Here is a 59,761-nt window from a genome sequence, read left to right as displayed (position 1 = left end):
ATCTGTGAATCTGGGTTCTTTGCTAATTCATAAATCCAGTTTTTATTGTAACAATGTTGAAAATTTTCATGCATTGCTATATTCATGAACATGTAATAGTGGCTCCACCAGTCACTTATAATTACCTTCACTTTGCAACCCCACCATGAACAAAAAGAGAGAAACCCTGTGTAATCCCCAAATCATGACCGAGGGCTGAGGTCTCTTACTGCCCCTTCCGGGGCCAGCCTAGCCAAATGGTAAGCAAAAGTGCTGTCTCGTGGGACTGGAAGGAGGAAGCCATATGCATTTCCATATCCATGGGTATTTTTATTTTCTCCTGGTGGCTAGATGGAGTTCCAAGAGTAAGCAAGAAAGGTAAGTTTAAAGCGGATGTGCCACGGGAAAATAATATTAAAAGCCAGCAGCTACAAATACTGCAGCTGCTGACTTTTAATATTAGGACACTTACCTGTCCTGGAGTCCAGCGCCGATCGCAGCAGAAGCACGAGCACTCTGCTGCTCCCCCGCCATCCACGCTCAGGGAACCAGGAAGTGAAGCGCTGCGGCTTCACTGCCCGGTTCCCTACGGCGCATGCGCGAGCCGCGCCAGCCGATTGGCTCCCGCTGTGTGCTGGGAGCCGAGTGTTCCCCAGCACACCAACGGGCGACAGACGGGATGTGACGGAATGCCCGTCTTTTGCCCGTAGCGTCTGGCCGGAAGTGGGTGCAAATACCTGTCTTAGACAGGTATCTGCACCCCCCCCCCCCTGAAAGGTGTCAAATGTGACACCGGAGGGGGGGAGGGTTCCAATCAGCGGGACTCCACTTTAGGGTGGAGAACCGCTTTAAGATGCCACAAGGCAAAGCAAAGCTGACATTAAAGGGGTTGTAAAGGTTTGTTTTTTATTTTCGAAATAGGTTCCTTTAAGCTAGTGCATTGTTGGTTCACTTACCTTTTCCATATGATTTCCCTTCTAAATGTTTTTTTTCTTTGTCTGAATTTCTCACTTCCTGTTCCTCCTCAGTAAGCTGTTCTGGCTGACTAACCCCCAGACAGAACAGCTCGGTTGATGGGGGCAAGCTTACTGAGGGAGAAACAGGAAGTGAGAAATTCAGACAAAGAAAAAAAAACATTTATGCTGCGTAACACGATCATTTTTTGGGTTGTAAAAAACGAAGTTTTTTTTAATGTCATTAAAAACGATTGTGTGTGGGCTTCAGGGCATTTTTCGGGTTCTGAAAAACGGGCCAATTTTTTTTCGAACATGCTCTATTTTTTTCACGACTTTTTAAACGTTGTCGTTTTTCGGGTTGTAATAAATGGTCGTGTGTGGGCTTTAACCACGTGAAAAATCCGCGCATGCTCAGAAGCAAGTTATGAGACGGGAGCGCTCGTTCTGGTAAAACTACCGTTCGTAATGGAGTAAGCACATTTATCACGCTGTAACAGACAGAAAAGCGCGAATCGTCTTTTACTAACACAAAATCAGCTAAAGCAGCCCAAAGGGTGGCGCCATCCGAATGGAACTTCCCCTTTATAGTGCTGTTGTACGCCACCGCGATTTTTTTTTCATGATCGCGTGTAGGCAAGACCGTTTTAATGATCAAGTTGAAAAAAAACGTTGTTTTTTCTAGAGCCTGAAAAACGTTGTTTTTTGCAACCCGAAAATTATCGTGTGTACGCGGCATTAGAAGGAAATTGAAGGAAAAGGTAAGTGAACCAACAATGCACTAGCTTAAAGGAACCTATATAGAAAATAAAAAACTAACCTTTACAACCTCTTTAAAGCCTTCCAGAAGGTAGGACCATCGAATAAGAATTCCTCTATGTTTTAATTAATTTTTTTTAACTGAGGATGAAGTAACCTGAAAATTGCTAGCTTCTTGGCCTCAATACTTTCAGTCACTGACCTAAAAAATGCAGCTAATTAAGTCGAGGTGATGCCAAAATCCTGATCTGCATACTTATTATATGGCAGAGATTTGTAAAGTAATTATGCAATTGGAACAACATGATATTAATCCGCAGGTTTTCTTATTGGCTATGCTAATATTTCAGAGAAATCATTTGCATGTTTCGCTGAGATCCTTGTGACTTATGTTGAGAATGTGACAGGCTGCTAGAGATGAAGATGGTTTTAGGCCTAAACTAGTGGTAGTCAACTTACTTGATTTGGGGGCCTCAAATATGACCCCTGGCCAAAGGGCCACATAAATATCAATCGGCCATAACATTATGACCACCCACCTTAACCCATTGAGGCATGAATTCCACTAGATCCCTGAAGCTATGCCATGGTATCTGCAACCAAGGCGTCAGTAACCGATCCTTTAAGGGGTTGTAAAACCCTCAAGGTTTTTCACCTTATTGCATTCTATGCATTAAGGTAAAAAAAAACTTTTGTAGTGTTGCAGCCCCCCAGAGCCCCCCATTTACTTACCTGAACCCAATCGTTCCAGTGACAGGGACGAGCAGAGAAGCTCCAGCCATTGTCTCGGGTCCCCATTGGCTGGATTGATAGTAGCAGGAGCATTGGCTTCTGCTGCTGTCAATCAAAGCCAGTGGCACGAGGGGCGGGGCCAAGTCCTGCTGTCTGTGTCAATAGAGTGCCCCCAGGGAATGCGGAATCCGTAGAAGCAACTTGAGAAGAGGAGGAGCAGGAGTGTCGCTGGGGGACCCCAGAAGTGGAAGAAACAGGGCCCCTCTGTGCAAAACCCTTGCACAGAGGAGGTAAGTATGACATGTTTGTTATTAAAAAAAAAACGTTACAACCCCTTTAAAGTGGTTGTAATCTCTTTAAAACCACTTTTTACTAAAGGTAAACCTACAATTAGGCTTACCTGTAGCCAGGGCTGTCTTATTGAGAGGGCACACCTGGGCACTGCCCAGGGGCCCCAGCTGCATGGGGGGCCCCTGCACCTTCCCAAAAGCAGCTGCTCCTTGAGCCCACGCTGCCCCAAAATTGGGAGTCAAAGTGCTGGGGGATATCTTGTGTGTAGAGGGGTCAGAGTGCTGGGGGGATATCTGGGATGTAGCGGGGCTATAGTACTGTGGAGGCATCATTCTAGCAGATATATTATATTCACAGGGCAGCTTTATTACTTGTGTGTATGTAGTATTTTCCCACTGTTTCTTTGCTGTACAGAATGATTGTTCATGTAGTTAATTCGGAGCAACACCCAAAAGGGGGAAGCTCTTCTTGTCTGCCACCTACCTATTTGATGTCTGTTTACCCGCACTGTCTTCATTGTAGAGGCCCCAGAGCATTACTTTGCCCAGGGGCCCATGATGCTATTAAGACGGCCCTGCCTGTAGCTACACCGGATATCTCCTAAACCTGCATGGTTTAGGAGATATCCCCTGTATTAGCATGTGCTGACATCATCAGCATATGCGAACTGAAGCAATGCCACGTTTGCGCCGTTGCTTGAGCTAGTGTGCCGTTATCAGCGGCTCATGCGCGAGAGTAACATTATCTGCCAAACCCTATGTATTCTGACACCTTTTTATTATTAATAACTTTTTTAGCAATTTTGAGCTACAGTACCTCTTCTATTTGATCAGACTACATAGGCCAGCCTTCGCTCCCCATGTACATCAATAAACCTCGGCTGTCCATGACCCTGTTGCCAGTTCACCATTGTTCTTTCAATAGACCACTTTTGATCAGTCCTGACCACTGCAGACCAGGAACATTCCACAAGAGCTGCAGTTTTGGAGTTGCTTTGACCCAGTCATCTAGCCATTACAATTTGTCCCTTGTCAAAGTCATTCAAACCTCTTAGGCTTGCCCATTTTTCTGCTTTCAACATTGACTTGCTCGCTAATATATCCCACCTACTTTCAGATGCCATTGTAACAATATAATCAATGTTATTTAATTTACCTCTCAGATGTTATGCCTGATTGGTATAATATTGCATAAATGTTATGCTACAAAAAAACTGTAAAACACAGATCCATTAAAAAACAAAAACATAAAAAGAGAAAATGGATGGACAGCACAGCGTGAAAGAATGAAACCAAACCATTTACATACTGGAATCTAGTCTAAAGAATATTTGCATTAACTGGAGTAAGCACCTAGGTAAGGAAAACACAGAACAATGTCTACAAAAGCCCTGGGAGATGTAAAATGAGAGCCAAAGGGCCACATGTGGCCTCCAGACCACAGAATGGGTGCCACTGCCAGGGCCCATAGATCCCTTTCACACTGAGGCACTTTACAGGCACCATAGAGCTAAAAATAGCACCTGTAAAGTAACTCTCCTTTCACGCCTGAAAGCCTGAGTGCTTTATATACACCGCTCCTAAAGCACTCCTGCCCGTTGAAATCAATGGGTAGCGCTGCTGCGGCGGCAGCCTTTTCCGGGTGCTTTTAACCCTTTTTCGGGCCGTTAAAAGCACCCCGCTAGTGGCCGAAAAGCACCTCTAAAACTACCCTAAAGCGCCACTAAAAATATCGGCTCTTTACTGCTTTCGCCCGGGCACTGCCAGTGTGAAAGGGCTCTAAATGATACTATTCCAGGCAAGCCATTATCCACATTTATGCCAATGTATTTGGTTAAAGTTTATTGAAATTAAATTTTTGTTTTAAAATTTTTAGTTGGCTCAGGAAAACGTTGGAACCTTTGCCTGGTTTCATTTCCAAAAAATATTTATTGATGTATAGCAAAAAAAAAAAAAAATATTAAGATAATACATGCATCCAGAGAAAAGCATGAAAAAGCACAAAAAAGCACAGGTAGCAGTTAGACAACAGAATGGAATGAGGCGCATATTGGATGGCCAAAATGTCAAATATAGTGCACAATACATAAACGATGGTCACATACGGAAAATCTGTACAAAGCAGGAAGGGAAGCACTGGAATACGTAAAGTAGTCAGCAAAGATAACTGTGCCCCATTCACCCGATCCAAAACAGGATAAAAGAAAAGGCCATCCATGAAGAACCAATATGTGTAGTAAACACTCTGTAGAAGAAAACAAAAGAGAGAAAGGAAAAGAAGAAGAAAGAGAGGAAAAAGAGAACACAAAAAGAAACAGCAAGGATATCCCAAGAGTCAAGATCGCAGAAATATGAGATTTCCATGAACTGATGGCCAAAGCACGATTATTGAGAACCTGAAATTCAAGGTTGCTAAACTTGGAGGAACTTATTGTGAGAGTCGGTGGCCGTCAGTTTTTTGTTAACCATAATGTTCATACTGTGTTTCGCTGCCTCAAAGCTAAAGACCAGAGTCTTCAATGCCTTGGCGATAGTGGTGATAACGGAGTAACAAGTGGGCTACTATGGGCTTAAAAAGAATTCGCCTCAAAAGTTTTTTTCTTAAGGTTGGAGTGTAATAATGTATGAAGCAAAGTGTAAAGCCGAATCCATACTCTGTCTGGTTTTTATTGTTCAATGTCAAAGAAAAAGCTAGTACACTAGGTTTTAGTTCAGTGTTCACTGGAGTTTCAGGCAACAGAGGTCCCCCTTATCAGGGTGACAAACAGAACAACCACAGTAGTACCCAGCATATTTATACCTACCACAATAACCACTAAATATTTGCCGCCTATGGCTGCCCCCTGGGTTTACTTTTATCAGGGTCCAACATTGTCTTGCCAACAGTCCAGTCCAGTCCAGTTCTTAGGTAGTTAGACACTTTCCCTGCACAATATCCCAATCAATCAACAATGCTGCTCAAAGAGCATAAGAGTTGTTGATTGGAGCACTGTGCAGGGGGCGTGTCAGAGCGCTGGAGACCCGAACCCACCGTACTCTGTATGAGCCACGGGAGTTGCTTACAGCCGCCCATAGAAATCAGTGGCTGTACACGGTTATCATAGGTTTGCCAGGTGTGCCTGGGCACACCCTAATCACTACACACAGTGCCTATTCCCCTACTGCCCCAGCTCCCCCCCCCAGTGTTTCCCTCTGGCCCGCAGTGCTGCTGGCTTCCCTCCTCTCTTCTCCCCTGGCTGCTGAGGGGGATATTTCAGGATAGAGGGCAGGTGAAGAGGCTAGTAAATATGCCATTTACCAGCCTTTTCTTTTTCTAAATGAACGCAGTCACTCCGTGTGCTCATTCATAACTGAAGCATAGTAAACTGTTTACTGTGCTTCAGTTTGTGAATAAACAGGAAGTCGCTCAACACGGACATCTTCCCATTCATTCACTATCCAGAGAAAGGCATGTGTGTTTGAGCTTTGGGGTGCACACCCTAATGTAATAGGCTACGCACACCTTTGACGGGTATACAGTATACAACATGCATGCATATCGTATGCACCCTGGATGCAGTCAGTCTGTGCCCAGAGGCTTACATCCATACCCATGCATGTGTTTACGTAAGTACCAGTGTATAATTATTGACTTCTATGGTCAGCTGCTTGCATCCCTCTGTATCCCAGGTGGGGAAATATGCTCAAATTTTACATCTTATGACTCCAGCTGCCCATGCACATGAGGCCTAAACTTAGAGGTGAACAGAACCTGTCAGCATTCAGATTGCATCATGTACAGAAAGCCTGAATGACCTCAAACCCCTCCCCTATAACCTACACTCTTTTTAGCAGCCATCTGCGTAATAAGTGGAGCTTATGAAGCGGGGATGAGAATTAAAGGGTCAAGCCACCCAGGATAATATTTCACTTACATCGTTTTGCATTCCTTTACAAATGCAATAGAAAGAAGAAAAAAAAAATGCGGGACAAAGGGAAAATCTTGCTAGCGGTGTCCCTAAAATGCTAGTGTTTGATTTTGTCTACTCAAAACTGAATATCCTTTTAAATAGTATGTAGGTAGGCTGCTATTCCTGTCCCCTTTAGTGGCGTGGCTAGGCCCTGGTACACGGGGCATGTGCCCCAGGTCTTCTACTAAATGCCCCGGGTCTTGTTTGAGATACAGAGATGATGTATTTATCTGTTATAGAGTTTTGGAACATTGTATAATTTATCTAATTTTTAATCCATCTATTATGACATTACAGTTTTTGGATGTTTGTACAGTTAAAAAGATTATATTAGACTTAGTCTAATGATCAAAATTTTAATCTGCATGCGTAAAAAATGATTCTGTCCATTAGGACCCCAGAAACCCCCCTGGTCATCTCTCTTTAAAGCTAAGATGCACATTATACAACTTTAGTTGTTCGGTTTCCTTTAGATTTATCTTCAACTATGAAGTGCAGGGGCTTGCCTGATTGCATACAAATTGAAAGTATTTAGGTATGACCTCATATTATATGGTTTTGGTAAATCGAAATAAAATTGTATAGTGTTTATCCAGCTTTAAAATACCAGTTGTCTGGCTCTCTTGCTCACCCAGTTGCTTCAATATTGTCGCTGACTTGAAACAAGCTTACGTTTTTGGTCTGACCTTTCCAATCTGCATTCTTGCAGATCTAAAAAAGCATTGAAGAAAGGACAGCCAGGCAACTAGCACTTTCAGAAGAGAGCCAACATCAGCAGCCTATATATTCTCTGAAGTACAAGTTTCCTTTAAGGATCAAGAGCTCCTCTTGGGTTCAGCATGTCAGGACGATTCTGGGCAGCAGACTGATCCCCGTCAATCTGGAAAGCCGAGTATCACATATTGCGCTGATCTGCAGTGGGAATGGAAGGCCTGGCACAGACAACCGCTCACCGCAGCCAGTTCTCAGCCTCAAACGTAACTGTTGGCCTGCGTTCCCTCTCCCTGGAAGGCCAGATTCCCCGTTTATCGCCAGACTGTAACGTGACATCTCCAGGGTTTGCATGACAGAAAGAAAACCCCTGATCCCCCCACCTTCTGCATCCAAATCCTGACTTGGTGCAGAAGTTACAAATTTCAGACTGTCCCGAAAAAACTTTTGGGGGGGGGATTGGGGGGTAAAGTTAGCCACTAGGAAGAGATGCTGAGCTCCTGCCAAAATCCGCAAGAGGAATTCCAAACTAGGAGCATTTCCTTGTATTGTCCTGACTGCTTCATTTGGACTGCACAGCAGATGGATGCTCTATTACTCAGTCCTCCCCCTCTTCTGCTCTGGGGGAAAGAGGAGGGAGGGGGGGGTGGAAATTAAGCAGGCTGTCAAAGGCAAGTCTGTACCCCCCCCCTTACATGCTGTTAGTTGGAGGTCATGAGAATACAACCATGGCACTGGCAGACAAGGTGCTATAGAGAAGCTGTGCATGGGGTTGGAAGGGTAGGGGGCTGTGGGCTTTTTTTTTTTTTAAGAGTTTCGTCTGCAAAACCAGTAACTTGTTCCAGGTCTCTGAAGTTCTCTGGGCCTCAACACTTCAGCTTAGAATCTATCCTCACCATGAAACAATCAGACGCAATGGGACATTACAAAAACACAAGTCTCTATTTAAAGGGACCCTGTTGCATAGAAAAACAGCTGCAGATATAGACTTCCTTGCAGAAAAGAACTGATGGTTGGGTTTAGCTTCACTACCCCTTCAAATGCTAGCATGTGAGCAAGGGAGTGCCTGCTACCAGTACCATCAGAGCCTAATCACAGCTTATTTGCTCAGTGGCAGAGCCTCTTTCAAGACCAATAAACCATAACTTTTTTTTATTTTTTATTATGCATTAAAGTTAGAAAAATCTATCCATACATGGGTGTTTCAAACCCTTCTTCATCAATCCATAATTAGGAAAAATAATTTAGCTGGACATACACTTCAACTGACATTTGGACCCATTCACACCAGAATGCGTTGCGGGAAACCCTTATTGCATGTGCTTTTCTCACACTGTGTCCAAAACGCACTGCAGTTGCAATCCGCCGCAGGTGTCAAAGTTACGTTAATAACCCAAATTCAGGTTTACCCACAGCAGATCGCATGGTACAGAAGTATAATGTTATCCAGTTGCAGTGAGTTTCCAAAAGTAGTGCATGGACTTCTTTTGGTGCAGTGTGAATTTGAGCCCATTCAAAATAAAAAATTATTTTTAAATTGCACTACACAGAACTGCATGTGAATTGCCTAGCAATGCAAAATGTGTTCCTGTGCCATTCCCGGAGTGCCATTTTGTACATTCATGTCAGTTTCTGTCTCACAGAGCTTACAATCGAAGGTCCCTATCTCACATTCATATATACACATACTAGGGCTAGTTTAGACAGGAGTCAATTAACCTACCAGCATGTCTTTGGAGTGTGGGAGGAATCTCATGCAAGCTCAGGGAAAACATGCAAACTCCATGAAGATAATGTCCTAGTTGAGATTTGAACCCAGGGCCCCAATGCTGCATTAGGTTGGATTACTCGAACAAGACTGCTACTTATTTATTTGTTTATTACAGGTACTTATATAGCATCATCAGTTTATGCAGCACTGTACATATAGGGCCAGATTCACAAAAGAGATACGACGGCGTATCTCCTGATACGCAGTCATATCTCTGTGATCCGCCCGTCCTAACTATGCGGCTGATTCATAGAATCAGGTTACACATAGATAGCCCTAAGATCCGACAGGTGTAATTGACTTACACCGTCGAATCTTGGGATGCAATTCTAGGCCGGCCGCTAGGTGGCGATTCCATTGCGGTCGGCGTAGAATATGTAAATGACTAGTTACGGCGATTCACGAACGTACGCTTTACCCGTCGCTCTAAATTTACGTTTCCGTCGAGATACGCCGCGTAAAACTAAGGCTGCCCTCTAGGTGGTTTAACCCATGTTAAGTATGGCCGTCGTTCCCGCGTCGAAATTTTAAAATTCACATCGTTTGCGTAAGTCGTCTGTGAATGGCGCTGCGACGTCATTTAGCGCAATGCACGTCGGGTAATTTGACGGATGGAGCATGCGCAGAACGTTCGGCGCGGGAACGCGCCTAATTTAAATGGTGCCCGCCCCATTTGAATTAGGCGGGCTTGCGCCAAGCGGATTTACGTTACACCGCCGCAAGTTTACGGGTAAGAGCTTTGTGAATCAGGCACTTACGCTGTAAACCTGCGGCGGTGTAACGTAAATGGGATACGTTACGCCGCCGTGGCATAAGGTAATTGTACCTGAATCTGGCCCATAGTATATATTACACATTCACATCAGTCCCTGCCCTCAAGGAGCTTACAATCTAAGGACCCTATCTCACATCCATAAATACACACACTAAGGCCAATAAACCTACCAGCATGTCTTTGGAATGTAGGAGGAAACCGGAGTACCCAGAGAAAACCCACACAGGCACAGATAGAACATGCAAACTCCAGGCAGGTAGTGCTGTGTTTGGGATTTGAACCGACGACCTAGGTACCTGTAAGGAAGTCATCCTTCACTACCCTATTCTACACCTCAGCCAGCATCAATTCCAGGGACAACCCAGCCCAAATGGTGAGGATGAACTCATGGAGCACAAATCTCACACAACCATGATTCGCTATGTATCTAAAAAAAGTGGAGCATATTATTATACAGGATTTATATAGCGCCAACAGTTTACGCAGCGCTTTACAATATAAAAGGGAGACAATACAGTTATAATACAATAAAATACAAGAGGATTAAGGGAGCCCTGCTCAGAAGAGCTTCCAATCTAATATATACATTGCTCTTTTGTGAATGTCTAATACATTTATAATAAAAAGCTGTATTCTCCACAAGTGCTAAGAATTGACTCCAGAAAAGATGGATGTTATGGTATGGCTGATGAATTCAGGAACATAATCAAAATCATTGCATTTTCTGGATAAAATGATACAGTCCCACTGGCAGACCTGTCCTTCTCATGGCATCAAGTTTGTGAGTCTGCTTTAATTGGTGTCTAATTGTCATGTAATTGCCCTAGTGGGAATCCTGATTTGATAAATCACTGCAGAGGATACATTAACTGTTTGTAGAATTAAAAAATAACGCACAGCAGTCGTAGCGACTTTGCTGTTGAGGCAGCCCGTCAGCGTCGGTTTATAACAGCGTCCAACCGCCTCACTTTTATCAGATATATATTTTTGGAGTATTCCTCAGATGCCAGATACAAAGTTTCTTCTCCGAGGGACGAACCCTTAACCCCACAGACGGTCACCCTGAAAGTGACAGCGCTCCAGGCTAGGAGCAGGGTACATTACAATACTGTGGGTGGGTCATATAAAAAAAAAAAAAACAATGGGCACCCTAATGGGGAAGAATTGGGTGCCATGGCGGAGCCGTTCTCACACCTGCCAATTTCCCTCCCCCCCCCCTCCACACCGCCACCACCCTGGCTTGCTCTGAATCCTTAACACAAGTTCATCAAACTAAAGCGGGCTTAAATATGCGCCCCCCCCCCCACTCCTCCCTTTCCGCAACACCCTGAGCCTTTCTTTCAGGCCTCCGCAGCCTATTCATGGACTGGACAAGGAGGCTTCTCCTCTTGTTGCCGAGGCCTCATGCAGCAGCTGCTATGGAAATGAGCTCCTGACAGTCAGTGCCCCTCACTTCTCCAAATGCTCAATAAATCCAGCGGACCCAGTCCGTGGCAGCCTAATCACAAAGAAGGCATCTTTACCCCCTTACATTGGCTGCCTTTTCACATTCAAATGCATTAACCAGCGGGTAGAATAGGCTTGGACTGTGTAAAATAGATGCATAAGGAGGGGCACTCCCCCCCCCCCACATCTACACCCACCCCTCCTCCGTTCCCCAATTTCCAGACACTGGCCATAATGTGACAGCCCCCTCCCTCTGCACACACACTCGCGCTGTTGTGTCTGCTTTGGAATTTGTTAATGCAAAATGTGAAGACAGGTCTGCAACTCTGTATGGTGCTTATCTATCACTCAGCTACTTGAAGAGGACCTGTCATGAATGCAGATGCACCTGTTTGCCAGGGCCTGATCATATCTAAACCGAGTGACTCGTTTGGGTAGGCCCTCGCACTTTGTGTTGGTTAAAGAAGATGGTGGTATATAAAACCTAGATGGCTTTTTATTTTTTTTAGGATCTATATTTAGGTGTATTTTACATTGATTTTGGGAGTAGGATAAAAGTTATATCCTTTAACGCATAATCAAAATGGGTCCTAAAGAAAACCGGTCCTTTAAAAAATTAAACAGCTGTCATTGTTTGTTTCATGAAAATCTTATCTAAGAATTTTCATTTGAATTTCACACCATTAGTGGGCTGCAGCAATAGCCGATTTTTGTGTGGCCATTGAATTTGAGAAATCGGCAGGTTGGATTTTTTCTTTAAAACAAACGATTTTCTAATCAATGATGGCAAATTCATGCGAGAAATGTAATCGGAAAAGAGTGCAAGAAAAGAAAATTCTCAGCCATGAAAATAATTTTCTGTATCAACAGGAGGTGAAATTGAAGGCTTGGTTGGTTGAAATCAATGGTGGCACCATTGGATCACAAAACGCATGCAATTTCTAAATTGCAAAAGAAAATTATTTTGAAATTTGACCATGTATGACCAGCCTTAGTGTCATCTGTACATTTAATGTAATGGGATGAGATCTCAGTGCAGTGTGCAGAAATTACAGGTAAGCCGATGGCTGTAACAGACGACACAGGCAGTCCAAAATATTTAGCTGAATTTCTTTGTGCATTGGCTTTTTTCCCACCCTGGATGTTACCCATGTAGTGGGGAAGGAGATTGTCTAACACACGTCTTTCCCTCTGTGATAGTGTGGCGGAAAATCTGACACCACATGACGCTGAGGGGAACTGACTAACTGCCACTGACATCTCCAGTAATGTCGCGTACACACGACCGTTTTTTTTCGACGTGATTCTTGTCAAGCCTGCCTTGCCCCCACACGATCGTGAAAAAAAATGCTCGAGCAAATCGCGGTGACGTACAACAGCACTATAAAGGGGAAGTACCATTCGCATGGCGCCACCCTTGGGGCTGCTTTTGCTAATTTTGTGTTAGTAAAAGTTTGGTGAGAGACGATTCACGATTTTCAGACTTTGTGTATTTCAGTCTGTTACAGCGTGACGAATGTGCTATCTTCATTATGAACGCTAGTTCAACCAGAACGAGCGCTCCCATCTCATAACTTGCTTCTGAGCATGTGTGTTTTTTTCACGTCGTTAAGCCTACACACAAACGTTTTTCATGAAAAACTACGCAAAAATTTAGAGCATGTTCTAAATTTTTAATGCCCATTTTTCACGTCATGAAAAATGCTCTGGAGCCTACACATGATCGTTTTTTAATGACCAATTAAAAAAATTTAATTTTTCAGATCATGAAACAAGTTTTCTTTTTTCTCATCGGGAGTCTCAATTTCCTCGTCGTGTTTCTCGTCGGGCTGGTTTACGACGAGAAACACGTTCGTGTGTATGCTTAGAAACCAGCGCATGCTCAGAATAAAGTATGAGACGGGAGCGCATCTTCGGTAAAAGTAGCGTTCGTAATGGAGATAGCACATTCATCACGCTGTAACAGACTGAAAAGTGCGAATGGTCTCTCACCAAACTTTTACTTAACACGCAGTAACATGAGATTAGCAAAAGCAGCCCCAAGGGTGGCGCCAGTGGAATCAAACTTCCCCTTTATAGTGCCGTTGTACGTGTTGTACGTCACCGCGTTTGAGAACGACGAGATTTTGTCTTGACAGTGTGTACGCAAAGAAAGCTTGACAAGATTCTCGACAAGCCTGACAAGGAACCGTCAAAGGAAAACGATGTTTCTTTTAAGAGTTTCTCGGTCGTGTGTACGAGGCCTAAGGCACACTCAGGTCCACCTAGCCAGACCCAGCAGACCCCTCTCCTCATGATCAGCCAAAGCGGACCAACGAGTGCTAGGTGAGGGACTCTCCCAAAGAGAGATTCCCCTTCTACACTCTTGAGCGAAAGGAAAACACATTAACTACTCCAGACCGGGCAACGTACCTGTACGTCGCAAGCTTTCAGCCGACCAATGCTGTGCCTGAGTTTGGCAGTTGATTTCAGCCAATATTTTTGGTCAATCAAACTCTGTGTACTGTCAACAGTGATCTGGTTGTTTATTCTCCCTGCAAACTACACAGAAAGTAAAGCAGCACACATTACACATTCTTAGGCACACGCTTATCCCCTTGATTGCCCCTAGATATTAACCCCTTCCCAGCCAGTGTCAATATTACAGTGCACAGCAGTCTGAAGGATCACTGTATTAGTGTCACTATTGATGTCAGTCTCAGTTAGGCCAGCCATAAACTGAGCAAATTTTTTTCCTTCAAAAATTTGCTAGATTCCCCCATCAACACAGACAGGAGAATCCCTACTGCCAGGCTATTGTCTTCTCCCAGTGAAGCCAACCCCATAGGGAGAAGACGAGGCTATAGCTGCTAGCAATAATCACCAAAGAATCCGGCAGGCTGGTTGTACCCAAGTTGATCAATCAATCAACTTGGTACATTAAGCCTATCCATTAATGATTCAAACCGTGTATGGCCGCCCTTAGTGTACCTCCCAGTTAGGGTCTGTTAGCACCATATTGTCCGCCACCCTATAACAGTCACACTATAAGTCGCTGATCACCGCCATTACATTACAGCATCTATAGCTGTGTAAATTCCAGTACAATAAAACCTTGGTTTGAAAGTAACTTGGTTTGAGAGCGTTTTGCAAGATGAGAAAAATGTTTTAATAAATTTTGCCTTGATATACAAGCGATGTCTTGATATAAGAGTGTTATGTCACAACCGAGTATAAAAAACAGAGAGGAGCCTCTAAGTGTAGCAATATTGTTACATTTAATGAAGGTACAACATTTAGCAACTTATTGCTACACTTATGCCCCGTACACATGATCGGAATTTTTGTCGGGATAAACTCCGACGTTTTTTTCTGATGGAATTCCATTCAAGCTGTGTTGCATACACACTGTCACACCAAATTCTGACCATCCAAAACGCGGTGATGTACAACACTATGACGAGCCGAGAAAAATTAAATTCAATGCTTCCGAGCATGTGTTGACTTGATTCTGAGCATGCGTGTTTTTTTTCTCAGTCGGAGTTCCATACAGAAGAGCGGAATTTCCGATAGACATTTTTTTCATTAGAAAAACTCAGATGGGGCACACACACGGTCAGAATATCCGATGAAAAAATTCCGGCTGACATTAGAGGTGCCTCTCTTTTATACCCGGTAAAAAAGTGCTTTAATATACAAGTGCTTTGGATTACAAGCATGTTTCTGGAATGAATTATGCTCGCAATCCAAGGTTTTACTGTATATATAACATAGTTTGTAGACACTAACTTTCACACAAACAATACCAATATATACTTAATGGGAATTTTTACCTAATTATATTAAATGTGTATATATATATATATATATATATATATATATATATATATATATATATATATTATAATATATATATATATATATAGGATTTGTTTTATAGCAGAAAGTAAAAAAATAACAAAATAAAACCCCCAGTAGTGATTAAATACCACCAAAAGAAAGCTGTATTTGTGTGAAAAAATGATAAAAATTTAATTTGCGTACAGTGCTGCATGACTGTGCAATTGCCTGTTAAAGTATCGCAGTGCCGAATAACAAAACATGCCCTGATCATGAAGGGGGATAAAACTTTTAGAAGTGGTTAAATGCCACATCTAAAAAAAAAATCTTAAGTTGACAACCCAAAATGTAATTGAAAGATAGCAAAGGGATCTTGTTCTGTAAAGTCAGTTAATGCTTTGGAGCCCCCCACAAGATTTTGGGCTACAACAGGACACATTTGATAAATACACATGATGTTTTTGTCCCCACCAATGTTTTTTAACCTGTGGATCCAGATAATTGCAGATCAGGTTGTGTTCCTAGAATTTGCCCCTCTTGTTTACCAATCCCCATGCTCCCTATGAACATTTGCAGACTTTTGGGACCGCCGTTTGAGCCCATCCCAGGCTAGAGTGTCGCCACACTGAAGGGACAGCGAACGGGCAAGCCTATTTTTATTTTTATTTTTTTTATTAGGACAAGCTGCGGTGGCAGATGATATTGAGCCATCCCTAGTTGTCCGGCCAGCCTAACGGGCCAATCCATTGGCGCAGCTAAAAAGCCAGCCCCATTTCAAGCTGCCGGCCCCCTCTCCCCCAACTTTTTCAAAGGCTTCTTTTACCTTGTTCAGCCACACAGAAAATCTTAAGTTGTATTGATGCCTATAGAGAGAGAACATCACTATAGGGCTGGCTTGGAAGAGGAGGAGGAGGAAAGGGGGGGGGGGGAGGGAGGGTAGGGGCGCAGTCCTTTTCACATAAGATCCCCCCTCCCCCAAAACCCCAGAAGTCTTTTTTTTTTCTTTTCCTAGAAATGCTTTGTAACATCAGAATAAAGAGCCGGCACAGAAGCATAGACAACGCAGGGGCACTATGCTATACGAGGTGGCTGACCAGTTAATTAAGGGACAGCTATCATTTTGCAGTTAATGACTAATTCTCCTTCCCGCGGTCTGTTGAAGCAGTTTTGCAGCTACAAAGCAGCCAACTCAGAAGCTACTGTTACATGGAAATTGAAAATGAAGCCATGAATAGTATATAGGGGGTCCAGCCTGCCTGCTGAGTAATTCCTTTTTAATATTAAAATGCAAGATCCGCTTGTTTGCTACCCACCAGCCGTCGCAGTAAAAATACTGTAAAAGTATATATCCAGGCAAAAGTTTCTTCTAGTTTTAAATGGAGTGGGAAAGGTTAGAGCGCCGGTCATTTATTATTGCTCTCCTGAACTTCATTATATACGGTAGATTTCCTCTTACTTACTGTTGGTGACATTGGTTTTGCCAGGCAGAAAGTGCGGGCAAATCTCCCAACAGTATCACAGACAGAATGGGAAAACCCTCTGCAGCTTATTATTTCTGATGGGGGGTTTAGTTATGACCAAGTTTGTCTTTATGTGTTAAGGTGGAGCTGTGGTGTGGGGTTGATGGTCAAGGTTACCACCAGAGAAAAGTGAGGTCTTAGTTAGGGATGCACCGATATATCTGCCGCTGAAAATTATCAGCCAAAAATATATGGGGGTGGATTCAGAGAGAATTTACGCCGGCGTATCCATAGATACGCCGCGTAAATTCAAATCTGCGCCGGCGTATCTACTTTCTGTATTCAGAAAGCTAGATACGCCGACATTAGCCTAAGATATGACTGGCATAAGTCTCTTACGCCGTCGTATCTTAGGGTGCATTCTGACGCTGGCCGCTAGGGGCGCTTCCGTTGTTGTCGGCGTAGAATATGCTAATTACCTAGATACGCAGATTCACAAACGTACGTACGCCCGGCGCAATTTATTTACGTCGTTTACGTTAGGCTTTTTCGGCGTAAGGTTGTTCCTGCTATTAGGAGGCGCAGCCAATGTTAAGTATGGACGTTGTTCCCGCTTCGAAATTTTTATTTTTTACGCCGTTTGCGTAAGTCGTTCGCGAATAGGGATGGACGTAATTTACGTTCACGTCGAAACCAATACGGCGTTGCGCCGTACTTGAGAGCAATGCACTCTGGGATATGTACACGGACGGCGCATGCGCCGTTCGTAAAACACGTCAATCACGTCAGGTCATCACACATTAGCATAAAACACGCCCCCCCTTCCACATTTGAATTACGCGGGCTTACGCCGGCCCCATTTACGCTACGCCGCCGCAACTTACGGAGCAAGTGCTTTGTGAATACAGCACTTGCTCCTGTAAGTTACGGCGGCGTAGTGTAAATACGATACGCTGCGCCGCCGTATCATTGCGCGCCCCTACCTGAATCTACTCCACGGTTATCAGCATTTTGCAGATAGAAAAATAAAAAGGTGGCGATAATGGTATACTGCGTCCCACTGACTTTGATGCAAAATCACATCCCATTGACTTCAATGCAAAAACACCCCCAAGTGACTTTATTGCGAAATCACGTCCGATTCACTTTAATGCAAAATCACATCCCATTGACTTCAATGGAAAAATTCCCCTCTAGTGACATCAATGGAAAATCGTGTCCGATTGACGTCATTGCAGTATCACGTCTAGGGTTGCCACCTCATCCCTTTAAACCTGAACACATATGAATTACACAGGTTCTGAGGGTAATTTAATGCAGATAAGACACCAAGTGGGTTTAAATACCACCTTAATCAGCCACAGAACCTGTGTTCGGGTTTAAGCCCAGGTTCACACTGGGCTGCGGGAATGAAGCCGTACGAGTTCAGATGAACTCCCCCGCTTGTCGATTTTGGCGGCGATTATAGAGACATCTGTGCAGTTTCTGTGCCGAAATCGCAAAAAGTAGTACAGAAACTACTTTTTGAAATCGGTGCAGCGCTACAGATACGGCGTCGCACCAATTAGGTTGGTGCCATTGCCGGCAATTGCTGCCGATTTGAAATGCAATTTGATATGTCAAATCGCATGTCAAAACGCACCAGTGTGAACCAGGGCTAAAGGGATGAAGTGGCAACCCTAGTCATGTCCAATTGACTTAAAGCGGAGGTTCACCCGAAAATCAACTTTTTGTCACTAGATCCAGCATACTGCTGACATCTGCAGTATGCTGGATTTTTTTTTTTGTACTTATCGTTGTAGCCGTATCTCTTCTCCGGCTCCGAGCGGGGAATCCGTCGGGGAATAGGCGTTCCTAAATCAAGCTCAGTTTATCGACGGGCTTGATAAGCGCGTCACGCCATCCAGAAATAGCCGACGTGATTCTCCGCTGCTTACGGCGCCTGCGCCTGCCGTGTAGAGCTGACTGCGCAGGCGCCGTAAATTGCCGAGAGTCACGTCGGCTATTTCCGGATGGTGTGACGCGGTATCCAAGCCCGTCAATCAACTGCACTTTATTTAGGAACGCCTAAACCCCGGAAGGTTACGCCGCTCCGTGCAGGAGAAGAAATACGGCTAAAATGATAAGTACAAAAAAAATAAAAAATAATCCAGCATACTGCAGATGTCAGCAGTATGCTGGATCTAGTGACAGAAATTGGATTTTTGGGTGAACCACCGCTTTAAATGCAAAATTTCATCCTATTGACTTTAAAGCGGTCCTCCACCCTAAAGTGGAGTCCCGCTGATCGGAACCCTCCCCCCCTCCGGTGTCACATTTGACACCTTTCAGGGGGGAGGGGGGTGCAGACACCTGTCTAAAGACAGGTATTTGCACCCACTTCCGGCCACACGATACGGGCGAAAGACGGGCATTCCGTCACATCCCGTCTGTCGCCCGTTGTGTGCTGGGAACACTCGGCTCCCAGCACACAGCGTGTGAGCCAATCGGCGGGCGCAGCGCGACTCGCGCATGCGCCGTAGGGAACCGGGCAGTGAAGCCGCAGCGCTTCACTTCCTGGTTCCCTGAGCGTGGATGGCGGGGGGAGCAGCAGAGTGACGAGCGATCGCTCGTGCTCTGCTGCGATCGGCGCTGGACTCCAGGACAGGTAAGTGTCCTAATATTAAAAGTCAGCAGCTGCAGTATTTGTAGCTGCTGGCTTTTAATATTTTGTTCCCATGGCACATCCGCTTTAATGCAAAACACCCCCCATTGACTTCAGTGCCAGAACGTTGCACACAATAATTACATTTTGTCCGTTTCAGAATTTTCATTTTGATGCATCACTAGTTTTAGTAATAATGGGGTTGTACAGGGTGATAAGTGAAAGGTAGTGTTAGTGATTGTTAAGGTTGTCCTAGTTAATTTGCAGGGGGGGGGGGGGGGGGTTTAAAACATCATAAGGTCTTGTCCTGGGTGAAATAACAGAGGGTTTTAGAAATCCCTGGGGTTTCCCAGGTGACAAAGAAGGGTGGTTGTGTTTTTTTTTTAGGTGATAAGATGTGAGGAGGTGTTACTCATGTTGTGGATTGTACTGGGTGATAAGAGGGGGTTGTTACTCATGACAGTGGTTGTCCTGCGCATACGCAGATGCGGCGCAAGTTTTTCTTAGGCCCCGAGCCCTGCAGCATATCTGCACACCGCATGGGGAGGTGAGACATTTTTACCTAGGTGAGAAGAACAACTTCTTTAAAGTGGTAATAAAGGCTTTTTTTTTAGTTTATACCTACAGGTAAGCCTATGATAAGGGTACAGTAAATACCTCCTAAACGTGCACCATCTAGTAGATATTTACTTTATCAGTGCAAGTGATGTCACTGGTGCAAGCGCAAGAGAGCCAAGGGACTGACATCATTGCAGTTTGGGCAATCAAACGGTGACAGTGTGCCGCTGGAAGGCTTCGTTTTCAGGTAAGTCTTTCATAATGTGCTAGTATGTGATGCATACTAGCACATTATGACATTAATTTACAGGAAGAAGATATTTTTTTAATTTTTGTGTTTTAAATAAGGGACTTGTCAAAAGACTGCCTACTGTATTTTCTTACACTACACTTTTTTTTGGCTGAATGAAGAGGTGTAATATGTACCCTGTGCTCATTCACATAGGTAGGGGGGCTGTTAAAGGGGGCTTCCAGATTCCGATAAGTCCCCTGCCCACAGAACCCCACAACCACTGGCTAGGGTTGTGGGGAAGAGACTCTTGTCAATATTAATATGGGGACAAAGTGCTTGGTGGGGGCCCCCATGTTGAGGGCAATGTAACCTGGTATGGTTGAGGAGGTGGGCCGCTTGCTCATCCCCCCCTTCCTGGTCTGCATGCTCGGATCAGGGTCTGGTATGGATTTTGGGGGCCCCCATGCCATTTAAAAAAATGGTGTGGGGGTTCCCCTCAAAATCCATACCAGACCTAAGGGTCTGGTTAGGACTTGGGAGGGACCCCACTCTGTTTTAATATTTTTTTTTACATTTTGGCAAGGGGTTCCTCTTAAGATCCATACCAGACCCAAAGGGCCTCGTATGGATTTAAAAGGGGACCCCACACAGCAGGGAACCCCGCTGACAGCTGATGACTCATCCATTGTTATAGACGCAGCTTTCAAAGAAATAAAAAAAACTCTGCTAAATGCTGGGCACTATTGTTTTTTATGCCAGAACGTGCTGGCAGAGGGTTTTTTATTCTGCCACTAAACTTTCCTGCCAAAAAACGCTGCTAAAAGCCTATGTGTACGTGAACACATAGGATAACATGCTGAGGAGAGGCATTTAAAAAAATGTCTGACACCAAAAACAGCAGCTGCAAAAACGCACAGTGCGCATGAGGTCTTAATGTGTGGGGATCTTCACAGAGGTAGTTTACAAATGTTGTGACATGTAGTCACTATGTCCTGTGAGTAGCATTGCTGTGTCACACATTTCACAGAGCCTGTCTTCTGATCTACAGAGATGCTGAGAGGAGGAGTCTAAGGAGGCGGAGTCAGTACAGGAAGCACTGGTTTTAGGTGGCAAGGTACCATGGGATATATAGAGAAGTAAACAGCAGTGGAGAAGCTGCAAAGCATGCAGGGAATCCAGCAGGGTTGTGGAAAGAGACGGCCCGCAGACAGGCAGAACTAACAACATAAAAGGAGATTTTTAAAGTAAGTTTATATTGGATTGTCAAATATAACTATTGTTTGTATTGTTATTACAATGATGATGTTATAACATGAAAGTGTATTCTGTGATCAGAGAACTTCTTTAAAATAGTCGGAAACTACTTAGCAGCCAGCAACTGGTCAGACATATAAAAACTTTGTCAGAGGGGCATTGGTTCTCAATGGAGGGAAAAGCGGGAACCCAGTGCTCTGTGGAGGGAGAAGGGATAGTGGGCAGTGTTGCTCTGTGGTAGAAGGTTGGGCACTGGATCTCTGTGGAGAAACAAGGGGCAGTGGTGCTATGCAGTGGGAGCTCTGTGGAGAGAGAAGGGGGGGGGGGGCTGGTACTCTGAGGTGGGGGAGTGGGCACTGGTGCTCTGTGAAGGGAGAAACTAAGGGTGTGACTGGTGCTCTGTGGAGGGAAAAGAGGAGGGGACAGGTAACCTGAGGTGGGAACTTGAACACTGGAACTCTATGGAGAAAGAAGGGGAGGCGATAATATGCAGAGGGAGAGGAGGAGCACTGGTGCTCTGTGGAGGGAGAAGAGGGGAGGACTAGTGCTCTGAGGTGGGAGAGTGGGCACCGGTGCTTTGTGAAGAGAGACGAGGGGGACGACTGGTATTCTGTGGAGGGAGAAGAGGGGGGACTAGTGCTCTGAGGTGGGAGAGTGGGCACTGGTGTTCTATAGAGGGAGAAGAGGGGAGACTGGTGCTCTGAGGTGGGAGAGTGGGCACCGGTATTCTGTGGAGGGAGAAGAGGGGGGACTAGTGCTCTGAGGTGGGAGAGTGGGCACTGGTATACTGTGGAGGGAGAAGAGGGGGAGGGACTGGTGCTCTGAGGTGGGAGAGTGTGTACTGGTGTTCTGTGGAAGGTAGGAGTGGGACTGGTGCTCTGTGGATGGTGAGGGAACACTGGTGTTCTGTGAAGGGAGAAGGGGGGACTGGTGCTCTGAGGTGGGAGAAGAGGGAGGGGCAGTGCTCTGAGGTGGGATAGTGGGCACTGATGTTCTGTTGAAGGTAGGAGTGGGACTGGTGCTGTGTGGATAGTGAGGGGGCACTGGTGTTTGGTGGAGGGAGTGGACTGGTACTCTGAGGTGGGAGAGAGGGCACTGGTATTCTGTGGAGGGAGAAGTGGGGGTAGTGCTCTGAAGTGGGAGAGTGGGCACTGGTATTCTGTGGAGGGAGAAGGGGGGGGGGGGTGGTGCTCTGAAGTGGGACAGTGGGCACTGGTGTTCTGTGGAGGGAGAAGAGGGGGTGACTGATGCTCTGAGGTAGGAGAGAGGGCACTGGTATTCTGTGGAGGGAGAAGGGGCCGGTGATCTGAAGTGGGAGAGTGGGCACAGGGGGGGCGGTGCTCTGAAGTTGGAGAGTGGGCACTAGTGTTCTATGGAGGGAGAAGAGGGGAGACTGGTGCTCTGAGGTGTGAGAGTGGGCACTGGTGTTCTGTTGAAGGTAGGAGTGGGACTGGTGCTGTGTGGATAGTGAGGGGGCACTGTTGTTTGGTGGAGGGAGAAGGGGGTGGACTGGTACTCTGAGGTGGGAGAGAGGGCACCGGTATACTGTGGAGGGAGAAGTGGGGGTGGTGCTCTGAAGTGGGAGAGTGGGCACTGGTATTCTGTGGAGGGAGAAGGGGGGGTGGTGCTCTGAAGTGGGACAGTGGGCACTGCTATTCTGTGGAGGGAGAAGGTGCCGGTGATCTGAAGTGGGAGAGTGGGCACAGGGGGGGCGGTGCTCTGAAGTTGGAGAGTGGGCACTAGTGTTCTATGAAGGGAGAAGAGGGGAGACTGGTGCTCTGAGGTGTGAGAGTGGGCACTGGTGCTCTGTGGAAGGAGAAGAGTGGGGACTAGTACTCTGAGGTGGGAGAGTGGGCACTGGTATTCTGTGGAGGGAGAAGAGTGGAGCTGGCACTCTGAGGTGGGAGAGTGGGCACTGGTATTCTGTGGAGGGAGAAGAGTGGGGCTGGCACTCTGAGGTGGGAGAGTGGGCACTGGTATTCTGTGGAGGAAGAAGAGTGGAGCTGGCACTCTGAGGTGGGAGAGTGGGCACTGGTATTCTGTGGAGGGAGAAGAGTGGGGCTGGCACTCTGAGGTGGGAGAGTGGGCACTGGTATTCTGTGGAGGGAGAAGAGTGGAGCTGGCACTCTGAGGTGGGAGAGTGGGCACTGGTATTCTGTGGAGGGAGAAGAGTGGGGCTGGCACTCTGAGGTGGGAGAGTGGGCACTGGTATTCTGTGGAGGGAGAAGAGTGGGGCTGGCACTCTGAGGTGGGAGAGTGGGCAATGGTATTCTGTGGATGGAGAGATAGGGGGACGCGACAATCACTGATTCACAGCAGACAGTCTCTGGAGTTTATAAAGACCGGCACAGACTTTGCAAGTGTCTTGTGTACATTATAAAAGTGATGCTGTGTGCGCCAAATTCATGTATCTGTCTAGAACATGTACTTGAATTTAGCGCACACTGCGACACTTTTCGAACCCACACAAGACACTCTAGCAAAATCTGTCTGTGCCAGGGTCTCTCTCTGTGCGCCTAAAGAGCGTTGGTCTTAATTACCTCCACTTTTTTAAGATATAAACTGTCTGTATTGTATTTAGAGTTTGGTGCGGTGTTGCGCTACAATGTAAAAGTTGCGCATTTTAGAACTACCTGAATTTGGCACATAAGTCACTCTCAGAACCAAATGTTTTGCAGATGTTTCATGAATTTGGTGCAACACATTAACAAGAGGGATTGATGCCAGAAAAATGGGGCAGCAGCTTTATTGAATTCCCCCCAAAGTCTGTGACTGTAGGCTGGAGCTTCCCAAACCCTGAAGACTGTTCTGATTTGTAGAGCCTACATTCTGGGACTGTCTGTAGTGAAACAGTGAGCAATGTAGGGAGCAGGATGAGGCCACCTTTCTAGGAGCACCTAAAGCTCCTATTTGTACAGAGAACACCCATGTAACGCTTGTTGGGGCTCTGAACATCCTGCACAACACTTTACCATTGTACGACACTGCAAATGTATGACTGTCCACCAGAGGGAGCCAGATACTATGCTGTTCAAGCTATAGGCTTAGTTCCAGTGGCTAGCTCTGTAGCTGGACAGGACATTGGAGGCTGTTTTATCGTGTCCATATAGGCTGCTCTTCTACCCCCCTATTGGCTGCCCTACGGGACACTAATGCCTCGTACACACGATAGTTTTTTCCATCGGAATAAACTCCGACAGGTTTTTCCGACGGAATTCCGCTCAAGCTGTCTTGCATACACAAGGACACACCAAATTGCGACCGGCAAAAACGCGGTGACGTACAACACTACGACGAGACTAGAAAAATTAAGTTCAATGCTTCCGATCATGCGCCAATTTCCGAGCATGCACGTTTTTTTTTTTCCTGTCGGAATTCCATACAGACGAACGTAATTTCCGATAGAAATGTTTTGCGTCGAAAAAAAAAGAGAATGGAAAAAGTCTGATGGGGCATACACATGGTCGGAATATCCGATGAAAAAATTCCGTCAGACTTTTTTAATCGGAAATTTGGACCGTGTGTATGCGGCATTACTGTATCTGTGGGATGATGGAGTTCACCTTACATCAAAGATTCCTTCAAAGAAAAATGGAATCAATCATTGGTTTAAATGACCGTCCTGGACATGAGGAGCGTACCTCAGAGCTGGTCAGTATGCCCGCCATTACCTATCTCTACCAATCCAGAATGTGATGGACCCATTGCCCCCCTCCACACACGTAATACAGCTCACCTGCCCCCCTCCTCACACGTAATACAGCTCCCCTGCCCCCCTCCTCACACGTAATACAGCTCCCCTGCCCCCCTCCTTACACATAATACAACTCCCCTGCCCCCCTCCTCACACATAATACAACTCCCCTGCCCCCCTCCTCACACGTAATACAGCTCCCCTGCCCCCCTCCTTACACGTAATACAGCTCCCCTGCCCCCCTCCTCACACATAATACAACTCCCCTGCCCCCCTCCTCACACGTAATACAGCTCCCCTGCCCCCCCTCCTTACACATAATACAACTCCCCTGCCCCCCTCCTTACACGTAATACAGCTCCCCTGCCCCCCTCCTCACACATAATACAACTCCCCTGCCCCCCTCCTCACACGTAATACAGCTCCCCTGCCCCCCTCCTTACACATAATACAACTCCCCTGCCCCCCTCCTCACACATAATACAACTCCCCTGCCCTCCTCCTCACACATAATACAACTCCCCTGCCCCCCTCCTCACACATGATACAACTCCCTTGTCCCCCGCCTCACACATAATTCAGCTCCCCTGCCCCCCTCCTCACACATAATACAACTCCCCTGCCCCCCTCCTTACACATAATACAACTCCCCTGCCCCCCTCCTTACACATAATACAACTCCCCTGCCCCCCTCCTTACACGTAATACAGCTCCCCTGCCCCCCTCCTTACACATAATACAACTCCTCTGCCCCCCTCCTCACATGTAATACAGTTCCCCTGCCCCCCTCCTCACACATAATACAACTCCCCTGCCCCCCTCCTCACATGTATAAAGCTCCCCTGCCCCCCTCCTCACACGTAATACAGCTCCCTTGCCCCCCTCCTCACACGTAATACAGCTCCCCTGCCCCCCTCCTCACACAGCTCCCCTGCCCCCCTCCTCACACATAATACAGCTCCCCTGCCCCCCTCCTTACACGTCATACAGCTCCCCTGCCCCCCTACTCACACGTCATACAGCTCCTCTGCCCCCCCCTCACACATAATACAGCTCCCCTGCCCCCCTCCTCACACATAATACAGCTCCCCTGCCCCCCTCCTTACACGTCATACAGCTCCCCTGCCCCCCTACTCACACGTCATACAGCTCCTCTGCCCCCCCCTCACACATAATACAGCTCCCCTGCCCCCCTCCTCACACATAATACAGCTCCCCTGCCCCCCTCCTCACACATAATACAGCTCCCCTGCCCCCCTCCTTACACGTCATACAGCTCCCCTGCCCCCCTACTCACACGTCATACAGCTCCTCTGCCCCCCTACTCACACGTCATACAGCTCCTCTCCCCCCCCCACACATAATACAGCTCCCCTCCCCCCCCCTCACACATAATACAACTCCCCTGCCCCCCTCCTTACACATAATACAACCCGCTTTGTTATTTTTACCTACAGGTAAGCTTATAATAAAGCTTACCTGTAGGTAAAATTAATATCTCCTAAATATGCACCATTTAGGGGATATTCACCCTGCATGGAGCTGCTGATGTCACCGGTGCATGCACTCTGAACGTCCGGCGTACCTCCTGGAACCAAGGGCTCCCGCGCATGCGTCATGGCGGCTCTGGCCACTCACAGCCCGGGAACCAGCGAACCCTGGAGAAAGGCCAGGGGAAGATGTCAGCCCTCTTAGCCATGACCGGGCACCGCTAGAAGGGCTTCACTCTAAGGTAAGTATTTCATAATGTGCTAGTATGCGATAAATATTAGCACATTATGACATTGTCTTACAGGTGTGTTTTTTTCCTGCAGCAGTTTGAACTTGCACGCTTTCAGTCCCGCTGTCAGTGTGAACCTGGGCTAAATCTAATAAAATTGTTGATAGATTGTACAATCAGGTTGCACAGTGTATGGCTAGCTTTATACAAGTACATGGGAAGGAGTGGGTGAGACTGCTCAGCTGTCATTGTCCTTGTGTAAACACACTAGTTTCACTTTCGGGCCCCATTCCCACCTAGCATAGTAGGAGCGCATGTTTTTTGGCACATTTTTCCCACAACACGCATAGGGCAACCCATTGATTTCAAGAAACGGAACAGTGCCACTCTGTCCTCTCCTTCTATCAACATGCTTCTTATGAGCACATGAACTGACTGACTCCTTGTCCTGCTTCTTCCTCTGACGCTTCAGCCCTGCTGTGCAGGGACTACAAGTCCGATTTTTTTATTTAATTTAAATCAGATTATTTTGATTTTTATTGAATTTATTTTAATAAAGTGCCTATGGAGTAAAAATCTATCTAAAGATAGTTTTCTATTTAAGATACATTAATGTATTTAGTTTATTCAGCATGAAATGAAGCTTAGTTATTTATGTCGCATGAGACTGTATATTCTGCAATGATTACATTTTTGGTAAACTCATGGAATGAATCCAAGCTCTGCAAGCTGGGATAACATGCACTGCATTGATGCATTCACACAATGTCACAGTAACCATGAGATAAACCAAAGTTCAGGAATATTCCTTTATCCCCATTGTTTTGAAAATCTATGTACACTACAAACTGTATGATTGAATCGGTTCTGATATCGCTGTTTTACTAACCTGACAGCTTATTATTCTAAATAGAAAACCTTCATGTATTGCAAATATTAACCACTTGCCGTCCGGCCTATAGCAGAATGACGACTGGGAAGTGGTTAATTTATTATGACTGGGTGTCATATGACATTCAGCAGGATAACAAGCCAGCGTGCGCCCGGGGATGGCGGGCAGCTTGGAGATCAGTGGTGTGGTGTGTCAGTCTGGCATACTGCATCTCCGATCTTGGTAAAGAACCTCTGACGGAGGCTCTATACCACGCGATTAGCTTTGTCCAATCACAGCTGATCACAGTGTAAATAGGAAGAGCCGTTTATCGTCTTTTCCTCGACTCGCACTGACAGATGCGAGTAGAGGAGAGACAATCCTCTGCTCTCCTGACAGTGAGGGGGGTCTGCGCTGATTATCAGTGCAGCCCCCTGCCGAGGTTGCCCACCTAGGACCACCAGGGATGCCCACCCAGGACCACCAGGGATGCCCATCAATGCTCAATAGGGTTGGAACTCAGTGCCCATTAGTGATGCCTGCCAGTGCCTCCTGATCAGTGCTGCCTAATGGTGCCATCTATCAGTGCCCACCTGTGCCACCTATCAGTGCCCACCAGTGCCCCCTATCAGTGCCCACCAGTGCTGCCTATGAGTGCCCATCAGGGGCACCTATCAGTGCCCGTCAGTGCTGCTCATCACTGCCGTCTATCAGTGCTGCATATAAGTGCCTCATCATCAGTGCCCATCAGTGCAGCCTCATGAGTGCCCACCAGTGAAGGAGAAAACGTACTCATTTGCAAAGTTTTGTAACAGAAACAAAGAAAGACTTTTTTTTATTTCAGTCTTTTTTTATTTGTAGCGCAAAAAATAAAAGCCCCAGTGGTGATCAAATACCACCAAAAGAAAGCTCTATGCAAGTGGCTGATACCAGGTCACATTCAGGTCCTGAAAGGCAATGTCATAATGTGCTAGTATGCATTTCATACTAGCACATTATGTGAAACGTACCTGAAAACGAAGCCTTCTAGTGGCACGCTGTCAACTCTGAAAGGGCTTCCATCTTCACCTCGTATTCCTTCTGGGTTTGTGGATTCCGGCTGTGTGAGTGGCCGGAACCACGATGATGTCACTTCCCGCACATGTGCGCGAGAGCCACTACAGTACAGGACTCACGGGTTTGCTGTTCTTTCAGAGCGCATGTGCCGGTGACGTCACATTTAGGAGACACTTACAGTACCTATAGGTAAGCCTTATTATGTTATTATGATTATGCATGGGAGTTTACTCTTATTTTAAAAATACATTGAGGGCCAGTTCACATAGTTAGATTGTATTGTGTGTGCCCTGAATGTAATGATTTTAATCTGACGAATAGAGATGACTTGCTTGGCTTGCTCGCTGCTCTTTAGCCTGATCGGTTTCATGTGTGTAGGAATGGCCAGTAGCATGCCACAGTTTTGCGCTTTACATTTTTAGATTGTAGCTCTATGCTGCCACCTGCTGTACAAATTGGGTTAGAATTGCACTTTCTAGATGTTGGGGTTGATTTACTAAAGGGAAATTGACTGTTCGTTTACTAAGCTTTGGTGCAAATTCCTTTGTACAGTGCAACTGCATTTGCAAAGTGAACAGTCTAGTTTCCTTTAGTAAATAAGCCACATTGATTCAATACTATTTGTTATCTAATCACTTTACTAAAACAAACATGGAGGCTTCCATTTCTGACATCTCATTCTGCAAAAGCCAGCTGCCTGGCTGTCATGCAGACCCACTGATTTCAGTGCCTTGTAATACCCAGAACAGCTAAGCAACTAGTATTTTTTGGAGCAAAGCAACAACAGTCCTATAGCTAGATTCAGGTAGAGTTAGGTCGGCGTATCGGTAGATACGCCGACCTAACTCAGAATCTGCGCCGACCTATGTTTAAGTGTATTCTCAAACAGAGATACGCTTAAACATATCTAAGATACGACGGCTTGCAACGTCCTATCTTAGGTTGCAATATTGAGGCTGGCCGCTAGGTGGCGCTTCCATTGCGGTCGGCGTAGAATATATAAATCAGTAGATACGCCTATTCACGAACGTACGCCCGGCCGCCGCAGTACATTTACGCCAATTACGTAACGCATTACAGGCCTAAAGTTATTCCATCAAATAGATGGAATAGTAATGTTAAGTATGGCCGCCGTTCCCGCGTCGAAATTCGAAATTTTTACGTAGTTTGCGTAAGTCGTCCGTGAATAGGGATTTACGTCATTTACGTTCACGTCGAAATCAATAGGCCCGTGCGGCGGACGTAGCCGCAATGCATACTGGGAAATGTAGGCGCACGGCGCATGCGCAGTTGAAAAAAAACGTCAATCACGTCGGGTCAAGCCTCATTATCATAAAACACGCCCCCTTCAACAAATTTGAATTAGGCGCCCTTACGTGAGCCTGCTTTAGGCTACGCCGCCGTAACTTAGCAGGCAAGTACATTGTGAATCATGTACTTGCCTCGCTAACTTACAGCGGCGTAGCTAAAATGCCTTAAGCTACGCCGCCTTAAAGTTGCGGCCATGTATGTGAATCTAGCTACTAGTATTTAGTTGGGGAAAGTTTTACTTTTACGACAAATCTATTGCATAGAAAATGTAATTGCGCTATTTATTTTTTGCCCTTTTTTCTGATAGATTTTGTGTTCTTATATTAGCTGCGATTGAATGAGAACCTTAAATCTGAAAACAAGAATTGCCTCCATAGAATTCACTACTCAGTCATTCATAGCCTTGTTAAAGCGGGGGTTCACCCTAAAAAAAAAAAAAAAAAAAATTCTACCATGCCATCCAACATACTAGCGCGAGCTACAGTATGCCTTTATTTTATTTTTTTTGCGCCGTACTCACAGTTTAATCCCTTATTTAAGTTTCCACGGGGAGTAGGCGTTCCTATGCAGAGGGGAACATGATTGACGGCCGGCTATGGCGCGTCACGCTTCCCGAAAATAGCCGAAATAGGATTCGGCTATATACGTCGCCTGCGCAGTCAGCTCCTAGTCTGTGTGCAGGCGCCGTATAGCGCCGGGAAGAGCCGAGTCCTACTCCGACTATTTTCGGGAAGCGTGACGCACCATAGTCGGCCGTCAATCATGTTCCCTCTGCATAGGAACGCCCATTCCCCGCGGGGAGTCTGAAACTTAACTAAGGGATTAAACTGTGAATACAGCGCAACAATAAATAAAATAAAGGCATACTGTAGCTCACGCTAGTATGCTGGATGGCATGGTAGAAACTAGTTTTTTAGTGTGATCCTCCGCTTTAAGTGCCATGCGTCTATGGTACACTGCCATATTTCAATGAATTTTGCTCATTCCAGAATCATTTGCAAGAGGATTTAGGGCACAAAGCTACCTGGGTGATTTGTGGTGTAAAAATGTATTGCATTGTTACTTTCATACATACCTTTCATCAGGGCTGGACTGGGACAGAAATTTGGCCCTGGACTTCATCCAGACGGGCCCAATTGGAGAGGTCTCTGCCATGGCGGCCGGACAACTTCCGCACCCCCCGCCCGGCCACCCAAGCCCCCTCTCCCCCTTCACTAGCCACTAGCCGTTCTACTTTATTAGAGTAGAACTGCTGGTACTGGTACTCTTATAGGCAGTACCAGTGGGGAAGCTAGTCATTATTTCACCCGGGGCAAAGAATTCGTTTGGTCCCCCCCTTATGGGACAAGGTTAGGCAGAAGTGAGAAGCTCCCAGGCCATAGCTGTTGAGTCAGCTGTCTGTCCCCTCCCCCCATGCTCCTCTGTCATCCCCCCTGCTCCTCTGGTCCTCCCCCCTGCTTCTTTGTTCCCCCCAGGTGAGCGCTGTGGGGAGGGAGACACAGAGGAGCGAAGGGGGGCGGCACTCCGCTGTCACTGAAGCCGGCCCACTGAGCCATCAGCCCACCGGGAAACTCCCTGTAGTCCCAATGGCCAGTCCCTCCCTGCCTTTCATGATCAATGTCAGCAAAATTCCCTGCCTATACCCCTGTGTATGAAATTCCATGGCAAGAGTTATTACACTAAACATTGTTTGACATTACAGAGTCAAACCACAGTCTGTGCTGCACATTGGAAATGTCTCCAAGTTTATAATGGTTGTCAGACATGCAATATCTAGGCATTGTGGGCCATATTCTGAGAGAAGTTACGATGGAGTATCTCAGGATACTCCATCGTATCTCTCTTTTTTGGCCCGTGTATCTATGCGACTGATTCTTAGAATCATTTTCGCATAGATACACTTAAGATCCGCCATCTGTAAGTCACTTACACTGTCGGATCTTAAATGTAATTACGCCGCCCGCCGCTAGATGGCATTTACGTGAAGGACTCATTTGTTTATGCAAATGAGCCTGCTACGCCGATTCCCGAACGATTTCGTGGTGCGTACCCGTCGCTAACGTCGTTTGCATAAGCGGAAACTTACTCCTGCTATATGAGGAGTACGTTTCCGCATGTCCCACGTAGGCCATGTTACAGATAGCGTCGGGGCTGCGTCGTATTTTTCCGTCGGCTACGTCGTTTCCCTAAGTCGTTCTTGAATACGACTTTACGTCAATGATGCACACGTCGGCGTCATTGACGTTTTCCGCAGATAACGGGAGCATGCGCACTGGGCTTTTTTAAGCCCGGCGCATGCGCAGTTACTTAGAATCGGGGGCACGCTTAATTTGAATAGAAGCCGCCCCCTTGAAGATACGCGTGGCTACGCCGGGCCATTTACACTCCGCCGCCCCAAACTACGGAGCAAGTGTTTGGGGAATACAGCACTTGCTCCTGTAGTTTGGGGCGGCGGAGTGTAAATGCCTTACGCGCCGCCCGCGGACATTTACAGAGAATATGGGCCAGTGTCAGTAAGTGGTACATTGATTGTCTACATGATGATGGCTACAGCTGATATATAAAATGTGAATACAGAAGGCACTAATGGTAATGCACACTCAGTACAGTAAAACCTTGGATTGTGAGCATAAAATTTGTTCCGGAAACATGCTTGTAATCCACTTATATCTCAAAGCACATTTCCCCATAAGAAATAATGGATTCGTTCCGCAACCATTTACTCATAAGTTGTTTAATTTATAGTCCATATAAAAAGATTATAGCAATGTGATAGCTTGTGTAACCATAAAATGTCCATCCACAAATGGAAGCCTCCACAAGGGGATTAGAAGCAAAATCCAGCAGGAACTACAGAGTACAAAAGAGAAGAGAGGCGCCTCTAAGTGTAGCAATATGTTGCTAAATGTTGTACCTTCATTAAAGAGGATGTAAAGCCACTATCATCCTTTCTAAACTACTGCCATAGTGCTGATCTATAAGGATATAGATGCCTCCTGCATGTATCCTTACCTGTCAAATGTCTGCCCTGTGTCTGTTATAAGAACTGAAAAACTGCAGATTCTGTGGGTGGGTCTGTTGTCTGGCGCTCAGTGGGTGGAGTCGTGATGTCAGTAGACTCCCCGCCCACCTCTACACCCCCCTTGTCAACATGTATTTTCTCCTGTGTATTCGTTACACTAAATTCTGCTATGATCACTAACATACGGTCAAATTCCAGAAAAGTAACCACGTGACTTCAGAAAAGGAGTGGGGGTGGGAATTAAAAAATAATGCCTGTTTCCAGGCTAGTGCAGGAGATATGTAAATAACCTGTCACTCACAGCAAGGGGGAAGAACGGGCAAATGTTTTCTCCTGTTTGTCCGTTTATCTCACTGAAAAAAGAAAAGAGGATTGCTCAGAGCTGGATTAACTCTTTGTGGCAAGACTGGGCACAGATGACTGGGCACAGGAAATCTTATACTCTACATTGTGACAGCAAAAAAAGAAAAACAAATTCAGGTTTACGTCCACTTTAAATGTAACCATATTGCTACACTTAGAGGCACTTCTCTTTTATACTCAGTTGTAACATGACGCTATTCTTATATCAAGACATCGCTTGTATATTAAGTCAAAATGTATTAAAAAATTTAGCTTGTCTTGCAAAACGCTCTCAAACCAAGGTTTTACTGTATATCATGGCTTTATTTGTATGCTGAGTTTGTGTAAGCATAAACCATACTGTTTCTTGTAAATTACAGGTTCTCTTTTATTTATTATCAAGAGAGTATAAACCAGTTTATACTTTATTACTATAATAGTACATGAGAGAGACGTGACTGCTAATACACCATTGGCAGTCTGAGGAATACCCATCAAGATGTAGTGTGACTTGGGTAGACAGGTTGACTCAAAAATTAGGTGGTCATACTATTGTCAAAAAAAATTAAATAAAAAAAGATCATAAGATTACTGGGAAAGTTTTCCAAAATGATTAAATGCTGCTCTTGGTGATCAGTGTACCCGAGGGCGATACTTTAGTTAAATGTGGAGTCTGCCTTCTTATTTATCCATCCGTATTTTTCAGATTCATAAAAATGCCTTGTAAAACTCTCATTCATTTGCAGATGTCCCTGTATGGATAGATCATATTGCAGAAAAGGAATTCATGGGATGAAAAGCAGAGGCACCTTCCAGGTATTGATTCTTCTTTACAGGAATTCTTCTTCATCTGAAAAGACAAACATTTTTGCTGTTAAAAGCCATTGGGGTTTATTTACAAAAGGCAAATCTACTTTGCACTACTTGGAAGTGCTGTCACTGTAGACCCGAGAGGGATATGCAAGGAAGATAAAAAAAAACAGCATTTTTGTTTGTACATGATTGGATGATAGAAATCAGCAGAGCTTCCCCTCATTTCAGATCTTCCCCTCAGATCTACAACGACTCCACTTCCAAGTGCACTTGCAGTGCAAAGTGGATTGGCCTTTAGTAAATCAACCACATTGTATGTTTCTGAAAATATATTTTGTGGATGTACGCCCCTGGTGTCCAACCTGCAGCCACATGCAACCCTTTTGTGTGCAGTCCATAAGCCCCATTAGTCATGGGATCATTCATTTGTAAAGGGTTCTTTAGTAACAATGATCTTTATCAGCTTTGTGTAACAAGTCCTACTCCCTAGTCTCTGACTGTCCCTCCTACAGCATGACAGTCTCTGGCCATTTCTTCCAGTAAGTCCTCAGTGGCATTACTTACCTAAGCTGTCCGTACATGGATTGAAATTTGGCTGGTTCAGCAGGGACCAGCAGAATTTTGACCCATGTATGGCCACTGGGGTTGAACAAAAGTTGATCAACCAATCAACTTCTGTTCAACTGCCCTGCTGGAAAAAAGCAGGCTATAGACTGCAGCACCGATCTGTGTATTCTGATGGCGGGGAAGTCTTTCTGCTGTCAGAATAAAATGAGACAGCAAGGATTCTCCCATCCACCTCGAATGTAACGATGGGAGAATCGGATTCGTTTTCTCTGGTCTACGCAGGGCCGATCCGCCCTATACGCAGACTACGCAAGCTGCGTAGGGCCCCCGGATTTACTCGGGGCCCCGCTGGGAAGCTGTTTGTATCGACGTCGACGATTCCTAACCGAAACAATGGCCACCGCCGCGCTGTCCTAGTGTCCGTCCACGGCACTGAATCATGACGAAGCAGCAGTAGTGAGTCAGACGTCAGTGAGATGGCCGCCGCTAATGCTTATAGGAGCTGTAGTCCTACTTGCTGAAGCTCCCTGCTCCAGGGGGGGGTGTTGTCGTCAATCACTCTGAGGAGAGGACAGCGGCACAGCAGTGGTGACGGTGAGATCGTATTTTGCCAGTGCCTATTGGAAACGGTAGGACTAGGAGGTGAATGTTATGTGGTAAAAAAAAAAAATACCCCTGAATGTTATGTGGTAAAAAAACTGAATGTTCTTTCTCTTCTTTCTCTCCTTTCTCTTCTTTCTCTCCTTTCTCTTCTTTCTCTCCTTTCTCTTCTTTCTTTATTTCTTTCCTTCCATCTCTCATTCATCTCAGTCTCTGGCCACGCCCATGTAAACCTAGCCCACTATTTCCCGCAAACACGCCCATTGTTCCCCACTGTAGAGGGCCCCTTAGCAGAAGTTTGCTTAGGGCCCCAGGGAGGTCAGGATCGGCACTGGGTCTACGTGCTGATTGAATAAAAAATTTCTCCCTCCATGTATGGCTAGCTTTACTCACTTACACACCCTTTGGAGACATCAGGAGCTGCATTCAATGCCCTCTTTATCTTGTAAGTTAACAACCACTGATGTTTACTATTTGAATGTATATACTTGAAGTTTAACTGTGAAAATCATATCCAAATTGTGTCAGTAGATGTTATAGTATTCACATAACAAAGGATATTTCTAGTGGGATTTTACCGGTGCCAAGAAAGAACAAGAAAATAATTTGTAATAAAAAATTCTCCAATTTTCTTTTGTACATCAATAAAAATTCAACACGTTAAAATCCAACAGGCTGCAGCCACAAGGGCAGCCTTCAAGATAGACCTACACTCTAAAGCTTATCCATACTGAACAAAAATTTAGGCGCCCTCGGTCAAACTCTCATTAGCAACATTCTGTCCTGGTCTTGGTGTATCTCCTGTTGCCATGAGGCGCCTCTCCCCCCTGCACTGTGCAGGTGGCATTGTTGGTGATACCAAAGGGCACACTGGTAACTATACAAACAGTGGTTTCCACATCCCCTGAAGAAGCCCCAAGTGGTAAAACATGTCGGGAATAGCTATCACATCACTACTACCTGTGAATACACAATTTTTGACCATGTAAAAGACAAGCTGTTGGGTTTTAATGTGTTGAATTTTTAATGATATACCAATAAAATTTGAGAATTTTTTATTACAAAATATTTTCTTGTTCTATCTTGGCACCGTTAAAATCCCACTAAAAATATCCCTTGTTATGTGTAAATCTACCCAGGTGCCTGTAAACCTTGTCACCTAACCACATTACAGTGTAATTAGATGTCATAGTAGTTTGCATATTTTTAATGTATTCCTTCAGGAATAGGAAATAAATAAAAAAAAAAAAAAAAAAAAAGGTTTAGTACATTGCTAAACCATTTACACCCACCACTGTAGGAAAGATGAGTATTGGTGTGTGAGGAACACCAGGATTAGAATAATAAAAAATGCATCCCTGCAAATAAAAACAATTTCACGGGTTTCAGGCAACCCCGTTTTCAGGACAGTAGAATCATATAAAATAATTTTATACATAATGTGCAACTGCCCTTGTGAATAACATAAAGTCCGATATTAAATTAGCACATGTGTGTATTTAGTTGGTAGGTGAACTTTTTGAAAGTTTAAAATGATTAGAAGGTTCACTTCACTTGATACTTCACAATCAAGAAGTAAAGTCATAAAATGATGTGATCCTATACAGTATATGTGAGCATTGCTGCTTTAGTTACAGTGTATCCATGTATTCACTAATAGTTGAGGGGGACTTTGTTCAAGTCAATTGATAAAATTAGTCTGATATAGAAAACTCCTTTAAATTTCCACTTTCTGTGCACTTACCTCCTGTGGGAACCCCGCAGTACTCCTTGCACTCCTTCTCAGTGTAGAAGTGATTTCCGTTTCCTTTACAGCCACCATATTGGAAAATTATGCATTTGCCTTCGGCTGAGTCGAATGCCCATCGGGTTTCAGACAGTTTACATGGGCCTTTTGCTATGGGTAACCGGCAAGCGGCTGCAAGAAAGAAGAACATATCAGACTGGTAGACAGACAGAGGAGCCACTGCAGCCAATCATGCCTGAGCCCAGTCATTTTTTATTTATTTTTGGTCAAAAATAAAGGAAGAATCTATTTTACCTTTACCCCACTTTGCTTCACCTCAGCTCCATCAACATCAATTATTTATTTTTTATCCCTCTGTTGTATGCAGAATTCAGTACTAACTCAAGAGGAAGGGTATATGCCCTAAGCTTGATTATCAGAATTGGAATGGCCATTATTGCTTTCTTGGGTTTCATTGACCTAATATGACCACACCGTCATATTTGAACAATGTCATCAACCAAATTTGGCCATGTAAATATATTAGATCAAAGATGTCACTAGCATCCCTGCCCCTTTGTTATATGTTATATGTGATTGCGGGTCAATCCCATGGCCACAGCTGATTAGTGGCCTGCTGGCATTTGACAGCTTCCTGATCAATTAGGTTGCACTGAATTCGGCCCGAACCTTAGCTCCGTCATAGTCAGAAGGAGGTCGAATGCACCTGTGAATGAATTGAATGCTCTCAAAAGCATCAAAAACAAATATTAAGCGGTTGTCATTGACAAAAGCCTGTCAGTACAGACCCTTAATGTATTGTCTACCATAACTAGGATGTGTTGCAGGATATTTTTCTGATATTAAAGTGGCTTCTCCAGCCCATACCAACCCTCAGTTCTGCATGTCTGGAGGCATTCCCGTTCAGTAAAAAAATTGTTGGGGTTTCCCAGGCACCCGCCGTATTTGAACTTCTCACAGGCCATGGATGAAGTGTTGTAGAAAAAGCGATCGTTGGATCCTAAACAAGGACCAGCAGCGGGAGGCATATGGCAAGATCCTAATAAAAGAAAAGAGAGGGTTAGGTATCAGGGCCTTGCACTTTAAGTGAAACTCCAGCCTAAATAGTTTGTTAGTTTTGGACAATGTTGGGAATGTTCTGTTCTTTTTTTCTGTCTGTGGCTTTGCGTTGGATATTTCTCCTGATTTACTGTCCAGTCTGACGAATGTCACCCGAAAGGGAAGGAAGGAAAATTCTACACAGTTGGGACAGAGTAAAAAAGCTTTTCTATTCCTACCATGTTATACTAAAATGTGCTTTTATGGCTGGAAATTTCCCTTCACTTCCCGTTTTCTTCACCCTCGAAGGAGGGGTGAGGGAAAAAGTCCCCAATGGGAACATGGATAGTAATTAAAACCTTCACTACACTATCAAAAATGACTTTCTTGCAACCTTACATAAATATATTGTAAAGGGATAAGTAGAGAAGGTATTTCTTTTTTTTGTTCTTTTTTTTAAATAAAGACAATATTAAGATATTTTAAGATCTTTGTTAATGTATGGCTAAAGGCAAAACATTGTTGTCCATTTTGGATAAAGTAAGGGAAGGTTATACCCCCTATTAGTTTTTTTTTCCTTTTATGCTGTTGGGGAGATTTCCCATTGCTTCCTTTCCCAAAAAAGGAAGTGGGAGGAAATTTCAGGAGTCCCTTGTTATCACAAGGGTCACCAGAACTGGTGTCCCCATTGGAATATTTCCGCTCTATTGCTGTTCTGGTGTCAACCCAAAGTTTGGGATTTTCTTTCACTTTCAGTAACAACAGTACACAAGACAAATAGAGAGGGCGAATCTCTCTAATGGGGACACAGACAGCAATAAAAACCTGACAGGTGTTCCAATCCCTCTACATTCGATCCAAAACTAAAAAAAAGTTTTGCCTTTAGATATACTTTTTAGCTCCATTTATTCTTGTATACAGAAACATTTATGAGGATTTAAAGGACACTAAGGGCTGATTCACACCAAAACATGTTGTGGGAAAAGCATGATCTGTGCGCATTTCCTGGTAATGTCACCCCAACCGCATTTTGCAAACGCAGTGCATTTCCAGCCACCAAATTGCATCATACCTCAGTACCATGCAGTTTGGTGCAGTACACTCTGAAACAGTAGTGCTTGCACTACTTTTTCAGCGTTCCAGTGTGTTTTGCAGCCCATTGAAATGAGCGGGCTGTCAAAACAGACTGCATGGAAACGCACACGCTAATATGTGAACTGGCCTCTAGAAAGGTTTGCACAGTACTAAAGCTTGTTGAATGCTGGCAAAAGACTGCTGGGAGCTGCTTTAATGCTTACAAGTTATTGTCAGTTTAAACAGGGACTTAAAACATGCTCACAGCTGTTGTTCAGCTAGGATGCAGATCGCCTTGTCTGGTCTATAGATGTGTGCACACTCTGTTCCCTATAACAGGGTATATGAAATAATATTATTTCATAAATAATATGCCAACATTTTTCTAAACTGACAAAACATAGCTGATATGCTTAGAAAATGGACAACGGGTCCCCTTTAAAATCTGAAAACAATATTTCTCTTTATAAATGGCAGCCTAGGGTTGCACGCACCAGCTTTGTTTTTGGTAAATGGGCTATTGTCCATGCCTCCAGAGCCTTCTTCCTCTTCAGTGGCCACTGCACGTGCAGCTCTCCGCTAAAAGAAAATACATTTACAAGATAGAATTGACCAGGCAACCATAACCAGCTAAAGATGAGCTGCATTGCTGTTCCTTACCTCGTGTTTCACCTCGAGGTCCCCTGGAGTACATTCACCTGTGCAGAGACACAACATTCGTTATTGCAGGGAATGTAACCTCATCATTAGGTAGGTACACAGTATATGTAATAGAGATTAGCGTGATGTAAATAATTGAATCAATGTGAATTCATATTTTAAAAACTTTGCTTCTATGTATCACACATGCACTGCTTTAGGCTGGGTTCGCACTTATGCCGAATGCAGCTCGCAGGGGTGAGGTGCGTTCCCTGTTCTCCGTTTTAGTACCAGTTCCAATGTCAGACATTGCATGTGATTTGCACCGCTTGCCTGTGCACATCACATGTGATGTCTGTGTGATGCAAATTCGAATTTTCATCCCATTTGAACCAAAATTGTGCAGTACCCTTTTTTTTGTCTGCACCAAAATTGGATCGCACCCATGTGTTCTGATTTCTGTCCAAATTCACAGTTCCCACTGCGATATGCAAACCGATCTGGGGGTGTCATTAACTTTCTATTGACACCCACAGCAGTTTGCATAGGGCAGTGTGAACTACCTGCGAGTTGTATGAGATGCAGTAAACGGTACTGGAATTGCTCTGGTTCCCTCATAGCGCTGGTGTGAATCGGCACTCAGAGACGAATCAGGCCCAAATTTTTGCATGGATTCGGACCTGAGACAGAGCCAAAAATGCACAGGACTCCTGTGCAACCGGAGATGTGTAAATCGGCTCCATTGAGAGCCAGTCACAGTCTCCTGTCATGCGAATTGGGTGCGGGGAAACCAGCCTTATTGATCCTCCTCAATGCAAATTTATGTGTCGGCTGTATTATGAAAACACTGTACCCCTGTTTGGTTGATATTTTGTCTTATAGCCAATAAAAGAGAGAAGTAATTACACTCTGTGAGAGTAATGGAGTTAGTGAGAGCACTCAATAGTGGCTAATCAACAAATAGCTACTTTAATACAATTCAACATATGGAAGAGAATGCATGTATGTCACATGCTGTAAAGCTGAACCTTTGGATGAACTTCTGGAAACGATGGCAATTTTTCTGACAATACAAGGGTGTCTGATTGATATACATAGACATCTGATTGTTGCCAAATCCAGATATCTAGCTGTCCATTTAGTTCAGTGTCTGTATGACTAGAATTGACACCTTTATCAACCAATTAGGTTTAGGTGTGTTGTTTTCTAGTCTAGAAAACATGCATCTCATTGGGTAGTGCAGCATCCAGTTTCATCTTATTTATAGAGCGCTGGGAAGACATACTTAGTAATCCTTAGTAGACATACTTAGTAATGCTACTGCCTGGTTCACACCTATGCAAGTTGTGGTTGATGTTTTTTCTGGGTGCGTTTTTCACATGCGTTTTTTTTATGCATTTTTGGAAGGTGTCTGTCTTGTAGGAAAAAAACATCAATAACACAGCAGAAATGCATCAAAAACATTTTTGATGCATTTTCGCTGTGTTTCCATTGAAGTCTATGGCACCAATAACAACCTGCTGCGGGCAAAAAAGTCCCTGACCATTTTCAAAACGTGGAAAACGCACAGATGTGAACATGACCCTTAGGTAATCATGTTAAATGGACTGTAAAATTGCATAGGTGTGAACCAGGCCTTAAAGGGAAGATCACACACAAAATGCATGCAATCTGTAAGTAAAGGATCCAAGAGGTGTCAAATGATCAATTTTGGGGGTATCCAGATTGGTAGCAATTACTATTACTGGTGTCATAATCATTCTATTGAAGTTTTTGGCAAGAATATTTTTGAGTTTCTGGGGTACACTTTGCACCACAAGATGAGGTAGTTTTCTGCTCTACATCTGAAGTGCACCACCTGCATTTCAGAATTTACAAAGACCTAAGTATAATACATTGGCGTATCTTCTCATGTTCCTTAGAGGAGGTGCCATATTTCCCCCTTGAAGCACCAGGTTATGCTCTCTCATATATTACAATGACAGGCCCAGCAATTCTGATCTCTGAATTCTGTTCCTCTGTTCAGAAAGGTTAAGCTCCATTGCTCTGTACTCTGAGCACAGATGTCCAAGTCTTTGTACCTATATGTTAAATACAGCTGCACTGAAATGCATAGGGAAGCACTGGTTAGACTGTACCTTTGTTTTGAAGAAGGAAGATGGAGTCTTCTGTAACGCCTTGCTCCAAAGCAAACTGCTTAAAGTCTTCAATCAGATCTTGCCTCAGCTCCGGGGTGCGTCCTAAATTTAGGTGAAAAGTAAGTTGCAGGTTTCAAAAATATCTTGTGTGTACCATGGAGCTATAATGGATAGTTTTATTAATGGATTTACTGCCATGATATTGTACAGTCCTTTCCAGAATTCACAGAACCTTTGACTTCATTCCCCATCCGTGAGGAACTAAGAAGCTAATATTGTTTCTTTGGTCATAGGGTGGCTACACACCCAACCTGAGAATCAACCAATGCGATCAATCATATGATATTAGAATCGTGTGTGTTGAAGGAACAACAAGAAGTACAGTAAAACCTTGTATTGCGAGCATAATTTGTTCCAGAAACATGCTTGTAATCCAAAGCACATTTCCCCATAAGTAATAATGGAAACTCATATGATTCGTTCCACAACCATTTATTCATAGGTCCTTCAGTTTATAGTCCATATGAAAATATTATAGCAATGTGACCAGGTTGTGTAACCATAAAATGTCCATCCACAAGGGGATTAGAAGCAAAAGTATAAAAGAGAAGAGAGCCACCTCTAGGTGTAGCAATATGTTGTTAAATGTTGTACCTTCTTTAAATGTAACCATATTGCTACACTTAGAGGTGCCTCTCTTCTCTTTTATACTCAGTTGTGACATGACGCTACTTGTATATCAAGACATCGCTTGTATATCAAGTCAAAATTGATTAAAAAAATTAGCTTGTCTTGCAAAACTGCCTCAAACCAAGGTTTTACTGTAATGTAAAGTTGCTTTATACTGTGAACAATACTGTATGCATTATACCTGTCTATACCAGTAGGTGGCACTGCAGTGTTATAATGTGTTTTCTATGGTAATGTAAATAGAGAAAGTAACTTTGTTCCTAAGTATGTGTAGTTGTATCCTCTTATTTCCTGTTCCATGATAGAGACATGCTTTCCCAATAAATGAAGTCCAGCCTCAGCCATCATACTCACCGTACAGCTTCACTGTTGTGGTAGTCTGACCCCTCTTTGTCTTACGCATCAGCATTGTTGCATATTCATTGTAATTGGTGAACACAACATAATTTTGGATCTGTGCACCCCATTCTGTAAGAGAAGAAGAATTATTCATATATTATTAACATAAGGCAACCTGACAGATTTCAGCCACAGAGACACTACAAGGCAGGACTGCTAGGTGGCAGCAGAAGAATGGCGAGTCTCTAGTTTGAAGCAGAATTCTGGACATTCATATTAACTTTAACCACTTGACAACCGGGCCTATTTTGGCACTTCTCTCCTTCATGTAAAAATCACATTTTTTTTGCTAGAAAATTAATCAGAACCCCCAAACATTATATATATATATTTTTTAGCAGACATCCTAGGGAATAAAATGGCAGTCATTGCAACTTTTTTTCCCGCACGGTATTTGCGCAATCATTTTTCGAACACCTTTTTTTGGGAAAAAAAACGGTTTCACGAATTAAAAAATAACAAAACAGTAAAGTTAGCCCAATTTTTTTGTATAATGTGAAAGATGATGTTACGCAGAGTAAATAGATACCTAACATGTCACACTTTAAAATTGCGCACACTCATGGAATGGTGCCAAACTTCGGTACTTCAAAATCTCCATCGACGACGCTTTACATTTTTTTACAGGTTAATATTTTCGAGTTACAGAGGAGGTCTAGTGCTAGAATTGTTGCACACGCTCTAACGCATGCGACGATACCTCATATGTGGGGTTTGAATGGCGTTTACATATGTGGGCGTGTTCGCTTCTGCGCGCGAGCTACCGGGGATAGGGGCGTTTTAAAAAAATGTTTTTTTCATTTTAGTTTTATTTTACTTCATTTTCTTATTTTTACACTTTTATTTATTTTTATTTATTTTTTTATCACTTTTATTCCTATTACAAGGAATGTAAACATCCCTTGTAATAGGAATCAGTGTGACAGGTCCTCTTTAAGGAGAGATGCAGGGTCAATAAGACCCCACACATCTCTCCTCCAGGCTTACAAGCATGAAATCGGTGAAAAAACATTCACCGATCTCACACCAACAGCCGCGACTGCGGCTTTGTTTACTTTCGGGTACCGGGCGTGACGTCATAACGTCGCACCCGGACCTCCGACGGTCATAGAGATGACTGTGACCGTCTGGTCACCAGTCATCTCTATGGTTCTTCAGCGAGCGCCGGCCGATTCGCTCTCCGGGCCCCCGATGGCACGGGAGAGCCCGGAGAAGCACCGGATGGCGGTGTGAGGGGGGGGGGACGTCCCCTCCAGCTGCCTATAAGAACGATCAAGCGGCGGAACTGCCGCTTTGATCGTTCTTATTGTGCAGAGAATCGCCGGCTGAAGACAGTGATATCATTCAGATATCACCGCACAAAGGGGAGGACGTTAATTCTCGTACTGCTGTGGGCAAGTGGTTAAAGTGTTACTAAACCCACAATAGTAAAATCAGTGTGTATATGCAACATTGCATGCTTGTTATACTCACGGTGAAACTTAAGGGGTTAATCCTCTGCATTATGTAAAAAGGCTGTTTTATCCTGTATTCACAAATCCTCCCCCTCCTGCACTGTCTATCTGGGGAAGGCCAGCTAACATAGGCAGAGTAGCTGACCTGCACATGCTCAGTTGTGTCTTTTATGCTGGAGAGAACATTTACTTGGTCTCAGAGCCAGCCAGGTCACATGATATTGATATCAGACATGTAGGCGTGTATACAGCAGAAGTGAAAATCTCCTCCTACCTGAACTCTCAGCACTGGAGAAACTGTGCAGTTTATCATGTAACCATGGTATACAGATCACGCAAAAAGGTATATAGTGGCAGTATTTTAAAACCCCTTGGCACCGAGCATACGCATTAATGCGACCTCGGATTTAGGAGGTTATACCAGGATGATGCCTGCAAATTGTATTTGAAAGACCGCTGCACAAATACTGTGTGACATAAAATATTGCAACAATGGCCATGTTATTCTCTAGATTCTCTGCTAAAAAATATATATAATGTTTGGGGGTTCTAAGTAATTTTCTGGCAAAAAATACGGATTTGAACTTGTAAGCAACAAATGTCAGAAATAGGCTAAGTCATGAAAGGGTTAATGTGAAAAGAAGATTTATAAGCTTTGTACTGGGTTTAGTAACACTTAAACCACTTCCTGCTTGGTCAATAGCATATTGTCGTCCGGGAAGTGGCTCTGTTATCCTGACTGGGTGTCATATGACGTCCAGCAGGATAACATGCCGACGCATGCCCGTGGGGGCACACAGCGCGGTGTATCCTTACCACGTGATCAGCTGGAGGAAAATGATGAGCTTTGGTTTAAGAAAGATTGCGTTTGAGGAAGTGGTGAAGTGGTGTGACATCCATGTTGATATGTCAGTTAGTAATGTGAGAGGAGACTGAAGGAGTGAGGTGAGCAGTAGAGAGATAGATCTGTGCGTTGTCAGAATAACGTTCCACTTTAAAGACCTTTTTTGCATTTGAAACAAAAAATGTAGATAAACCTACTTGCATTGTCGTAATTGAACTTCCCAGGGACATCTGTCTTCTGATAGGCACCTGTGACTTGTGTGCATGTTCCATGTCTGCAGGAAATATCAGATGATAAGCAAAGCAAGTACCCAGATAGACACGTTTGTTCTTTTTTATAAATACAAATTATTTGTTTGCTATTCTGCCACTAGATGGTAGTGTGGCCAAACCTATAGTCTTCAGAATTTCATTGCCGCTGTACTGTATCTGCTGATTTGAGCAGGATGGTATCCATACTCAGTTAGGCCCCATGCACAAAAATAAATGCTGCTAATGTTTATTTATTTATTTCAGGTACTAATATAGTACCGTCAATTTACGCAGCACTTTACGTATACTTTGTATGCTGGCTGTATACGTGCGTATTGTGTTTGTGCTCAGCATAAATGCATTCTATTGGCCAGAATATTCATTTATTCTGATCATTACAATATACATACATGTGCGCTTATGTGCATTTAGGTGCGTTATGCATGTAAAAAAAAACAAAACTTTAATAGCTTACACTCCAAACACAGGTTTGGGGCATTTTTTAATGCCCCCTAAACGATGTGCACGGCTATGCGCATAAATGGCCACATTAAATAACATGCAGCTACATTCATTGGCAAAAAAAAATTGGCAGATACTCCTAGTAGTGTCATGTTTCACGCTTGTGTGCATGAGGCTTGGTTCACACTAGATGCAAAGCGAATTCACAGTAAATGTGCCCCGCATCTAAATCACAAACCTGTTCATGCGAACTGATTGCAGAGTATATGTTAAGTTAAGGACACCCCACAATCAGTTTGCAAAAAGAAGCACGATTTGCAGAATCGGATCGCATGGGTGTGAACGCCCATGCGATCCGATTTTGATGCAGATCAAAAAAGTGTCCTGCACAAGTTTTTTACCCTTTCTTTTATATTAAACCTTTTATGCGGAGCTGCACCATTGCCTTCCTCTTGTTTTTTGTTTACATACCCCTCCGAGCACCCAACACCCAGTGGATGCCTAGGTGGTAACGAAAGATAGAGGAAGTACACCTATCAAGACGGATCGCACAAACTCGCCGTTCGTAGGAGATAGGCCCACTGCTATAGGCCTCCATGTGAGTGCATGTGCATGTGATATATTATCTTCCATACCTGCAGTCACAGTATTATGCCATATCTGCCCTTGTCTTTCACTTTCAACATGACCATTTGATGTGGAGATTTTGATGTCACCTCTACCCTGCTGAGCCCGTGAACATACAGTGTTTAATTGGTTTTAGGCTGTCCGTGCTATGGCCTGGAGGTGAGCCTTTTATACCACTAGAGGTGTGCGCACCGAAGTCTGCTCTTCAACCACAGGATACCCCCTTGGGCCTCTATTATTGTTCACAGTGCACTTTAAGATTTCATTTGTGTTATTTGACGTTTTTACCTTATTACGGTCCCACATCTTCCCTCTTCTGGGACTTCTGGGACTCCATTTGGATTGTGTTATATTTAAACTTTCTGGCACTATCCACATCTACTAAGCTGTTTGAATTTACATGCTTCTCATGTTTGTGATTTTCACTATTTAATTTAATTATAGTATATGTTAATATTTAATTTATGCTTATTGCTGTTCACCATTACTGACCCACAGACCTCCCACCCTCACTGGTTTTAGCGCTTACTCAGTGGTGGGTTTTTGCTACTCACTTCCCTGTGCATCTGCTCTTTCCACTTCCTCACACAGCGCAGTCACCATCATTTATTTCATTTCATACATACATGTGCGCTTATGTGCATTTAGGTGCGTTATGCACGTAAAAAAAAAAAACTTTAATAGCTTGCACTCCAAACACAGGTTTGGGGCATTTTTTAATGCCCCTAAACGATGTGCACGGGTATGCGCATAAATGGCCACATTAAATAACATGCAGCTACATTCATTGGCAAAAAAAAATTGGCAGATACTCCTAGCAGTGTAATTTTTCACACTTGTGTGCATGAGGCTTGGTTCACACTAGATGCAAAGCGAATTCGCAGTAAATGTGCCCCGCATCTAAATCACAAACCTGTTCATGCGAACTGATTGCAGAGTATATGTTAAGTTAACGACACCCCACAATCGGTTTGCAAAAAGAAGCACGATTTGCAGAATCGGATCGCATTGGTGTGAACGCCCATGCGATCCGATTTTGGTGCAGACCAAAAAAGGGTCCTGCACGAGTTTGGTCCAAATGCGAATTCAGCCATACAGTTTGTATGGCTGAAATTCGCATTGCACAGACATCGCAGGTGACCTGCACAGCAATGCGGTGCGAATCACCTGTGATATCTAGCATAGCAGCAGTGTGAACCGGCCTTAAAGGGGTTGTAAGGCTTTGTGTTTTTTCACCTTAATGCATCCTATGCACCTTGCAGTGTCCGGCCCGCCCGAGCCCCCGTTTTACTTACCTGAGCCTCGAATTTCCAAGAGCGCGATCCCGCATCATTCTCCCCATGCCTGAATGGCTCTTCATTGGATAGATGGATAGCAGCACAGCCATTGGCTCCCACTGCTGTCAATCAAATCCAATGACGTGGGGGACAGGGCCGAGTCATACAATTGGCGGCTATGGACGCCGATTGTATGACACGGGAGTGTGCCCGCAAGGTAACCCCCTCGGGAGAGGAGCCGTGAGAGCCAACGTGGGACCCCAGAAGAGGACGATCGGGGTCACTCTGTGCAAAACGAACTGTACAGTGGAGGTAAGTATGACATGTTTGTTATTTAAAAAAAAAAAAGTGAACCTTTATTGTCGCTTTAGGCTTTAACCCGTAATAAAAAGACGAAATATAGAATCTGGTTTCTATAAAAAAACATAATTTTTCTGCTTTACCAGTTTTTCTCAGTCATCTATGCGGAAAATATATACATTTTTTTTAAGGACTGTAAATGATACATTAGAAGGAAAATAAAAATGTAAAACTGCCTTGCTTTTAGCTTTCACTAGGCTACAACTTCACACCTAGTAATGTAAGTTTTCACCTCATCCTGGTGTTAACAATTTGAACCTCTTCATCTGTCTGTCCTTCGCTGAGCTCCAGCGTTCCCATGTCAAAGCTGCTTTTGTACTTCTTCAGCCACGGACATGTTGAGCCAATGGCAATGTCATACCATTTTCCATATATCTGAATAGAGAAAATAGATAAATAAAATCAGAGATGCAAAATACAGAGCCACATGATTCCCCTGTCCTCTACACAGTCTGCTGCAAGATAAACCATACATGGACAGAAAATCATGCATGCTTTTTTTCTCAGATAATAGGTGCAGGAACTCCCCCTTTCTGAGTCACCCCTCTTCCTTGCCCCTACCCACCCCTGAGCACCTTCTCTTGGTTCCATCCTATACCCACCTCCCAGTACCGCCCCTTTTAGACAATACAGAACCAAGTATCATTTTGTGGTGCTAAGAAATTTGTATGGAATTTGGTAATGATATCAAGAAAATACGTAAAATAGATCCCCTGCAGCCAGCAACAATAGATCCCTCTAACAATGGACCAGCGACAACAAAATTATCCCCCCAGCAACAATAAACTCCCGGCAGCATCAACAGATCTCCGCACAGCCAGCATTAAAAGACTCTCTGGCAGCCATCAACAATAGACTCCTCCTTAAACAGTAGATCTCTTGCAGCAACATAAGACCCCCTGCAGCAACATAAGACCCACCCCCAACAACAATAGGCCCCCCACCAGCAACAATAGACCTCCTCAGCAAAAGTAGACCCCCCTGCAAAAAATTGGTCCCCTCCAGTAAGAAGATATCCCCCAGTAGTGAGCATCAATACCCTACAGCACACCACAGCACCCCTTGCCAGTCATACAATCAGTTCAGGAGGTGCCGGAACTGCGTTCCCCCGCGTTCCTGCTGAAAAAAAAGCCCTGATGATAATACTGAAAGAACAAGATATGTCTGTATTTGTATATATACAGTTTAAAGGGAAGGGATTTTTCCACATTGTTTGCAGCTCCAGAGGTCAGTAAGGACTTTATTGCCTACGAATGCTGTATGTAAATTGTAAATACTTGAGTAACCATAGCTTCAGTTTAGATAATTTAAGCCAATTATACACTGTATTTATATATTTCAAAATGGCTTAGATCTAAAAATAAAAATAAACTGATGGCAGGTATGGATCAAGTATTTGCATATTCTTATGCAGTAAAGCCTTTACTGACCTCTGGAGATGTAGGTTTGGACAAGGACTTCAGCCATTTTGCTGTCACCTTTTAAGGATCAATTGCTTCACAGTTCCAGCAACTACAGAGGTAATTGAGGGTTTGCTTTGAATCAATTTTTTTTATACATATAGGTAAATATTTGAATTTCCATATCTAGAGACAGTTACACTTTAAAGCCACATTCCAGCCATATAAAGCCAAACTCCTGTCAGGAGCTAAACCGTCTGTTAGGTTTTTAGTTCTGAATATGACACTATTGGCGAGGAGTCAGAAGTTCTAACCTCTCCCCCTGTTTTTGTCTGTGTCCCTGGCAGGGCCAGATTAAGAACATCATGGGCCTGGTGCTGAGGATTTTGGTGGGGCCTTTTAGGCTGCATTCACACCTCCGCGACAAGTAACGCCACGTACGCGGCGTATTTTGCCGCGAATAGTGTAACTTTTTTTTTACAAATCCTTCCTATTGCTTTGTATGGCCGAACGCCAATGCCGCCTGAAAAAAAGGGTCCGGGACTTTTTTTCATGCCGCAGGTGTACGGCGTCTATGAGATGTGAACCATCTCATAGACAGCAATGGGAATTCTCCCCTCCAGCGGCACGAGCGGCCGGCGTCGGGCGTTTTGTCGCGGAGGTGTGAATGGGGTGTAATAAATAATAAATAAATGCGTGGGAATGACATGAACGCAGCCCAGCCAAGGCAAGTGACCAAAGGCACAGAACCCAGAAGGAAGACCGGGTGAAGATGGAAGTGTCCAGGCCCCGCCTGATTCATCGCAGCACTGGAGGGCTCAGTCTGAAAATGTAAGTGTACACTAATGTGCTAATATGCTGTGCATACTTGTACGTTGTGGCATAACCTACCCCAGGGCCTCTAAAAAGTAGTAATGTCAGGAAAGTTTACTACCGCTTTATTATCACAGGATCCCAGGAGCCTCTCATGGGGCCCCCTACTGACCCGGTGGACGGTGGCCCTTGGGCAGTGCCTAAGTGCACAGTTGCCAACATTTAAATTTTTTTTTCAGGGCCACTTTTTTATATAAGTGCTATATTTAGAGTAGCTGAGATCCCCGATGTTCCTCTATACATCATAGTAGTAATCACAAAATTAAATGAGTACTAATAATGGGGCAGAACAAATATGAGAACTGATATTTCCTTTAGTTGAACTAACAAAAGTGTGTCCATTCTAGAGCTGGTAACATTGAGGATATTCAGTATAATTTTAAAGAACTGTTTTTGTGGGTAAGCGACATAGGGGAAGAGTATGGACGGTATATAAGTGGGAAGTATGTGCAGGTGAGTGAGAGGAATGTGGAGGGTCTAACAGTGGGCACTATGTACAGGAGAGGAGTACAAAGGGTACGGAAAAAGCACTATGTACAGGAGAGGAGTGTGAAGGGTATGACAATGGGCAGTATGTACAGGAAGAGTGAGGGGGTATGACAGAGGGTAGTACGTACCAGAGAGAAGTGTGGAGGGTATGATGGGGCAGTATGTACAGGAGAGGAGTGTGGAGGGTATGACAGTGAGCAGTATGTACAGGAGAGGAATGTAGACGGTATGATAGTGGGCTCTATGTATAGGAGAGGAGTGTGGAGGGTATGACAGTGAACACTATGTATAGAAGAGGAGTGTGGAGGGTATGACAGTGGGCACTATGTATAGGAGAGGAGTGTGAAGGGTATGACAGTGAGCACTATGTACAGGAGAGGAGTGTGGAGGGTGCGACAGTGGGCACTAAGTACAGGAGAGAAGTGTATGACAGCAGGCACTATGTACAGGAGAGGAGTGTGAAGGGTATGACAGTGGGCGCTATGTATAGGAGAGGAGTGTGGAGGGTATGACAGTGGGCACTATGTACAGGAGAGGAGTGTGTAGGGTATGACAGTGGGTACTACGTATAGGAGAGAAGTGTGGAGAGTATGACAGTGGGCACTATGTACAGGAGAGGAGTGTGGAGAGTATGACAGTGAGCACTATGTACAGGAGTGGAAGGATATTTAGGGACTGAGTAGTGGTTAAGCGGGTCATACATGGATTGAAATTACGCCAATTATGCAGAGACCAGCCATAGTCAATCTATGTATGGGCTAGCTGGTTTTACACAAGTAAATCTATTAATCAACTTGAGTACAACCAGCCTGTTTTTTTTTTCTTAAAACAATCAGTGCTGCCAGCTAAAGTTAGCAACACTGATCATTGTACGCACTGGCAGAACACAATAACACTGCAGGAGTGATTCCCCCATCCACAGGTCAGCAGGTGAGAGGGTGTGTGGGGACAGGCTGGGGAGAGATACTAGTCAGTGGCTGGGTAGGCACTGGTAGTATCAGAGCCAGATACACACAGGTTACATACGCCACGATCGTTAGAGCGAGAACAATAATTCTAGTACTAGACCTCCTCTGTAACTCTAAACATGTAACCTAAAAAAAATGTAAAGCATCGCTTAGGATACCAAAAAAAATTGTGCTAACTTAACTAACTAACTTTTTTTAATGAATGAAACATTTTTTTCCAAAAAAACATGTTTGAAAAATTGCTGCGCAAATACCGTGCTAGAGCTGCACAATTAATCGTTAAAAAAGTGATCTCGATTCAACCCCCCTGACGATCTTCAATGCAGAGTTTGCTGATTCTTTCATATAACAAGTGGAGAGACTTTCAGCTGTCAAAAGAAAATATCCGGGCAGTCTGCCAAGTTTTTAACAGGAAACATTGTAACTGACACTTCCTTCTTAGATCAAAGGGATACACTTCTGTGTGTAAAGAACAAATCTGGGCAGTCTGCGAAGTTTGTAAACAAAATGAAACATTGTAACTAACATTGTAACTAAATTTAACCACTTAAAGTCCAACACTTGTTTCTTAAGTTAGAAAGCAATATTATTTGCTAGAAAATTACTTGGAACCGCCAAACATTATATATATTTTAGCAGAGACTCTAGGGAATACAATGGCTATTGCTGCAATATGTTATGTCACACTGCATTTTCCCACTTCAATGAATAATAAAAACCATAAAAACAAAACAGTGAAGTTAGCCCATTTTTATTTTTTTTTATTTTTTATGTGAAAGATGATGTTACGCCGCAACAATCGTGAGAGAATCGTGATCTATCTTCTAAGCAAAAAAATTGCAATTCTCATTTTAGCCAGAATCGTGCAGCTCTGTACCCTGCAACATAAAAAGTGCAAAGACCACCATAGAGTCATTTTCTAGCAAAAAACAAATGATGATTTTTACATGTAGTAGAGAAGTGTCAGAATTGGCCTGGGTGGCAAGGGGTTAATTACCATGAGTAATATACAAATAATTATTATAAGCACTGTGATCCTATCAGTCTGCTGCAATGTGTCAGCTTGTATTTATATTGGCCGCTCTGAATGTAGCTTCTCACAGGCTGTGCAAGCAGGCCCGTATCTCCGGAACCATAAATGATAGTCGTCCCATATTTTAACCAGTTGTGGGGTAGCTCTTCCCATGCCTACCCCCAAATGTAGGGTTTCTGTGACCTCTGGTCATCGAGCTACAACCCCCCAAATTCGATCTTAGAAAAAAAAAATTCTTAAAAAAAAAAAAAAAAAAATTTTTTTTTTTTTTTTTTTGTTTTTGGGCAAATGGGCCTATCTTGAGAAAGGGGCCTGGAGCTGCAGCTCCATCAGCCCCATTGTTAATCCGGCCCTGGTCCCTGGTTTAAATATTTCTCATTACTTCATATCCTGACAGGAAATGAGGATGAAATCTCCCCAGTAGGAACAGTGATTGCAATAAAAAACAAACAAAGGCCCTAACCTTTGCTTACTCTAACCAAAGGGAAATAAAAAGTGTTGGCTGTTGTTCCAACATAAAGTGTTCCAAATAGGATCCATTTGAGTGTACTTTGTTTTCTATTTGAAGTTATCCCCTGTTTGACATTTGTCATGGAACAGATGTCTTCTGTTGGAACATTTTCCACCTCAGCTCTTGTTCTGATGCCAACTATAGGTTTTTGTTTTTCTCTTTACTTTCTATCCCGGTAAAAATGATCTCTTGAAGGATACAGCTCCCCCCAGGGGCACATCGACTGCAATAAAACCCCTGCAGAGGTTCTAACTCTTCCCGACTCTATGCTGCAGGCATCATCCCAGGACCGTTTTTTTAGAGCGGGCCGTCAGCTCCTCAGGGATAACAACCAATGCGGCTAAAGCCGCTCGGTCGTTATACCGGAGGAGTGAGAGGGGACGTCCCCTTCCGCCTCCTTCCACCACTCTTTTCCGGCCTCCTGTCCCATCGGGAGACCCGAGACCTGATCTGGCACTTCCGCTGGCTAGAGTAAGATTGGAAGGAAGCCGGGAATAGCTTCATTACAGTTTCCTTTGTGTAAACATGGAAGCAACGTCACTTCCAGTTTACTCGGCTGTCAATGGCACGGTTTTAAAAAAAAATTACAGTATTCAGAATACTTTGAAATGCTAAGGAGGGATTTGGAGTCTTTTAGACCCCTGATTCCTCAATAAAGAGTACCGGTCACCACATATTACGGTCACAAAGGATGTTTACATTCCTTATGACAGCAATAAAAGTGATCAAATTATTTTTTTTTTTTAGTGACAATGTAAAAAAAAAAAAAGGAACATAAATGTGTTAAAGCACCTCCGTCCCTGCGAGCACGCGCAGCAAAGAAAACGCACATGTAAGTCACGCCCGCATATGTAAACGGTGTTCAAATCACACATATGAGGTATCGCCGCGATCGTCAGAGTGATAGCAATAGTACTAGACCTCCTATTTAACGCCAACTTGGTAATCGTTATTTTTATTTTTTAAAGCGCTACCTATGGAGATTTTTAGGTACCGTAGTTTGTCTCCATTCCACAAGTGTCCGCAATTCCAAAGCATGACATGTTGGGTATCTATTTACTCAGTGTAACATCCTCTTTCATATTATACAAAAAAAATTGGGCTAACTTTACTACTTAGTTTCTTTTTGATTAATGAAAGTGTATTTTTTCTTAAAAAATTGTGTTTGAAAGAACGCTACGCAAATACAGTGTGACATATTATTCTCCAGATTCTCCGCAAAAAAAAATATATATAAGGTTTGGGGGTTTCCTAGCAAAAAAATACGGATTTTAACTTGCAAGCAACAAATGTCAGAAATAGGCTTAGTCATGAAATGGTTAATGCAAGGGTAGAAGATTAAGTTGTAATACTTACCTTATGCCTTGCTTGTACAGGCTTTCTCCTAGCTGTAAGAACCATCCAGTGAAGCCGCTTCTGCCCTTGTAGTGGAGCATCCTCTGCACTACAGGTGTTAAATTAATATTTTTGCTGAGGGTACCAGGAAAGTGGACTTATACTTACCTTACCTATTACCCAGCATTTTTCTCTGCTCTCTAATTCTCCTGGGATGTGGGAGGGCTCTCACCATCCTCGTGTACAATGCAGGATCAACAGTCCTTCATTGTAAGTGAGCACAATGAGAGCCCCTCAATAGCCCAGAGTGTCCGAGAAAGCGATGGCTGCCAGAGTAGCGGAGTGTTGAGGTAAGTAAAAGTAAATTTTTCTGGTAACCTCTGCAAAAAGTATAATTTAAACTCTGTAGTGCAGAGCAAGCCCCAGCTTTAAATTATCCTGAACATTAGCTGACTCCATAACTCCTAACTAGAAAAATACACATCCTCTGTCGATATTGATAGCCTCATCCCAACCATGAATGCTCACTTGTTTGCATTTCTTGGTTGAACTAGATGGACTTTTTTCAACCTGACTATGTAACTATGTGTATGAATACTTGCCACATTTCAGTTATCTCTGGAGCCTCATTCCATTGCTCTAACCAAGTTGGGCTTTCCCTGTGTAATAGTGGTCAGGCCAATGGTAAGGCTGCAGCATTGTAACACGAGGGGGCAATTAGATCAATTGTCCAGGTAAGCTCCAGCACTGGAGCTTGCCCAGGATGGACTCCCACAGCAGGGGAGAGGAGAAGGAACTTGCATGGGTGAGTATACATAGCTGGGAGGTATGTTATGGGGCACACTGTCAATTTTCCCTACGTGGATAAGTGACAGTGGGGGCTATTTACTAAAGGCAAATCCACTTTTCACTGCAAATGCAAAGTGCACTTGAAAGTGCACTTGGAAATGCAGTCGCAGTAGATCCAAGGGGGACATGGAAAATAAAAAAACGCATTTTAGCTTGCACATGATTGGATAATAAAATCAGCAGAGCTTCCCCCCATTTCAGATCTACCCCTCAGATTTAAAGCGACTGCACTTCCAAGTACACTTTTAGTGCAATTTCAAGTGAACTTTGCACTTGTAGTTTGCACTTGTAGTGCAAAGTGGATTTGCCTTTCGTAAATAACCCCCATAGTCTTTTTAAAGTCCAACTTAAAAAAAATAACCTGTGCTGAACCTATATGGATACTGCCTTCACTCCTTCGACAATGCTGCTGTATTGTTCAGAAGTAGGTGAGGCTTGGTCGCCTACATGTTTACCAGTGTATGTGAAGTCCGAACTTTTTTTTTCAGTTTTTGGTGGAGTGGGGAATGGTTAAAACCACTGTAATTTTTTTTCTCTGCCTGTGTCTTGTCAGTGAAGTTTCTCTTTTCTTCCTATTCAAAAGACACAGTAAGGCCCCGTACACACGTCCAAGGAACTCGACGTGCCAAACACATCGAGTTCCTCGTCGAGTTCAGTGTTGAAGCCGCCGAGGATCTCGGCGGGCCGACTTTCCTCATTGAACAACGAGGAAATAGAGAACATGTTCTCTATTTGGCCCGACGAGTTCCTCGTCGGCTTCCTCGCTGAAAAGTGTACACACGACCGAGTTTGTACGGTCGTGTGTACGGGGCCTGAGAAGTAAGAGGAGATCTCTCCAAAGGGAAAGGATATCCCTTTATAAGCCAGCCATACATGAATCGAAATTCAGCTGGTTCAGCAGGAACTGGCCGAATTTCGATCCATGTAGGGGCAGGGCACCCTGGTTCTACGGAATTTGATCTACCAGCCTGTGGGGTTTTTCCCAACTGATTAGTGTCGCCAGCTATAGCCAGCAGCACTGATCAGTATGTTCAGACAGCAGGGGAAGTCTTCCCACCATCAGAACGCAACAGAATGGAAGGAGTGATTATCCCATTCATATTGAATGTGTAAAAGGGGAAAACAAAACATTTTTATGTATTTTCAATCAGCTTCTTTAATTATAGCTGGAAGAAATGTGACCACTATGAACATCTGATTTTCTATATTAACAGAAAAACATGTAAGTAAAATTAGGAAGTTACCTTGGTGACATCAAAGTTCTCCTGTGGTATAATGGACACCTCCGTCTCAATGGGGTTGCTGGTCACTAGGGCCAGGAAGGCAGGGAGGAAAAATAGGTACGTCTTCATGTTCGATGTCAGAATCCCTCTACTCCAGAGGTAAACTATACTGCTCTCTTCAGATCCTTAAAGGTTTAATGTCCGGGGACCCTGCGGACAAAGACCTGTGCCCAGTGACCAGAGTTTCATCATCAATTTCCACCAATGGAAAGCTTGCTAAATATTGATCCACCCTTAGAAAAGGAGACCCATCTTTGCTCCTCCTGATTCAGCAGAACAGGACTCAGTAAATACGAAGAGGACTGATGAGTAGGATGGTCATTTTGTAGACAGCAAATCAATTATTTGTTTTAGGCTACTTTTTATTTTTACTTCCAGCTGCTGAGTCCATGCCAAGATCATTCCATATAAAGTCATGTCTGACATGGATAAATATCGTTGTTTTTCATGGAAAGTGAATGAAAGAGTGCAGTAATAGCATGGAAATTATTGTTGGACTAGGATTAAAGAGTGTTTCTGGTGTTTAAAGGATAACTGTACTTGTATAAAAACACATTTGCTGTTTTATTATATACATCACATGTGTCAAACACAAGGCCCTGGGGCCAAATTCAGGCCATTTCATGTGGAGTGACCTCTCCTGCAGCTGCAGCAACCCCCCTCATTGTTGCCCCCACCTTGTCTCAGCAGTCAGCAGCAGAGAGGACGACAGAACTCCTCCACCAGATCCTGCACTTCTCCATGCAGCCACAGAGAGGCTTGTATCTGCCCCCATCCCTTTCCCCATCTCAGCGGCTGGTAGCAGAGATGACGACAGAACTCCTCCACCAGATCCTGCGCCTCTCTGTGCAGCCACAGAGAGGCTTGTATCTCCCCTCAGCCCTTTCCCCATCTCAGTGGCTGGTAGCAGAGAGGACGACAGAACTCCTCCACCAGATCCTGCGCCTCTCTGTGCAGCCGAAGCACCCCCTTCTCTCCACCTCCCCTGGTCTCAGCATTCAACAGACTCTAGCCCTCATTTGGTCCTCCTCCAGACTCTGCACTTTCTGCTTCCCCGCTCCTTTCCCAGCAGCTTCTTTCTGGCAGCAGCACAAGGTTAGGGGGGTGCACTGTGATGTAATGGAGGGTGGGGGACTCTTGACTTCTGATGATAGGGGGGCTCTTGGCATCTGATGTAAAGGGGAGTGGGGTACTCTGCACATCTAGTCTTACAGATACAACCGGCCCTTTGATGCCAACCATAATGCTGATGCGACCCACAATGAAATTTAGTTTGACACCCCTGATATACATGGATACTGAACAAATGTAACCTCTTCTGTCTGCTTTTTCTTTCCATGAAGCTTGAATGGTATTAAACCAAAAATGTATTATATTGCAGCTTACCAATCATTAGATGCCAGAAGACAGCAGGGACCAATCAGAACGTATAGCGCGACTCACGCATGCGCAGTAGGGAACGAGGAGTGAATCCAAAAGTCTTCACAGCCTGGTTCCCTTACCAGGAATGGCGACGGCAGCACCCGGGAGTCAATTATAAGATCGGCTGGTGTGCCGAAATTGCATGCTCCCTAAACAGGTAAGTGTGCATAAGCAAATACTGTAGCTGCTGACTTTAAGAAAAAAATTGCGCCAGCGAGAATCCGTTTTAAGTGTACTTTGTGACCAATTAATGACTCTTAGTATACATTGCCATAGAAAAAATTAAGACAAAATGTCAAAAATACATTAAAAAGTTGAATACCAAAAAGCAAGGTAAGGTGTAGAAAGAAAAAAAAAAAGGGAAAAAACAAGGACCTCAAATAGGAAGAGAGGAAAAAGAAAAGGGAATGAAAAGAGGAGAGAAAAAAAGGAAGTGAAGCTGATCATTTTAATCACCCCTGCCAGTGTTAAGTGGCTTGTCTCTTCCATGTAAACTGATACATTCTGCTGGGGAGCTGAAAAAGCTGTGCTTTTGGAAAACAACAGACTTTCTGGCTGGTTCAGCAGATGCAAATAGAGGAAGGAAAGCCTTAAAAAAGAAAACGAATGCAGCCATCACTTAAGAATTGGTAAGCTGCGATGTAATAAATGTTTACTTTTGGGTTTAATACTGCTTGATTCAGGTCATCTTAAATCCGCACTATAACTGCAGACGAGTGAGAAAAAGTTTATTTTTGCTTGCTGCAGCCTATCAATAATGCCTCTTAACCACTTCATTACTAGGCACTTACACCCCCTTCCTACCCAAGCCAATTTTTAGCTTTCAGCGCTGTCGCACTTTGAATGACAATTGCGCGGTCATGCTACACTGTACCCAAACAAATGTTTTATCATTTTGTTCCCACAAATAGAGCTTTCTTTCATGGTATTTGATCACTACTGGTGTTTTTATTTTATGCGCAACAAATAAAAAAAGAACAAAAATGTAGAGAAAACATTTGTTTTCTTTGTTTTATGTTATAACATTTTGTAAATAAGTACATTTTCTTCTTTAATGATGGGCACTGATTAGGCTGCACTGATTAGGCTGCACTGATGAGGTGGCACCAATGAGGTGGCACTGATAGGTGGCACTGGTATGCAGCACTGATGGGCACTGATAGGAGACACTGATGGTCACTGAAAGGCAGCACTGATGGGTACTTATGGGTGGCATGGATGGGCACTGAAAGGTGGCACTGATCGGTGGCACTGCTGGGCATCACTGAT

At 44.2% G+C, this 59,761-nt stretch overlaps 1 protein-coding gene across 1 annotated transcript; it reads right to left on the bottom strand.

Annotated features, from left to right (window-relative positions):
* Nucleotides 1-33,712: 33,712 nt before the first annotated feature.
* LOC120914056 (protein AMBP-like) lies at nucleotides 33,713-57,304 on the bottom strand. The gene is made up of 10 exons (XM_040324498.1): nucleotides 57,032-57,304; nucleotides 48,562-48,704; nucleotides 45,550-45,626; nucleotides 43,010-43,123; nucleotides 41,966-42,067; nucleotides 39,849-39,886; nucleotides 39,683-39,767; nucleotides 37,948-38,115; nucleotides 37,074-37,247; nucleotides 33,713-34,199 (listed from the first exon to the last, which is right to left on the bottom strand). Exons 1-10 carry the CDS (start codon nucleotides 57,137-57,139, stop codon nucleotides 34,180-34,182), a joined length of 1,029 nt encoding a protein of 342 aa, XP_040180432.1. The 5' UTR covers nucleotides 57,140-57,304; the 3' UTR covers nucleotides 33,713-34,179.
* Nucleotides 57,305-59,761: the final 2,457 nt, after the last annotated feature.

Source organism: Rana temporaria, chromosome 9, assembly GCF_905171775.1.
Source record: "Rana temporaria chromosome 9, aRanTem1.1, whole genome shotgun sequence".
NCBI lineage: Eukaryota > Metazoa > Chordata > Amphibia > Anura > Ranidae > Rana > Rana temporaria.
Note: the sequence above shows the minus strand (reverse complement) of the source record. Positions and strands in the feature narration are given on the sequence as shown.

Coding starts and splice junctions, on each gene's coding strand:
- LOC120914056 (XM_040324498.1), bottom strand. CDS start 57,139: ATGAAGACGTACCTATTTTTCCTCCCTGCCTTCCTGGCCCTAGTGACC. Junction 45,627..48,561: donor ATTGTTAACACCAGGATGAG/GTGAAAACTTAC, acceptor TATTTCCTGCAG/ACATGGAACATGCACACAAG. Junction 38,116..39,682: donor ATTTACCAAAAACAAAGCTG/GTGCGTGCAACC, acceptor TTCTTTTATTAG/GATCTTGCCATATGCCTCCC.